The sequence below is a fragment of the Lycium barbarum genome, chromosome 6 (genome assembly GCF_019175385.1).
Source record: "Lycium barbarum isolate Lr01 chromosome 6, ASM1917538v2, whole genome shotgun sequence".
Classification (NCBI taxonomy): Eukaryota; Viridiplantae; Streptophyta; class Magnoliopsida; order Solanales; family Solanaceae; genus Lycium; species Lycium barbarum.
Window position 1 is genome coordinate 60,719,687 of NC_083342.1, and position 72,089 is coordinate 60,791,775.

The window sequence follows — 72,089 nt, forward strand, 5'->3', positions numbered from 1 at the left end:
AGATTTCAAAGTGATTCGGCTACATTTGCATAAATTTCGGACGTTTGGTTACTTTCCAACTAAAATAAGATCTTTAAGGCTCAATTCGATTGAATGAATAGTATGCATTTTCTAATTCGGATTTCGAGGAACAGAATTGCTCCCGGGACTCCGATATCGACCTAGCATACCTAAGACATGCCAAAAGAAGGAGTGGGTAGCCTTACATACCTTATAAGCGTCTTACGCTCGCCCAAAACTCAAATCCCGTTTCGCTCAGAATCTGCAATTGGTCAAAGTTACCAATTAGGGATTTCAAGACTTAAGAATTCACTTAACTTCATTTTTGTCTACCGAAATTTCGGCAGCATTTCCCCTATATATATAACACCCCGAGACTTAGCTCGGCTCAATATACATTAACCACAACAGCCCACAACACCACAAGCATCATAAGTCGCAACAAAATAAATCTAACGTCAATATTCTTCATTGCTACCTAAGGCGACAACTTTCGTTCGAACTTCACAATACCAAACTAACATCCACATTATTGTATTCATTTACCCATTCAAGGTTATTCGAACACATTCCAATAATATTCCAAGCGATTTATATGAATTTAGGAAATCCGCCACTTTCCATATTCTATCCAAAACTTCTACGAATGCAGCAAAACTTCCCAAATCACATTGTCTTCCTTACAAATTCATTACGACAACATTAGTTCCCATTCTAGCTTCTTACTTTCACACTTACACAAAAATCATATAAAATTCATATAATTTCTCATAATCACATACAAGCAAATTCAATGCCAATTCAATTCATTAAACCTTCATTTGCATTGTAAAGATTACAACAACACAACTAACATGTTAAACAAAATAAATCCATCATTATTTCATCATAACATAACCCACGGCCAACATGGCAATTTTTCCACTTCATCCAATTTTCATTCAACTCTCATTTCCAATGCAAATTCCACAATTATCACAACTAGAATACAACTTAAAATTCAACTCATTCCACTTACACATTGATACACACACACGGCCAAACTCTATATTCCATACCCACTTTGCAAACTTCAATTTTTCCATACAATCAACTCATTCCCACATACTACAACACAAACAAGACTTCATAACACAATTAAAAGGGATGAATTCTTACCTTTCCTTCAAATTCCAACTTTCCCGCAAACGTGGTTCTCTCACTAAACTAATTATACCACGTCGAAGAGCGCCTTAAACTTATCAATAATTCAAGAAAGACAAGATTTTTGGATTGGAATCAAAGGCTAGGAATTTTTTTTTTCTTTTCCTTTCACTAGGGCTGAATGCCCTTGTTTTGTGGTGTTCTTCAATTTTTGTTTTATAGTGTTCTTGAATTTTCTTGATCATGAAATCCTTTATATTAATTTGTCACATGACTTAGTCACATGACAATTAATAACATGGGTTTGGGCTAGCATTATGGACCATGGCCGGCCACCTTGTGGCTTTGGGCCTCAATTTTTCCTCAAATTTTTGTGAGCCCAAATTGTTAGAATTCTCGTTTTAAAATTCCCGAAACTAATTTCCAAAATTCCAATTTTGCCCTTGGCCTTCCCCGATGTCTCCGCGTCAACACTTTTCATAAACAACAACATATATGTCAAATGAAATCTAAATGGGGCCTTATTCTTTACAAGTCACAATTATTCCAAATTTTCCGGATACGCGAAAACACGGGATATAACAGCTACGTTGATCTGTTCGACGCTTCGTCGTTTGTACCGTTGATTGTGCCTGACGGGCTGAAATTATATAAGTTACAAAATTTTAGTTTTTCTTCCGTTCTTTTCACTCTCAAAAATGCTAAGGACGAAAATATCTCTCTAGGGTCTTAATCATTGATTATCAATCCTAACATCAAACCCATGATTCATAGCATGATTCTTGAGACTAAAACCTAGGGTTTACAACATAATTCTTCCTAAATTGATTCAACCTAGGGTTTGGGTGTTCTTCACTAGATAAGTGAATTGTTAAACTTTGTTTAACATACTAAGGTATGCCTCTCTTTTAAAAACCTTATCATGGATATATGTTTTCTTCTCAAAGGTTCTTTATTGAATAAATAGGTCAATTTCTCATGCAAAACCCTAATTCATGACTTTTCTTGTGGTTGGTGTGCGTGAGGGGACAAGCCCACATTAAACCTTGATTGTATTATCCTCTATATACGTATATGAAATCATAATCGTTTTCTTCTATAAGAGATGATCAGTGATGATGGCTAATTGTTGGTATTGATGATTTTACAAAGAAACTAAGACAAAGGAATCTTGTTTAAAGAAGTGGAAACGTTTTCAAGATTATCTATGAAATTATGGATTTTCATAATGGAATAATGAACATTAATGCTATTTGATTGTGTGACAACTTTGAGACAAATTGTGAATCAGCTTCTATGTTATGAACATTATTGTTGTGTTTGGCCTAGCTACTCGGGAGGAAGGGTAGCCACTATGGATCCTAGTGTGATAATGCCTAGCCATCTGGGAGGAAGAGTGGCCACTTCCGGGTTCGCTACTTGGGGTGTGATTATGCCTAGCTATTCGGGAGGAAGGATAGCCACCGTTGAATTTAATATTCCGGTGTGGTGTGCAGTGACAAGGGAACCTCTACGGTCACCCTTTCGATGTGCTTGATTCTTGGGCATGTATTGGCGTGTGTGATATTTTTATTTTCTCATTGAATTGTTGTTGTTAACTATGATCAGTTGAAAGGCATATTTGGAGTTGTACCTTAACAGGAGGGATTATAATCGGTTTTGATAATTCTTATTGAGATACACAAACTGAATATCTGTTCTTACATTGGTTTCACATGATTTTCAGGACTGATTTCTTTATGTATTATTGTACTTTATTTTTTTTATTACTTTTTGTCCCCGAGGCACTCACTGAGTACGAAGTACTCAGGCATACCATTGTTGTTTTTTATGGTATGTTAGGTAACGGTGAAGAGCAAGTTCTTGTTACTCCGGGTGTTTAGGAAGGACTTGCGGTTGTTGCTGATTTGGTGAGCTCACACATTCATTCATGGGACACCCTATTTATTTAATTCCATTTATTTATATTTTTTTTCGGGCTGCGTCCCGATGAGTAGACATTTATTCCTTATTCTTAGAAGCTCCTTAGTATACATTCGAATGTGGGTAGAATAAGAGTTGTTGTTTAACTCTTTCGGGCACACTATCTTGTTTTGGTTGAATTATTTAAATTATAAAGACTTCCGCTGATTTAATTCTTATATTCATGATCTATTTGGATTTACTTTATTAAACTGTTGGAGGCGAATGTTGAACCTGGCGGGTTCAATTGTTATTATTGCATCATTTAGGTTCTTTCGATGTCGTTCATGACGACGGATGCCGGTCACGTCTAGGGTGGGTTTTGGGGTGTGACAAGCTTGGTATCGAAGACTAGGTTTAAATACGTCCTACGATTATTTTCGGTGTCGGTGGAGTTGTGTCTAGTGAGGTTTTCCTTATGCAGCCAGATCACCTACATGATCGAGAAACTCCCAGGACATTTATAAGTGTTTAATATTCTTCTTGATTCTAGATTGTGCTGTAGAGCTTCAAGTCCTTTTAGGATCGTTCTAATTCACTCGATAATTCGTGCCTCGCAGAAATGGCTTTAACTCGTGCGGGGACTGCTAATCAGGAAAAGAATGATGCGTCTAACTTATCGTGTGGATGACGATCCGCCAGGGTCACTAACCGTACCACTGCTGGGGTCGAGAACGGTAATTCCTTGGTTGGGTTTGCTGAGCAACAAGAGAATTGGAAGGGAGAAGAGAGGCTGGGCAGGGAACAAAGTAAGAAGGCCCAACCTACATGTGGTTTCAGTAGTTCACAAAATGGAGGGCAAAGGAAAAGGGTATTTTGCACCTCAACAATTTGTTTCTCAGTCTAATGTGGGCATTCCATCTGGTGGACAAGGTCAGTGGAAAAATGATCCGAACAGATATTGGAAAAGTAGTAACCGACAAGCATTTAGATGGGAGGATTGTGCTTGTCACCATTGTGGGATTAGAGGCCACATTTAGAGGGAATGCAAAAAGTGGCTACGTGAGATAGCTTCTATGAATAAGCAAAAGAATGATTCGCCTGCTTCTGCATCTGCTAAAAATTCACCTGCTGGTAATGCTAACAAAAATTATCAGAATGCTAGTAATAACGGCAAAGGAAAGGAAGTTGCTAATACTTCTGGTAGAGGGATAGCTCGACTTTATGGGCTGACTCATAGGGAGGCAGCTGAGACTTTTGATGTTGTGGTTACAGGTATCCTTACCATCTGTTCTCATGATGCTTACTCATAGATTGATCCGGGTTAAAATTTATCCTATGTGACACCTTATTGTGCTCTTGATATGGGTATGAAACCCGAACCTTTGTTGGAACCCTTTACTATTGATACACCTTCGGGTGTTTCTATTATTGTTTCTAATGTGTACAAAGATTGTGTTATTGTGATTAAAGGTGGTGACACTGTGGCTGATTTGTATGAACTTGAGATGGTGGATATTGATGTTATTATGGGGATGGACTGGTTGTCCACGTGTTATGCTAATGTGGATTATCGCTATAAGTTAGTTCGCTTCTCCTTTCCCGAGGAGCCTGTTATTGTGTGGGAGGGTGAAATTTCTAAGGTCGGGGAAGATAAAGGAAAAGGATATCCCGAAAATTGTCTTCCGTACTAGTTATGGGCACTTTGAGTTTCTAGTGATGTCTTTTGGGTTGACTAATATGCCTGTTAGATTCATGGATTTGATGAATCATGTGTTTAAGCCTTATCTAGACCACTTCATTATTGTGTTTATTGATGACATTTTTGTACACTCTAAGAATCGTGAGGATCATGCTAATCATTTGAGGATAACTTTGACAACACTTGAGGAGAACGAGCTTTATGAAAAATTCTCTAAGTGTGAATTCTGGCTTGAGTCTGTGTCTTTATTGGGTCATGTGGTGACTGGTGACGGCATTAAGGTAGATCCTCATAAAATTTTTGCGGTTAAAGATTGGCCTAGACCAACTAGTGCGATGGAAATTCGTAGCTTCTTGGGTTTGGAAAATTATTACAGAAAATTCATGGAAGGTTTTTCGTCCATAGACTCACCATTGACTAAATTGACACAGACGACTACTACGTTTCAGTGGTCCGAAGCTTGTGAAAAGAGTTTCAAAGAGCTTAAGAAAAGGTTGACTTCGGCTGCTATTTTTACTATACCTTCTGGGTCTGGTGGATATATGGTGTATTGTGATGCTTCAAGAATTGGTTTGGGTGGTGTATTGATGCAGAACGGTAAGGTGATTGCTTATGCTTCGCGTCAGTTGAAGAAGCATGAGAAGAACTATCCGACTCATGACTTGAAGTTGTCTGCTGTAGTATTTGCTTTGAAAATTTGGCGTCATTATCTCTATGGTGAGTATTGTGATGTTTTTACTGATTACAAGGGTCTACAATATATCTTCAAGCAGAGTTGAACCTCAGGCAGAGGAGGTGGTTGGAGTTGTTGAAAGATTACTACTTGAATATCTTTTATCATCCTGGTAAGGCTAATGTGGTTGCTGATGTTTTGAGTAGAAAATCTATGGGCACGTGGGCTTATTTACGTGCGCATAACATGCCCATGGGGAAGGAAATTCAAAGACTTGCTAGTCTTGGGGTCAGACTTGATGCAACTAAAGATGGAGAGTTAGTAGGAATCACGTCATCACGGTCTGACATGGTGGAAAGGATAAAATTTAAGCAATATGATGATGAACTTTTGGCAAAGCTGAGAAATGGAGTGGAAAGGGGTGAGCACACTTCATTTACTGTTGGCACTGGTGATAGTGTTCTGCGGTTGCAAGGACGATTATGTGTTCCTGATGTTGATGGTCTTCGACAAGAACTAATCATGGAAGCACATAGTTCCAAGTATTCGGTTCCTCCGGGATCTACCAAAATGTATAAGGATTTGAAACAACACTGTTGGTGGAAGAGCTTGAAGGTTGATATTTCTAACTTTGTGGCTAAGTGTTTAAACTGTCAACAGGTAAAGGCTGAACATCAAAGGCCTGGAGGCCTGGCTCAGAATATCGAGATTCTGTAGTGGAAGTGGGAGGAGATCAATATGGATTTCGTTGTGGGGTTACCATGCACAAAGTCCAAGTTTGACTCGATTTGGGTTATTGTGGATAGACTCAAAAAGTCTGCCTATTTTCTCCCTGTGAAGATATCCTATACCACAGCGGAGTACTCCAAGTTATATCTAAAAGAGATAGTTAGATTGCATGGTGTTCTGACATCGATTATATCTGACAGAGGTATGCAATTTACTGCTTATTTATGGATATCCTTTCAGGAAGGGTTGGGAACTAGAGTGAAATTAAGCACTGCCTTTCATCCTCAAACTAACGGGCAGGCGGAGAGAACTATTCAGAATTTGGAAGATATGCTACGAGCTTGTGCAATTTATTTTGGAGGAAGTTGGGATGAACACCTACCTCTTGTGGAATTCACTTACAACAATAGCTATCAAGCGATTATTCAGATGGCTCCTTATGAGGTTCTTTATAGGAGGCGTAGTCAGTCTCCAATTGGTTGCTTTAAACCAACTGAGGTGGAGTTGTTGGGTCCGGATTCAGTTCATGAAGCAATTGAGATGGTTAATCTTATTGCGCAATGGCTCAAGACAGCTCAGATTAGATAGAAGTCCTATACGAATATGAGGCGTCGCGAGCTAGAGTTTTCTGTCGGTGACAAGGTATTCTTGAAAGTGTCACCAATGAAGGGATTAATGCGGATTGGTAAAAAGGGGAAACTTAGTCCCCGTTTCATTGGCCCTTACGAGATTGTTAGGAAAATTGGGACGGTGGCTTATGAATTGAAGTTACCATCTGATATGGCCATGGTGCATCCGATGTTTCACGTTTCGATGTTGAGGTTGTACAAACCTGATCTTTCCCATGTGTTGAACCATGAAGAGATTAAATTAATGAAGGGTTAACCTATGAAGAAAATCCGGTTCAGATTCTAGATCGTCAAGTTAGAAGGTTGAGAACAAAGGATGTTGCATCGGCTAAAGTTTTATGGCGAAACCATAATATTAAGGAAGCTACATGGGAAGTAGAGGAGGACATGAAGAAGAGATATCCTGTCACGACCCAACCGGAGGGCCATGACGGGCACACGGTGCTAACCCACCCAGGCACACGGTGCTAACCCACCCAGGCACCTCTTATCGTACATTCATATTTAAATCTAGGTGAGCCACATAGCTTAGTCATAACTTCTAGCCATCATTCATGCTAATCTCATTGGGCAACAGCGCATTCATATTATCATTAACAACTATACCCATATCAATGTACGTAAGCCGACGAGGCTATCAAAATGATATACAAAATATAAGCTGACAAGGCTAAAGACATCTAATCATACACAATTGTCTATGATCCTCTAAGAAGACTATGTCATCTCATATAGGCGGGACAGGACCCCGCCATGCCTATAGGTTTGTACATAAAATAATAATACCAAAAGCTGTAGCTCCGGATGAAAAGGAGCTCCTCTATGCAGTCCCTGAATAAGATATCTATGGATCAAGCCTATCTCCCTGTCGACCTGCGGGCATGACACAGCATCCACAAACAAAAGGACGTCAGTACGAATAATGTACTGAGTATGTAAAGCATAATCAACATCATAATAGGAGCATAAGAGATAGTATGAGAAATAACATAAGATGGGAAAATCAGGAGATAGTAGCCATAATCCTAATTACGAACTTGTCTTTCAGAGGGACCTTCCATTTCTAATGCGTGCTTGTGTACATACATATATGCATATACATATATCCATATCCGTATCCATATTCACATCCATATTCATATACATATTCGTATCCATATTCGTATCCGTATTCATATACATATTTGTATCCATAGCATACCGACCATGAAGGTGCGGTGGTCTCACATACCCGACCATGACAAGGCTCGGTGTCATACATACTTGGCCCTACCAAGGCTCAGTGTTAGCCGTACCCAACTATAGTGGTGTGCGCGCAATAGGTATCATACCCGGTCATATAAGCTCGGTGTTACATAATAGTCATACATACATAAATTCGTATACGTAGGAGTTCATGAGTATCATCGTCATCATTGACATCATCATTTTCGTTGTATCTATCCTTAGAGGATCAACTATCATATAAAAGAGGCAATAGAATCGTGAACGTATCGAGAATCGTACGCTTTGGTAATCTTAGAGATAGAGTCATTTGGAAGACATTATGGAACTCATGAAAGGATACATATAGCAAGGGAGCCATGCCTTAATAAAAGAAGAGTTAGCCTTACATACCTCTTCGACCTCTTAACTATTTAGCATTCACCATTGAAGCTTGAATAATCTACAATTAGAAGGATTCATACCATGGTTAGGCTTTAGTGACACTCTTTAATTCAAACAAGAACAATTTATGATCTAATGAAAATTGGGAAGCATTTCCCCTATTTCGTCAACTTCCTCCATATTACCAAACAACTCCCAAACATCCATAATACTCTCACCATATCGTAATCAAGCAATCACATTCGATTAAACCTTCAAAATTCATCTTTATGTTCAACTTATGCCAACAACTTCACACCTATTTTAGCGCATTTTCATATAATGCCTATTCATCACCATTATTACCTTCCATAACATGATTATATCCATATCATACTAAGAATCATGACACAATTTAGTTTACTACTCATAAACATCATAAAAGCTACATTTAGAACTCATATTCTACTTTCTCCTTCTACCCAAGTTGTTCAACAACTAAACATTCTTAATAACATGTAATAAGTATGAAAACTAACCTTTTATCTCATAAGAAAGAGCTTTGGAGCAAGCTATCAACTTATATGAAAACCCTAGCTTCAATATCCAAAGAATTCTTGGAGTCTACTAACCCTAGCAAGACTTCTAACACATGGGTATCTTGATTCTTGCCTCTGGATATTTAATCTCCCTTGGATTTTGGCTTGGATTAGTTTATGGAGTTGAAGAAAGGGGGGGGGGGGGGGGGGTTTGGAGAGATTTTTGATCTGATTTGGTAAAATAAAATTTCCAAATGAAGTGGAATGAAATATATAAAGCGGAACTTAAAATCCCGTCGGGCAATTCTGCGCCCATTTTGATGAGCCGTCAAATTTCCTACGGGCCGTCAAAATGCTCCGTAGAACTGCCCAATCAATTATGGTTCACTGTAACCATTTTATGCTGTGCTGGTGCAATTTGATGGGCCGCAGAAATTTCTTCGGTCCGTCAAAATTCCTACGGGGCGTCAAACGGTCCGTCAAAATTTTTTGCTCAGACAATCTGTCATAAAACACCCATAACTCTTTACTCCGATGTCACATTGACGAACGGTTTGTTGCGTTGGAAACTAGACTCGATGAAATTCAATTTGGATAAAATAAACACACCAAACTCCTCATATTCTAGTAGATATGCCTCCCGCAATTTGTACCAAAATCTTGTCCAAAAACTTTGCTAAGTTTTCCCACAGTTCCGACAAACTCCACTCCTTAATTTACTTGTTCTTAAATCCTTCCATAGCTGGTTTCATGGGATTAAACGCCCATAACCATAATATGGGAACATATAATCTCATATATCCTAAGGTAACTCCAGTTTCCACGATTTGGACAACTAACACCTAACGAATCTCAATGGACGAAACTACGAGGTGTAACATTCTCCCGCTCTAAGGAAAATTCATCCTCAAATGATAGACTCTTGGGGATTCTACAAACATTCGTCAGAGTTTCCGCTGTAATATAGCACTACCATCCTCTCACAGCAACCCAAAATATATATCGCCTCACAGGGCTACAACAACAACATCAACAACCATGGCCACACACGACCTGGGGGCAATGGCGTCTCTGCCTGAGTCTCCTCTGAAGGTGGAAATAAATGCAGGTACCTCAACTTCATGTTCTTCCGCTTCCCATGTCATTTCCTCTCTGTTATTATTTCTCCATAAGACTTTAACTGAAGCTACATCTTTGGTTCTGAGTCTCCGTACTTGCCTATCTAGAATACAATGGGAACTTCTTCATAGGATAATTGCTCAGTGATTTGCCCATCATCTACTGGTACAACTCTTGAAGGATCTCTAATGCACTTACGAAGCATCGATACATGGAAAATTGGGCGGACTGACTCCAAATCCGCAGGTAGGTCTAATTCATAAGCCACTTGGCCTACCTTACGTACAATCTCATAAGGTCCAATGTATCGGAGACTAAGCTTTCCCTTTTTTTCCAAATCTCATGACGCCGTTCATTGGCGATACCTTTAAAAATACCCAATCTTTCACTTGGAACTCTAAGTCTCTTCGACGATTATTTGCATAGGATTTCTGACGACTCTAAGTTGTTAATAATCGATCCTGTATAAGCTTGACTTTCTCTATAGCTTGCTGGACCAAGTCTAGCCCTATAAATTTGGTCTATCCTACTTCGAACAACCCAATTGAAGATCTAAATTTTCTGTTACACCTCGGAAAATTTCCCGTTGGTACGCAAGTAAATGAACTAATGATGTTTGCGAGGAGTGCGAGTGTATAATGTTTCATGGGAAATGTATGTAAAGGGATGTGGATGATCAGAATGAAAAGTCGAGAAATGAGAATAATTGAAAGTTGGCAAAACTGCCCAGTGGTCGTATAGTGCAAAATACGGACCGTAAAGTGCAATACGGTCCGTAAACTTGACGTCGTAAACTGGCATGTCCAACTTCAACTTTCTACCAGCTGAGGAAGTGGCTAAAATACGACCTGGTGGACGGACCGTAAAGTGATTTACGGCCCGTAAACCATGGTCGTAAATCACCATGCATGCAGGCCAAAGTTTCTGGTTCTGCTTAAACTTAAAAACGACCACGAGGGACGGTCCGTAAACTGAAATACGGACCGTAAACCTCCATGGACGACCACTGTTCACCCAGCACAGATTTTTCAATTCATTAAATATGAGGATCAAGACTTGCCTTATTTCATTTGCAACATTACACCATTTCTCTCTAGAACTTCTCTCTACATTTATTATATGAGTTTCCAAGGATTATAAGTCATCCATAACATTAAGACAAGTGAATCAAGGATAAGGGAGTCATCAAGGATCATCCAAGTCAAGAAATCCAAATGGAGAAAAACTAGGGTTTTGCTCAAAGAAGAGTATTATCAACCAAAGCTTGTTCCTACAACTTCTAAGGTAAGATTCATGATTTTTACAAGATGTTTAAGGTATTGAAGAATTAAAATACATGGATTGTAGAAAATGTGGTCAACTAGGTCATGAATGATGAATAGTGACATTTTAAGAAATAGTTTGAATTGAGTTATGAATGTTGTTGTGTTGTGATATGAATGTGTTATAAATGGTATTAAGATCATGAACTAAACACTTTAGACGAATGGACGAAGATGGGTGTTATAATCATTAATGTGGGTGAATTAGAGGCAAATTGAGGAATCTAGATAATGTGGTTAATGTGAATGACTAATGGTCGTTGTTATGACATTAATGAAGGTATAAACGCTAGCATTGGAAGAGAACGTGCAAGTGTAGAATAGTTCGACGGAAAGGTATGTAAGGCTAACCCTTCTTTCATAAGGTATGGTTCTTGGCCAAATTCCTAATTCCTCTATATGAGTATGTTGTCTTCACATGGTTGACATTCCGAGCTCATAAGCTCACGACCCTTGATATGTACTATGATTATACTATGTTCCTCGTAAGACGAGTAAGTCTATAATGTAGATGTAACGATAATGATGAGGATAGTAATGATGATGAGAGTAAAATGAGATTAGAGATGCTTACGAGCTATGATATATGTATATGTATGCCATGAAGGGCTATAATAATACCCCGAGCTTATGATGCCGGGCAAGACTATATGTATATGACTATGTATAAAGTATGTATACGATTACGAAATGCGCGCCCACCTCTGCAGATGGTACGGATAACCCTGATGCCTTGGTAGGGCCAGGTATGTATGACCTTGAGCCTTGGTTGGCCAAGCATGTATAAGACACCGATCCTATGAGGTCGGGTATGCTATGTATATGAAATGACAATGTATATAATATGAATATGAATGTGATAAGACTATGTATAAGAATACGAATAAGGACATGTATACGAATATGAGCACAAGTATGGTACGAGTATTATTATGGGATATGAACGACGACGTAAGCAAGTAAGCGACATGATAATGATGATATTACTGTCTCCCCTCCTATGCTATTTCATATGATATCTATTATGCTTCTATATTGATGTGGATCATGCTTTACATACTCAGTACATTCTTCGTACTGACGTCCTTTTGTTTGTGGACGCTGCGTCATGCCCGCAGGTGCACAGGGAGACAGCTTGATCCATAGCGGTTTATTCAGAGATTGCATAGCAGAGCTCCATTTCTTTTGGAGCCGTAGCTTGTGGGTACTTATTCTTTTGTGTATATAATTATGGGCATAGCGGGGTCCTGTCCCGCTCATACGATATGTCATACTCTTAGAGGCTCGTAGTCATGTGTATGTGGGTAGAGATGTTCGGCCATATCGGCCCATGTTTTGTATATCTTTTGTTGGCCTCGTCGGCCTTGTACTTACGATGTGGCACAAATGCCTATGATATGTTAAATGACGATGGTCGTCTAATGGGATCATTAAGATTAACGATAAGGAAAGCACGAATTGACTTATGGTTCACCTAGATGTTATGTTATGTACGATAAGGGGGTGCCCGGGTGGGGTAGCATCGGGTGCTCGTCGCGGCCCCCTAGCCGGATCGTGACAAAAGTGGTATCAGAGCAGTTCAGTCCTAGGATGTGTCTACGAGCCGTGTCTAGTAGAGTCTTGGTTTTGGGTGTGTTGCGCGCCACACTTATAAACGAGAAGCTGCGGACATTTTAGGAATGTATGACCTTCTTTCTTCATAAGAATCGTGTGATAGAGCTATGACGTAAGAAATTCTTGTTCCTAAATCGTGTGTTGTGTATTTCAGAGATGCCTAAAAAGAAAAAGGCTACAGCAGCCCAAAAGGGCAAGACGGTGGCAGAAAAGCTGGCTGAAAGAGCACCGCCACCGGTAGTAGAGGAAGATGAGTCCCAGAGTGCGGCTCAATCTCAGTCCTCCCAGACAGTGCTTATTACTGAGGAGCGTGAGGGAGCCTCAGCCCCAGCTCCAGCACCTCCAGCTCCTCCACCAAACGCTTCGGGTCAAGATGTCAAAGTGGCCATTAATTTGTTGACTCAGTTGGTTGGCCCAAACTCAGAGGCAAAGTTCAGGGCATGGTGACAGGGCTGTTAGTGCAAGGGCCCGTGACTTCATTGCTTTGAAACCCCCGAAATTCTTTCGGTCGAAACTGGAGGAGGATCCCCAAGACTTTATTGATGGTATGCTAAGGCCGCTCCGGTTGACACATGCTTCAGACACCGAATCGGTGGAGCTAGCGTCATATAGATTGAGGGATGTCTCAATCCAGTGGTATACGGTTTGGATAGCTTCGCGGGGAGCCAATGCACCTCCACCGGTATGGCAAGAGTTTGTTGATGCTTTTCTCCGTCATTATATGCCTCCGGAAGTTCGGCGAGCTAGGGCCGATAAATTCTTAAATTTGAGGCAAGGTAGCATGAGTGCTACAGAGTATAGTCTCCGCTTCAATTCCTCTGCTAGGTATGCTTCGGCCATGGTAGCAGATATGGGCGATCGGGTGCACCGGTTTGTGAAAGGCCTAGGGCCACACTTGATGGATAAATGCTTGACTGCGTCGCTTCAGGATGGCATGGATATTGCATGCATTCAGGCACATGCTCAGGAATTAGAGGAACACCTACAGCAGCGGAGAAATGAATGTGAGCAAGATAGGGGACATAGCAAGAGAGCTAGACCTTCAGGTTCGAGGAGCGAGTCCAGGGGTAGATACAGACAGCAGCTTCCCAGCCATTCAGGCTATTCTATGACCAGTCCACCTCCACGGTTTTCAGGCTAGGGCCTTGATAGATCTACTCGATCAGGGCCGAGTTATACAGGACCTCAGTTCAGAGGTGATTTGGGCCAGTCAAGGCCACCCGTACCACCGTGTTCCCAGTGTGGGAAGATGCATTGGGGTTGATGCCGATTTGGTTCAGATGATTGCTATTCATGTGGTCGGCCAGGCCATCTTATGCGTGATTTCCCCTCAGTACATGGTAGAGGTAGGACCCAGCCATCAGGGTCGGTAGCCGGATCTTCGGCATCTGTACGCCCTACGGGGCCAGGTTCACATGCGCCAGTCGGCCATGGTAGAGGTAGAGGCAGAGCTCCCAGTACTAGCGGTCCTCAGCACCGTATTTATGCTTTGGCTGGATGCCAAGATCTTGAGTCTTCTCCTGACGTGGTCACAGGTATATTATCGGTATTGTCTCATGATGTATATGCTTTGATTGATCCGGGCTCCACATTATCATATGTTACTCCATATATTGCGGGTCGATTTATAATTTAGCCGGAGTCTATCTGTTATAACCCGTATTTCGTACGTTCGGAAAATTCAAGATAATGGGGAGAAGTTAAGAACAACACTATGTTTCAAGAATTATTTAATATACGAGTTGTTGAAAATATTATTTATGAATATTGTTAGTGTGGAAATATTGAGGAAGACCAAGGGCAAAAAGGGAAATTGGCAAAATGGCATTATGTAATTTTGTGGAAAGGCTAGGGGCAAGAAGGTAATTTCACAAGATTCAAGAAAAGAAAAGAAAAAGAAGAAGAAAATTCTAGAAAAAGGAAAGGAAAAAAAAAAAAGAAAAAAATTAATTTAATTAATTAGTCTTCTTTTAAGAAGACTCTAGAGAAGAAAAGTCTAGAGAGGGGCATGTGCCCCTCACATGCTTGGATATATATATATATATATATATATATATATATGAGCTACCTTCTAAGGGAAGAACAATCAAAAAAAAAAAAAGAGGGGGCCATTTTCGGCCAAGAGCTATGGAAAACAAGACCAAGATTTGGCCATCAAAAAAATTGTTTCTCCAAGCAAACCTACTAATTGAATGGTGCTCAATAACATGGAAGCGTTAGATTATCCGTTTTCATCCATGGCCAACTTTAGGCAAGTTGTGAAGTGAAGAAGAAAGGTAAAAGTTTAATCTTATTTCTCATATGTTATGGGAGTTTTGAACATGTTGGAATATGTAGAAATGAATAAAAATTCATGGAAGTGTGTATGTTGATGTGGCCGTGTAGGTGTATGTGTGTAGGAGTGATGAACTAGCTCTATTTAGCATGTTTGGTTGTTGTAGTGTGTGAAAATGAATGAAAATCATGAAGCTTGTATATGGGTGTGGTGGCCGAATATGGTCTCTTTGTGTGGTTATGAGTGAACAAATTTTAGTTAGTATTTTGGAGACACCTTAATGTGATTCTTGTGTAATTTTTGTATTTATGGAAATGACATTGTTATGGTGTGGGTTGATTTGGAGGCTAATGTGATTTTAATGTGGTCCTTTGTGTTGATGAAAATAATGTTGCTAATGTATAGATTGTTGGTGTGGTTTATGAATTTGGAGGAAAAGAAATGTGTTGTTGATATTCCCTTGGACTTGGAAGGTTTCGGGTTGCCTTATGTTTTGGGTCGGGTTGTGTTGGAAAGTTTTGTGGATTGTTGGAAATGTTATGGAATCATGTTTGAATGGTTTTGGATTGATTATATATCTTGATTTGAACGTAATTGGAATGTCGTCGCATATTGCGAAAGAAGGTTGTTGAGGTTAAAGTGCGTTTACATTAATGGCCGATGTTGTTAGAATGTTTGTTGTCATTGTTGTTGATATTGTGGCAGGGTCAAATTCCTGGATTTGTTGTTTTTGATTTGGGGCCGAGCAGTATTCTTGGGGATGGTACATTTACAGGGGAGATGCTGCCGAAATTCCGACAGAATATAAGCAGATGTGTTTGAGAGGTTAAGGCAAGTATATGACCAAGGATCTGAATGAATGGATGAATTCTTTTGAATGAAGACTAACAAGTTGCACAAATGAGCGTAGCCAGTTGGTCGCGGCACAGGTATGTAAGGCTTACCCTTTCTTTCTTTTGGCATGTCCTAGAGCCAAGTAAGGTATGATGTGATATGCTGCCTTGGGGTAACTCTGTTCGGTGATTCTGAGTCTGATTATGTTTCTAACTCAGTTCTTGATACGAGTTTATGATTTTTGCTCACCCCTTGATATAAGTATTTTGATACGAGTTTTTGATACAAGCATTTTGATATAAGTATTCCGATATAAATATTTTGATATAAGTAATCTGATGTAAGTATTTTGGTATAAGTATCCGGATAAAGTATTATGATATGAGCCTTTTGAAATAAGTATTCGACATAAGCATTCTGAAACAAGATTTCTGATGTAAGTGTTCTATTATAAGTATTCTACTATGAGTATTCTGGTATAAGTAATTCCTGTGAGCTTTAATGTCTCTAACTTCTGTATACGATCTCAGATTGCCTTGAAATGTCCGAAGAGGTTTCGGTACTAAGATGTCCATGACCTTCCTATACGTACATATGATTCTGGGAGTTATATTTGATTTGATCCAAATGATATTCGGAAGAGATTTGTTTCCGAAGTCCTATTGAATATGTTCCCGAGTCTGTTTATGATTCTGATTCGATTCTGGTTTGTTTCTGATATAAGTATGTCTGATATGATCCAGTTTGTTATACGATTGAGTAACGAGATAAGTATAAAGAGTTTTGTTTCTGGAAGAATTTTGTAGGTCATAATGTTCCTAACCTTCGGAAAAGATCGCAGAATTGCTCTAAAATGCTTATAGCATGTTCTGTACTTTATACGTTTGTAACTTTCCCATACTACGTCGGATTGGCCCGAAACTTGTTTCTGAGCTGTCAGATGTTGGTAAGTGCACGTATCTATCGGGTCTTGATTTGTGTGCATATGGTTTCGCACTACTCTGTTCGTGCAAGTTTGATATGTCTATCCACTGAGCCCGGGCCAGGACATGTTCTCATGCGTATTCCACTGCATTGTTCACCGAGTCCCTCTCACTTGCGGGCCGGGACACGTTATATGTATATGATGTTATGATGATATGGAGATGGTGGCCAGGATGGCATATGATGTTTTACTCACCGAGACCCGCAAGGGAGGGCCGGGACACGTTATATGTATCTACCGAGTCCCTCAATAGAGGGCCGGGACACGTTATATGTATACATGATATATGACATTGACATGCATGATTCTATTCACCGAGTCCCTCACGTGAGGGCCGGGACACGCTATGCATACATGATATATGATCTACCGAGTCCCTCATTGAAAGGCCGGGACACGTTACATGCATATATGATTTATGATCCTGACACGCATGATCTATGTTTGGAAAGTAAGCGTTTTGGCAGTCTGTACGTTCTGAGTCCCTTCTGATATATGATATTATCTGTGTTTGGAAAGTAAGCCTTCTGGGTATTCTGTACTTTCAGTATTTCTTCTGACAGGTGACATCGGTATATGATTTGTGTCTGGAAAGTAAGCATCTTGATATTCTAGTTAACGTACCCAATTTCTTTGTACCGTCTGTTTCGGTTATGGTTCTGTTTTCTGTGATTCATGCTTTACATACTCAGTACATATTCCGTACTGACCCCCTTTCTTCGGGGGCTGCGTTTCATGCCGCGCAGGTACTCCCAGATGAGTTGAAGACATTATAGAAGATGCTTCAGCGAAGATGGCAAACTCCAATTGCTCCTGGAGGACTGCCGAGTAAAAAGTATATGTGATATGGTTTCTGGTTAACGTTAGAGACTTTGCAGACAGCGTCGTGGGTAATGGTTGCCAGTCTGTAAGCGGCTCCATCAGCCGATACGTCATTTTGTGTTATGTAGTAGACTTTATGTGATTACAGATTTTTGTTTAATCTTGAACGGTAAGAGGAAAATTTCGACAGCTTAATATGTATTTTATTTGTATTTGATTTTCTGGATCCCAAGGAATTAGGTGTGTAATCAGAGTCTGCGGGTTCGCTCGGCTCCGTAGGTGGGGTCGGGTGCCCATCACGCCCTAATAAGGTTAGGGTGTGACACTATCAAACCTTTTGAGGTGTCTACGCCCGTTGGCGAATCGGTGATAGCTAGCCGAGTGTATAGAGATTGTGTAGTCGTGATATGTGACCACCGTACTATAGCTGACTTGCATGAACTAACGATGGTAGATTTTGATGTCATTATGGGCATGGATTGGTTGGCTTCTTGCTACGCCAATGTTGATTGTAGAATGAAAATGGTTCGCTTCCAGTTTCCGGGAGAACCAGTCTTAGAATGGAAAGGAAATACGGCGTCACCAAAGGGTAGGTTTATTTCCTATCTAAAGGCAAGAAAGATGATCACGAAAGGGTGCATTTATCACCTAGTGCGAATTCAAGATGTAGTAGCTAAGTCGCCGACTCTTCAGTCAATTCCGGTAGTGAATGAATTTTCGGATGTGTTCCCGGAAGAGCTTCCAGGCCTTCCTCCCGAACGAGAGATTGATTTTGCGATTGATGTGTTTCCAGACACTAAACCCATATCTATTCCTCCCTATAGGATGGCACCCGCAGAGTTGAAAGAATTGAAGGAGCAATTGAAAGACTTGCTTGAAAAAGGCTTCATTAGGCCTAGTTCATCCCCGTGGGGAGCACCCGTGTTGTTCGTCCGGAAGAAGGATGGCTCCTTGAGAATGTGCATCGATTATCGGCAATTGAATAAAGGGACGATTAAGAACAAGTATCCCCTCCCGAGGATTGATGATTTATTTGACCAATTGCAAGGTGCCAAGTGGTTTTCAAAGATTGATTTGAGGTCCGGGTATCACCAAGTAAGAGTTAGGGAGAAAGGTATCCCTAAGACAGCTTTCAGAACAAGATCTGGCCATTTCGAGTTCCGAGTAATGTCGTTTGGGCTAACTAATGCCCCGGCAGTGTTTATGGACTTAATGAACAATGTATTCAGGCCTTTTCTGGATCTATTCGTGATTGTATTCATCGATGATATCCTAGTGTATTCTAGATCCGAGGCAGAACACGCGGATCACTTGCGTATTGTCCTTGGAGTTCTTTGAACCCGAGAGTTATTCGCGAAGTTTTCCAAATGCGAGTTTTGGTTGAACTCAGTGGTATTTCTGGGCCACATTGTTGCAGCCGACGGTATTCGAGTGGATAGCCAAAAGATTGAGGCAGTGAAGACTTGGCTAAGGCCCACGACCCCTACGGAGGTTCGTAGATTTTTGGGCTTAGCAGGTTATTACAGAAGGTTTGTTGAGGGTTTCTCTTCTATTTCTGCACCGCTCACCAAGTTGACTCAAAAGTCAGCTAAGTTTCAATGGACAGATGCTTGCGAGCGTAGTTTCCAAGAGTTGAAAGACCGACTGACTTCAGCCCCAGTCTTGACACTTCCAGAGGGATTGGAAGGATATGTTATTTATTGTGATGCTTCAGGCGTCGGGCTAGGCTGTGTATTGATGCAAAATGGTAAAGTGATTGCGTATGCTTCTAGACAATTACGGAAACATGAGCAGAATTATCCTACCTATGACTTAAAATTGGCCGCGGTGGTCCATGCTTTAAAGATATAGAGACACTACTTATATGGTGTCCACGTGGATATTTATACAGATCATAAGAGTCTCCAGTACATCTTCAAGCAGAAAGAGTTGAATTTGCGGCAACGACGATGGCTAGAGTTGCTAAAAGACTATGATGTTGAAATCCTGTACCACCCCGGAAAGGCAAATGTTGTGGCTGATGCTCTTAGCCGTAGGTCGATGGGAAGTCTAAGTGAGGTACGACCAGAAAAGAAAGAGATGGCCCGTGATCTTCAGCAGTTAGCTAGCCTAGGAGTCCGAGTGGTGGACTCAGGTAGCAGCGGATCTAGTATTCAGAATTCAGCAGTTTCATCATTAGTAGCGGAAGTAAAAAAGCGACAATATGAGGATCCCATGCTAATGCAGTACAGAGATACACTCCCTCCGAAGGAGGGGTCATCATTTGACATTTCGGAAGACGGAGTTCTCCGATGTCGAGGCAGGTTATGTGTTCCCGATGTGGCAGGTCTACGCCATCAGATTTTGAGAGAATCTCATTGTTCCCGTTACTCCGTTCACCCCGGAGCGACGAAAATGTATCATGATCTTAAGACTATATATTGGTGGAATGGGATGGAGAAAGACGTAGCAGAATTCTTAGCTCAGTGTCCTAATTGCCAACAAGTGAAGATAGAACACCAAAAGCCGGGTGGCTTATTGCAAGCTATAGAAATCCCAACTTGGAAGTGGGAAGTGATTAATATGGATTTCATTACAGGGTTATCCCGTTCTCTACATAAATATGATTCTATATGGGTGATCGTGGATAGGCTCACAAAGTCAGCGCATTTCTTACCGGTCAGAACGACCTATATGGCAGAAGATTATGCCAGGCTTTATCTTAAAGAGATAGTGAGACTCCATGGCGTTCCGGTATCTATTATCTCCGATAGAAGAACTAAGTTTACAACCAAGTTTTGGGGGTCTTTCCAAGAAGGTTTAGGGACCCAAGTGCGCCTAAGCATGGCATTTCACCCACAGACCGATGGGCAAGCTGAACGTACTATTCAGACTCTTGAAGATATGTTACGGGCATGTATGATAGATTTTGGAGGAAATTGGGATGACCATTTGCCACTCATTGAGTTTGCTTACAATAACAGTTACCATTCTAGCATTCAAATGGCACCGTATGAAGCTCTATATGGGCGAAAGTGTAGATCCCCAATTGGGTGGTTTGAAACCGGAGAAGCCAAGTTGATAGGGCCAGATTTGGTCCAGCAAGCAATAGAGAAAGGCAAGCTTATACAAGATCGATTGTTAGCGGCTCAAAGTCGCCAGAAGTCCGATGCAGGTAATCGTCGAAGGGACTTAGAGTTCCAAGTTAAGGATTGGGTATTCTTGAAAGTGTCGCCAATGAAAGGCGTTATGAGATTTGGCAAAAAGGGGAAGCTCAGTCCCCGGTATATCGGACCCTATGAGATTATACGCAAAATAAGCAAAGTGGCCTATGAGCTAGATCTACCTCCAGATTTGGAGTCAGTCCATCCAGTATTTCATGTCTCGATGCTTCGGAAGTGTGTTGGAGATCCTACGAGGATCGTCCCATTGAATGATATTCAAGTGACAGAAAAGTTAACTTATGATGAAATGCCCATTGCCATATTAGATAGGCAAGTACGGAGGCTTAGAAACAAAGAAGTGGCCTCAATTAAAGTGCTGTGGATAAATAACAATCGAGAGGAAATGACATGGGAAGCGGAAGAGAATATGCGATCCAAATACCCACATTTATTTCGGCCCTTGGAAGAGGTCCAAGATGAGACGTCAAAATCATAAGGTATGCATGTTTTCCCTTTTATACATTCTGGTCGTGTGTGGCCAAATCTCTAGTGCTGTTGTATTATTGCCCTGTGAGGCATTGTCATTGTGGGTTGTTGTGACAGAGTGGTAGTGCCACATTACAGAGGAAACTCTGGCGAAATTTTTATAGAATTCCCCAAGCCTTTAACATTCTAGGACGAATGTTCCTAAGGGGGGTAGAATGTTACACCTCAGAAAATTTCCCATTGGTACGCAAGTAAATGAACTAATGAAGTGTGCGAGGAGTGCGAGTGTATAATGTTTCATGGGAAATGTATGTAAAGGGATGTGGATGATTAGAATGAAAAGTCGAGAAATGAGAAAAATTAAAAGTTGGCAAAACTGCCCAGTGGTCGTATAGTGCAAAATACGGACCGTAAAGTGCAATACGGTCCGTAAACTTGACGTCGTAAACTGGAATGTCCAACTTCAACTTTCTGCCAGCTGAGGAAATGGCTAAAATACGACCTGGTGGACGGACCGTAAAGTGATTTACGGCCCGTAAACCATGGTCGTACATCACCATGCATGCAGGCCAAAGTTTCTGGTTCTGCTTAAACTTAAAAACGACCACGAGGGACGGTCCGTAAACTGAAATACGGACCGTAAACCTCCATGGACGACCACTGTTCACCCAACACAGATTTTTCAATTCATTAAATATGAGGATCAAGACTTGTCTTATTTCCTTTGCAACATTACACCATTTCTCTCTAGAACTTCTCTCTACATTTATTATATGAGTTTCCAAGGATTATAAGTCATCCATAACATTAAGACAAGTGAATCAAGGATAAGGGAGTCATCAAGGATCATCCAAGTCAAGAAATCCAAATGGAGAAAAACTAGGGTTTTGCTCAAAGAAGGGTATTATCAACCAAATCTTGTTCCTACAACTTCTAAGGTAAGATTCATGATTTTTACAAGATGTTTAAGGTATTGAAGAATTAAAATACATGGATTGCAGAAAATGTGGTCAACTAGGTCATGAATGATGAATAGTGACATTTTGAGAAATAGTTTGAATTGAGTTATGAATGTTGTTGTGTTGTGATATGAATGTGTTATAAATGGTATTAAGATCATGAACTAAACACTTTAGACGAATGGACGAAGATGGGTGTTATAATCATGAATGTGGGTGAATTAGAGGCAAATTGAGGAATCTAGATAATGTGAATGACTAATGGCCATTGTTATGACATTAATGAAGGTATAAACACTAGCATTGGAAGGGAACGTGCCAGTGTAGAATAGTTCGACGGAAAGGTATGTAAGGCAAACCCTTCTTTCATAAGGCATGGTTCTTGGCCAAATTCCTAATTCCTCTATATGAGTATGTCGTCTTCACATGGTTGACATTCCGAGCTCATAAGCTCACGACCCTTGATATGTACTATGATTATACTATGTTCCTCGTAAGACGAGTAAGTCTATAATGTAGATGTAACGATAATGATGAGGATAGTAATGATGATGAGAGTAAAATGAGATTAGAGATGCTTACGAGCTATGATATATGTATATGTATGCCATGAAGGGCTATAATAAGACCCCGAGCTTATGATGCCGGGCAAGACTATATGTATATGACTATGTATAAAGTATGTATACGATTACGAAACGCGCGCCCACCTCTGCAGATGGTACGGATAACCCTGATGCCTTGGTAGGGCCAGGTATGTATGACCTTGAGCCTTGGTTGGCCAAGCATGTATAAGACACCGATCCTATGAGGTCGGGTATGCTATGTAAATGCTATGTATATGAAATGACTATGTATATAATATGAATATGAATGTGATAAGACTATGTATAATAATACGAATAAGGACATGTATACGAATATGAGCACAAGTATGTTACGAGTATTGTTATGGGATATGAACGATGATGTAAGCAAGTAAGCGACATGATAATGATGATATTACTGTCTTCCCTCCTATGCTATTTTATATGATATCTATTATGCTTCTATATTGATGTGGATCATGCTTTACATACTCAGTACATTCTTCGTACTGACATCCTTTTGTTTGTGGACGCTGCGTCATGCCCGCAGGTGCGCAGGGAGACAGACTTGATCCATAGCGGTTTATTCAGAGATTGTATAGCAGAGCTCCATTTCTTTCGGAGCCGTAGCTTGTGGGTACTTATTCTTTTGTGTATATAATTATGGGCATAGCGGGGTCCTGTCCCGCTCATACGATATGTCATACTCTTAGAGGCTCGTAGTCATGTGTATGTGGGTAGAGATGTTCGGCCATGTCGGCCCATGTTTTGTATATCTTTTGTTGGCCTCATCGGCCTTGTACTTACGATGTGGCACAGATGCCTATGATATGTTAAATGACGATGGTCGTCTAATGGGATCAATATGATTAACGATAAGGAAAACACGAATTGACTTATGGTTCACCTAGATGTTATGTTATGTACGATAAGGGGGTGCTTGGGTGGGGTAGCACCGGGTGCTCGTCGCGGCCCCCTAGCCGGGTCGTGACACTTTCGCCCATATAAAGCCTCATACGGGGCCATTTGGATGCTAGAATTATAACTATTGTTATAAGCAAATTCAATAAGTGATAAGTGATCATCCCAACTACCTCCAAAATCCAATACATATGCCTGTAGCATGTCCTCAAGAATCTAAATGGTACATTCAGCTTGTCCATCAGTATGTGGATGAAATGTTAAGATAAGATTCACCTGAGCCCCCAAGCCTTTTTGGAAAGATTTCTAAAAATTGGCTGTAAACTAAGTCCCTCTGTCGGAGATAATAGTTACTGGAACACCGTGAAGTCGCACTATCTCTTTAACATAAAGCTTTGCATAATCTTCTGCTACATATGTAGTTCTGACCGGTAAGAAATAAGCCGACTTCGTGAGTCTATCCACAATCACCCATATAGAATCATACTTACGTCGAGAACGGGTAAGCCTGTAATGAAGTCCATGTTAATTACTTCCCATTTCCAAGTTTGAATTTCTATAGCTTGCAATCCACCCAGCTTTTGGTGCTGAATTTTCACTTGCAGACAGTTAGGACATTGAGCTACGAATTTCGCTATATCTTTCCTCGTCCCATTCCACCAAAATATATATTTAAGATCATGATACATTTTTGTTGCTCCTGGGTGAACAGAATAATGGGAACAATGGGCTTCTCTCAATATTTGGTGGCGTAATCCTGCAACATTAGGAACACATAACCTCCCTCGGCATCGGAGAACTCCATCTCCAGAAATCTCAAATGATGACTTCTTCTTCTGAGGAAGTGTATTTATGTAATGAACTAGCATGGGATCCTCGTACTGGCGCTCTTCCACTTCAACCACTAGTGACGAGACCGCTGAATTATGAATGGTAGCTCCCACACTGCCTGAGTCCACTACTCGAACTCCTAGGCTAGTTAATTACTGGAGCTCACAAGATATCTCTCTTTTCTCTGGCTAAACATCATATAAACTTCCCGTAGATCTACGGCTATGGGCATCAGCCACAACATTTGCTTTCCCGGGATTATATAGGATGTTAACATCATAGTCTTTCAACAATTCCAGCCATCGCCATTGCCGTAAATTCAGTTCTTTCTGCTTGAAGATATACTGAAGGCTCTTATGATCTGTATAAATATCAACGTGGATTCCATACAAATAATGTCTCCACATCTTCAATGCATGAATTACTGCAGCCAATTCAAGGTCATGGGTCGGATAATTTTTCTTATGTTTCCGCAATTGTCTTGAAGCATACGCAATTACCTTACCATGTTTCATCAACACACAGCCTAACCCAACGCCTTAAGCATCACAATAGACAACATAACCTTCCGATCCCTCAGGAATTGTCAGGACTGAAGCAAAAGTTATTCTATCCTTTAGCTCTTGGAAACTATGCTCACAAGCATCTGTCCATTGAAATTTGGCTGATTTCTGGGTCAGCTTCATGAGTGGTACAGAAATAGAAGAAAATCCCTCTACAAATCTCCTATAATAACCTGCTAAGCCAAGAAAACTACGTGTTACACCCCGTATCTTCGAAGCAACACTTATCAAATCTGAAACGAAAGTACGTTGAGTTATGGTTAAGTAAAACCACTTTGGAATATAAGGAGCAAGCATTATTAAGTATATTTAATGAGGAAGGATGTATATAAGGTATACCTGAAGGTTTTATAAGGAAATGAGTGGAAGAAATCGAGTAGTACGACTTTGGAAAAAGGATGGGTAATGTTTTGTGTGAAAATTTTGGTCCAACTTGGTGGACGAATATCTCTTAGCATATGAAGTGTTTTAAGGTGAAACAAACACCTAAAAGGAAGTTCGCCGAGTCTAGTTTCCAACGCAACAAACTTCTCATCGATTGGACTTCGGAGTATAGAATTATGGACGTTACAAGTTCAGTTGACAGAGCAGAAACGCGTGCTACAGTACTGCTACAGTAACAGACTTGCTACAGTACTGCTACAGTGAACCGAGCCAAATTTGACCCTTATATAAAGGGTAATAACCCCTTTTTTTCATCAGATTTGCCCAGAAAGTTCCAGAAATTTAAAGAGAGAGAGAGGGAGGGAATCAAAAAGTGAGCAATTTTCAAGTAGCGGAGTAGTGGTTTAGGTCTGAGCAACGCATGGTTGTGATTCTAGTATTGTTTTGCGGTGGATTTTAGCGTGGATATTGAGGATATTGTTGTCTTAACAAGAAAAAAGGTATGAATCTTTCTCTTTTGGTATTATTTTAGGTTTATTCTCGGAGACAAAGTCGTTAAATAATTGCGTAGGAAGTTGGTTAGTTATGGAAGTTGGAAAACAGCGTGTGGGCTGTTTTATGGTACATATTGGTATTGGAAATGATGTTATTGATGTTGGTATTGTTGTTGTTGTTGTTGGTTGCTGAATTGAGATTCTGGGCTAGGCATATAAACAGGGGAAATGCTGCCCGATTTTCAGCAGGATATAAAATAGTTTGACTTGAGAGCTTAGCACAAATATACTACAATGAGTCTTACCCAATTGAGGAAGTACAAAGTTGGCACATCTAGATTTTTCTCACGTTTCAGCATTATGTTAGGCCAGACTAGTAGACGGTGGGAAGACAAGGATGAAGAGCACACTTCACTCTATAGCCTATCAGATCAGGCTAAGGACCGATCGGCTACAGGAATACGTGTTCTTTTTGGAACTTCCTATGTGCACATGTATTTATTTTAGGGTAATACTGAATAGTGATGAGCGAAAATCCTAAAGGGGATCAGTGACTTAAAGTATTTGGAAGTAACTGCGGTCAAGATGCCTTCACCGCCATTGGGAATCTTGAAAGCTAGGATGAAAAGTAGTCATACATGCAGATTGAAGGTGATTATTGAGTATTTCAAAGGCCAAAATAGCATTTGCTTAGTCGGACGAGTAAGAGATCCTTTCTAATTCGGAGGGAGATGCATTACGAGAATGTTTTGGAATCTGTTAACACTTCAACTTGCTTTAGGTTATGTGAGGAAGGTCACGCAGTAAGGTGTATGCGATTATACCAGCACTAACGCACCGGATCCCATTAGAACTCCAAGGTTAAGCGTGCTGGGGTGAGAGAAATACTAGGATGGGTGACCCTCTGGGAAGTTTATTAAGAGTCCTACAAATTCAGACATAAGAGATAGATGAGAAGCTAGAGTAGCCTAAGGGAAATTGGAGTATGCGGAGTGGTTAGAAACGATAATAGGTCGTGAAGGATGAGGCGGACTAGACCGGCAAAGAGAAAAAACAAAGTGCATCACAGCTCTAGAATTAGGATGAGTTCGAATAGTATTGGGAAGTACTTTGTAAGCGAGGCGTTAGTAAACACACACACACACATACACACACACACACACACACACACACACACACACACACACACACATATATATATATATATATATATATATATATATATATATATATATATATATATATATATATATATATATGTATATATTTATGTGTATGACATCCCATATGTGGCTGCGCCAACTGGTATATGTGTCCCAGCAACCGACATTGCGATATACTGAAGGCATCAATCGAGCAGGGCAGTGAAGTTCAAGTGATAGATGTTACAAGGTAAGTTGATGATATTGTCACTGCAGGCTAGAGTTGGAAAGTCCTAATACAACAACATCAGGGAAAGGAAGAAAGTGAATATATAGAAAGTAAAGAGATTAGAATGCCTTGAGAAAAAAAAGTGTAAGAAACGAGGGTAAGTGAAGCTTCCAAGAGGGACGATGGGTAAGGCAAGGGACTATTTGGATAAATTTTGAAGGTAGGCATGCGAAAGGGATAAAGTATGGTAGTGTGAAACAAAAGATGAATGTGTGAGGTCAGAAAACTGGAAAGTCCTAATACAACAACATCAGGGAAAGGAAGAAAGTGAATATATAGAAAGTAAAGAGATTAGAATGCCTTGAGAAAAAAAAGTGTAAGAAACGAGGGTAAGTGAAGCTTCCAAGAGGGACGATGGGTAAGGCAAGGGACTATTTGGATAAAATTTAAAGGTAGGCATGCGAAAGGGATAAAGTATGGTAGTGTGAAACAAAAGATGAATGTGTGAGGTCAGAAAACAGACTTCGATAAGTGGGACTAAAGGATAGTAATCACAAATACGGATGTGAAGTAAGATAGAGAATGATCAGGCCTTGCAACGATACTAAGATATTTCCAGCTCTCGAGAGGTGTCTAAAGGGATAAATGTGTAGTCATACTAACACGGTTGCCTTGGAAACGGAGAATCTTTCCTAAAAGATGATTTAAGAATAGAACGGATTTGCACGTTTAAAGGAATATTTTACGAACATTAGGGTCGATACTATAAAATAACAAGTGGAGAAGGGCGCTCGGGGAGGAAGGAACTTAAGGAAGGTTTGAGGATGAAAGCAGGAAAGGTACATTAATGGGCTGGTCAAAAGAAGAAGAAAGGAAGAAAAGAAAAATTGAACAATCACCAAGGACAAGCGAGAGGTTAATGAACTAACAAAGCTAACCGGGAGGTAGTACATCAATGACATGGGATGAGGATAAGGAATACCGAGGTTTAATTATAAAGGAAATATAAGGATGTATGGGAAATATTCATGAGTATGGACTAGCCTTGGCGGCAGGAAGGAGAAGAAAGAAGAGGGTATATTTGCAAGGAATTCATGACATGAACAAGAAGTGGCAGAACACTGGAAGAACTATAACTCTTAGGTGGGACGCAAATAAGTAGTCAAGGAAAATTTCGGATAAGTGAGCCAAGAGAATAAAAGGATTGATAGTGAAAGGGGAAGAGTGTAGCATATTAACCCTCAATGATATATTGTAGACGTAGAGTGAAACCGGAAACTCAGAGTAAGAAGAATTTCAATGATAATAGTTGTGGAGGAAGACGAGGGATAAAAAGAGCAAAGTGTGACCAAACGTTCCGTAAAATGTTTTGATGGATTCCAATGTTTCCGTTAACCCGTTGATTCGGAAAATGTTCAGTCCTAAAAGGTAGAAGTAGAAAGGCCTTAATAAAGGCAGCGAGAATGGATCTGTAATGCATAAGGGCTTCATTCAAATGCAAAGTCCTCAATTAGCAGAAAGGAAAATAAGTCAAGCTATACGATGAGAGAATTCCGGTATTATAAGAGACCAAAGGAGTTGGAGGATCGTTAAAGTTGGCCGATGACTACTGATATTCGGGAGTTACTATTGTATAAGAACACCCTTAAAAGAGGGGAAGAGCAGATCTAGTCTTGAAACGAGGTATGGCATTGTCAAAAGTCCAAGGAAAGAAAGAGATTAGCTTAAGAAGGCCAAAATTCGGGACGTAGTGGCATACCAAGAATGCATTAAGAGGGAGCAGGAACGAATTAAAGACAAGCATACCACAAAACAAGTATGAAAAGGAATTAAAATGGATCAAGAGAGTACTTCATGCGGACGTGAGATATGATATTTCTAGACCAGGGAAATTTTTGTTGCACCTAAATAGGCAGCGGCGTATCCTAAAGAGTAATAAAGAGAGTAAGAAAGTTCTGCAAGCTAACTACAAAGAGAATGATGAAATGGATGATGAGTACAAAGGACACTTTGGGTTACAACGGAAGAAAATCTTGATATTAAAGGAAAAATATAAGAATCTTAACAAAGGGAGTAACGATAAGCGGTGTGGCGATCTCTAAAGAGAGGAAGAACGATGTGGGTGCAGATAGAAAGGTAGCAGCATCAATAGAAATTAGAAAGTATATCACATGTCACTAACCATACTGAGCATAAGGGTATGTATTATAGAATTATATGAACCATCAGCGTAACGTTATGCCCCACATATGGGAATGGACACACCAGAAAGCCAACAAGGAATGACAGCTAACTAAGTGATCACTAGAATAAGGAAGTCAAGGGTAAGTATACCATACTGATGTTTGAAAGAAGCTGTGGTAAAGTGAGAATTGCCCTAACCTTATAATTATAAGTTATATTGCAAGATTTGAGGCAAAGGAATTAAAAGGAGAGTTTGACAAGAACTCTAAGATATTGTGAGCCATAGACCAGTTCGAACTATGATTATTGGCTCATCGCAATATATAATCCTGCTACGAGGAGTAATAGAGATGGTGATGGAACATTAGGAATATACGTATTTAAGAAATCGTATTGAGGATATGGTTATAACCTATCATGAAAAAGAATTAAGACGGGTGGTTGAAGAAACATAACCGTTAAGAGTAAGGATTTGTCAGTAGCAGAGTAACGTTGAACAAGCAACGGGACATTAGTATAAGAAAATCCATGATGAATCGGAAAGCTTGGCTGATGAATTATGAGGGGATAATCTAGCACGTATCTAAGCTCAACAAGTACAAGTAGGGATAGCCAAGATAGCATCGGAGGAGTCAACAAGAGAAAGAAGAAAGTGCTATATTCGAGCAAGGGAGTTATCCGTTAATAAAGAAATGAGAAACGAAGAGGAAGGACGCTCGCAGGACGGCGAGTAACCTTGGCGTGGCTAGTTAAACCACAGGAAGGAAGACAGAATGAGAATGAAATACTAGCTAACTTGTATACATGAGGATTGAAGACCTTACAACTCACAAATGAATTTGATAAGGATCTAAGAAAGAGCAGGACGAAACTGACCAAATTATATTATAAGTATATGGTAATCGAACAAAAATTCAATGAGGATATTGACGATCGGATCACTACAACATCCGAGGATGAATGTTTTTAAGGGGGGAAGGATGTTACACCCCGTATCTTCGAAGAAGCTCTTATCAAATCTGAAACGTAAGTACGTTGAGTTATGGTTAAGTAAAACCACATTGGAATATAAGGAGCAAGAATTATTAAGTATATTTAATGAGGAAGGATGTATATAAGGTATACCAGAAGGTTTAATGAGGAAATGAGTGGAAGAAATCGAGTAGTACGACTTTGGAAAACCGATGGGTAATGTTTTGTGTGAATATTTTGGTCCAACTTGGTGGAAAAATATCTCTTAGCATATGAAGTGTTTTAAGGTGACACAAAAGCCTAAAATTAAGTTCGTCGAGTCTAGTTTCCAACGCAACAAACCGCTAGTCGATTGGACTTCGGAGTAGAGAATTATGGACGTTACAAGTTCAGCTGATAGAGCAAAAACGCGTGCTACAGTATAACCCCTTTTGACCCTTATATAAAGGGTAATAACCCCTTTTTTCATAATATTTGCCCAGAAAATTTCAGAAATTTAAGGAGAGAGAGAGAGGGAATCAAAAAGTGAGCAATTTTCAAGTAGCGGAGTAGTGGTTTAGGTCCGGGCAACGCGTGGTTGTGATTCTAGTATTATTTTGCGGTGGAATTTAGCGTGGATATTGAGGATATTGTTGTCTTAACAAGAAAAAAGGTATGAATCTTTCTCTTTTGGTAATATTTAAGGTTTATTCTCGGAGACAAAGTCATTAAATAATTGTGTAGTAAGTTGGTTAGTTATGGAAGTTGGAAAACAGCGTGTGGGCTGTTTTATGGTACATATTGGTGTTGGAAATGATGTTATTGATGTTGGTATTTTTTTATTGTTGTTGGTTACTGAATTGAGATTTCGGGCTAGGCATAAAAACAGGGGAAATGCTGCCCGATTTTCAGCAGGATATAAAATAGTTTTACTTGAGAGCTTAGCACAAATATACTACGATGAGTCTAACGATTTTGTGAACCCTCTTAAATGTAGATTTTCCAGCTCGGACAAATAAGTGTAGATAATTGGAGGTTGAACAGGTATGTTAAGGCTCGTCCCTTTCTTTCAAAGGCATGATTCCTATGTTTGATTCCATAAATATTTCCATAACCTCCTTGTTTCTAAACGTTAGAAGTTCATGATTCAAGGCATGACTCCTTTCCTTATAATCCATAAATGTTTTCCAAAATGTCCGTATTTTCCAAACCAGAGATTTAGGATTCTGGGAGCTCTTATGACAATAATGATCGACATGTGTTTTTACAATGATAACGGTGATGTCAAAGATGAGCACATCGCTATGATGATTGTGATAATGATGATTTTATGTTTAAGAACTCAAGTTATGATTTCAAAGCGAATATGAGAATGTGGAGCTACTTCTAGATTTTCTCAATTTTACTCATTGATGATGACTCTACTTCTAAAGGCTCCAAAGCGTATGTAAAGCTATCCCTTCTTCCTTTATGGCATGAACTACATAAAGTGAGCGAACGACGAACATACATGACTCCAATGAACTTTATTTCTCAGTGGTTCTTGACATGATAGTTGTCTTTGATTCTCAAGTGTTGGTTCATTCTGATTATTCTGTTGAGTCTCAGATGATGATTTAGTTTGCATATAGTTTCTCATGATATTCTACTCGTGCATAACGTTAATATATCATTCACCGAGTCCCGGGCCGGGTACGTATTCGTGCACAGTTTCATTGCATTGTTCACCGAGTCCCTCACTAGAGGACCGGGTACGGTATATATATGATTATTTCACCGAGTCCCTTACTAGAGGGCCAGGTACGGTATATATATGATGATTTCACCGAGTCCCTCACTAGCGGGCCGGGTACGATATATATATATGATGATTTCACCGAGTCCCTCACTAGAGGGCCAGGTACGGTATATATATGATGATTTCACCGAGTGCCTCACTAGAGGGCCGGGTACGGTATATTATATATATGCATGACTCTCATCTCATAAGGCACAGATGCATTGGTATTCTTGATTATCATACTTGTCTCCTATCATCTTCTACTCAGACATGATCTTCATTATTGTACTTCATGCTTTACATACTCAGTACATTTTCCGTACTGACCCCCTTTCTTCGGGGGCTGCGTTTCATGCCCGCAGGTACAGACACTCGGTTTGGTGATTCTCTGGCTTAGGACTTCTGCCCAACTGCTTGGAGAGCTCCATTGTTCCGGAGCTTGAGTTATTTTGGTACAGATCCTTTTGACGTAGACTTTGTTACGCTCTTAGAGGTCTGTAGACATATGTAGGTTGTGTATATACGGTTTTGTCAGCTATATCGATGTAGTTCATCTTGGACGTCCCCGTGTATAGCGGCAGCCTTGTCGGCTTGCATATTTGTTATGTTTTGGTTAACTGTGACTTCTCAGCAGACAGGTTCTTTCTGATGTATGATATGATGAGTTCACAACATGCTTTTATAGAGTGCCATATTGTTTTCAGTTTCAGTATGATTATATCTAGCGGGTCGTATACGGGTGCCCAACTCGGGCACTAGTCATGGCCCATCGGTTTGGGTCGTGACACTACGAACCTCCGTTGGTGTTGTGGGCCTTGGCCAAGTCTTCACCGCCTAAATCTTTTGGGTATCTACTTGAATACCAGCCGCTGAAATAATATTCCCCAAAAAGGTCACTGAGTTCAACCAAAATTCACACTTAGCAAATTTGGTAAATAACTCTCGAGTTTGAAGAACTCTAAGAACGGTACGCAAATGATCCTTATGTTCTGCTTCGAACCTAGAATATACCAGGATATCATTGATGAACACAATCACAAATAAATCTAGAAAGGGCCTGAACACATTGCTCATCAAATCCATAAATACTGTCGGTGCATTAGTTAGCCCTAATGACATTACCCGGAACTCAAAATGACCCTATCTGGTTCTGAAGGTTGTCTTAGGAATATCTTTCTCCCTAACTCGCACTTGATGATACCCGGATCTCAAATCTATCTTTGAAAACCATTTGGCGCCTTGCAATTGGTCAAATAAATCATCAATTCTCGGAAGCGGATATTTGTTCTTGATTGTCACCTTATTTATCTATCGATAGTCAACGCACATTCGCAAGGAGCCATCTTTCTTTCGCACAAACAATACGAGTGCTCCCCACGTGGAAGAACTAGGCCAAATAAAGCCTTTCTCAAGAAAGTCCTTCAACTGCTCTTTCAATTCTCTCAAATCTGCGGGAGCCATTCTATAAGGAGGAATAGATATGGATTTAGCATCTGGTAGCACATCAAAAGAAAAATCAATCTCCCGTTCGGGAGGGAGACCTAGAACCTCTTCCGGGAATACATCCGGAAACTCATTCACCACTAAGACAAACTAAAGAGTTGGCGATTCAGCTTCTACATCTTGAACCCAAACTAGATGGTAAATACAACCTTTTGCGATCATTTTCCCTGCCTTGAGATAGGAAATAAACCTACCTTTAGGGGACGCAGTATTTCCTTTCCATTCTAAAACTGGTCCTCCCGGAAACTTGAAGCGAACCATTTTCATTCTACAATCAACATTGGCATAGCAAGAAGCCAACCAATCCATGCCCATGATAACATCAAACTCCACCATTTTTAACTCATTTAGATCAACCATAGTACGATGGTCACAAATCACAACCACACAATTTCTATATACTCGACTAGCTATTAGTGGTTCACCAACGGGTGTAGATACCTCAAAAGGTTTGATCGACTCCGGTTTGGCCCCAAACCCACCAGCAATATATGGAGTAACATATGAAAATGTGGAGCCCGGATCTATTAAAGAATATACATCATGAGAAAATACCGATAATATACCTGTGACGACATCGGGGGAAGACTCAAGATCTTGGCATCCAGCCAAAGCATAAATACGGTGGTGAGGACCACTAGAACTAGGAGCTCTCCCTATACCTCTACCATGGCTGACCCGTTCCTGTGAAGCTTTCCCCATAGGGAATATCGATGATGAATACCCGACTGTCGATCCTGAAGGTTGGACTCTACCCCTACCACCAACCGAGGGGCAATCACGCATGATATGGCTTGGCCGACTGCATGTATGGAAAACTCTGAACCTAGTCGACACTGGCCCCAATGTAACTTCCCACACTGGGAACATCGTGGCATGGGTGGCCTAGCCTAACCCGAATCACCCCTGAACTGAGAACCCGAAGACGTGAAACCCTGATTCGGCCCTGAATAAGTAGATCTATCAAATCTCTGGCCTGTAAACCGTGGAGGCGCACTAGTCATAGAATGGCCTGAATTCCTAAAAAACTATTGTCTTTGCCCGCCTCTAAACTCACTCGTCGGACCCAAAGATCTAGCCCTTTTGCTATACCCTCTATCATCCTCACGCTCACTTCTTTGCTGTTATTGGCTTTCCTCTAAATTTTGGGCATAGGCGTGGATGCGTGAAATATTCATATTGTCCTGAAGGGTCGCAGTCAAGCACTTATTGATCAAATGTGGCCCTAGGCCTCTCACAAATCGGTACACTCGGTCACCCATATTCGCTACTATGGCCGGAGCATACCTAACCAAAGAGTTGAAGCGGAGACTATACTCTAAGGCACTCATACTTCCTTGCCTAAGATTAAAAAACTATATCGGCTCTAGCCCGCCGAACCTATGGAGGTAAGTAATGTCGGAGGAAGGCATCCACAAATTCTTGCCATATCGAGAGAGATGCATTGACTCCAGGTGAAGCCACCCAAACCGTATACTATTGAGCCGCGACATCCCGGAGTCTATAGGATGCTAACTCTACCGATTCAATGTCTGAAGCATGCATTAACCGAAGTGTCCTCAATATCCTATCAATAAAGTTTTAAGGGTCCTTGTCACGACCCGATTAGGGGCCATGACGGGTACCCGGGGCTGACCACCGAGCACTACTCATACTACTAATCATTATATTCATCTTGCATTCATTCACTATTCCCATGCTTCTAATCATAGGGAAAAACCATTTCATTTTGAAACATATTTACCGTTATATACATAAGCCCTTCGGCTTTTAAAATAATATATATACAATGAGGAAATCATGAGACCATACTACCCACACATACGTATGTACGAGCTTCTACTAGAGTACTAGACATATGGACTGGATAGGACCCCGTCGTGCCCAAAACATTTATATACACAAAATAATAAATCAATGGCACCTCCGGAACAATGAAGTGCTCTCAAAGTCTGCTGATAGCCCCTATGAATCTGGATCACCTCCCTGTCTACCTGTGGGCATAAACACAACGTCCAAAGAAAAGGACGTCAGTACGAATATTGTACTGAGTATGTAAGGCATAAACAATAACGATACATCAATGAAAACAGGAGACATCAAGTAAGACACAACCGGTAACTAATTGACATTTAAAGATGAAATAGTGCATGCTAACTTACTTCATAAATATTATCGTATCATGTATGCGTATATGTATAAGCTGCCGACCACATAAGTACGGTGTGATAATCATTAGCCCGCGTCCGGGGTAACTGTCTCATACTTCCCACTAGTGGTGTCTGCCCATGCCATCTAGACATGGTGTATATGCTGCCCGCCTTAGTGGTGTTTTCCCGGTCATATAAGCGCGGGGTAATATCATCATCATGTACTCATCACAATGCATGCATAGAAACTCAAAGACAACTACACTTTATCGGGGTGACATAAGGTGGTGAACCCCCGATTCCATTATGGAGCATTAATAAGCATTCTGCCTCACCTTGAAGGAATTGGCACATAAGGTGAGTGTATACAATAAACAACATAAATGGATCATAGTTAGAAGCATTAGCTTTAGGATCTTTAGACTTAACTCACCATCATCACTATCATGCTCGTGACATATCTCGTTTCTGTATCTCATATTAAGTTCCTTATAATCATAGGCTCATAATTGTCAGAATGTAAGAAAGTCATGGGAAAATAGGAGAATTCATGCCATGGGAGTCATGCCTTAGAAGGAAGGGACTATCCTTACAAACCTTTTCATTTAGCTATTCTATCGCTTGATCGTTCTCATTTAATTCTCACGTTTCTACCTTCAAGAGAATTCGTATTAACATTAGCTAATTGATCACATGAACGTGCTCAACTAAAGCTAGAGAAGATTGGGCAGCATTTCCTTTATTTATACCACTTCCCCCATATCATATATCAACTCCCAAACATCTATAATAACATTCACAACGTCATAAGTAACAATCTTCATACACCTATATTATCCACATTTCCCAAGTTTCACTTCAATTAATCCATAACCATGGTCATAGTACACTATTGAATTTACTCACAATATAATGTTTATCCCATGTCCTTAACATCATTTATAGCATAATTATAATCACAACTTATAAAGAATCATGACTCATTCCAAGCTACCACTCAAAATGCGACTATTCTCACATTCATGACCCATTTTCTATTGCCTCCTACAATCCAAGTCTTTCAACCTCTCAATACCTTAAACAATATGGAATGATCATAAAACTTAACTTAGATAGTGTGGTAATAAGCCTTGATTGGAAATACTTCACTTGAGCCAAAACCCTAGTTCACTTCCAACGGGATTTCATGCCTTGGATGAACCCTAATGAGTTTCTTGCACTTAATTCTCTTGGTTTGATGAAGTTGATCATTAATTTCTCTTGAATCCTTATAGGAGAAGTGTGTGGAACTCTCTAGAAGCCTTGAGAGTGATGGAGAAGTGTGGGAAATGAAATTAGTGAAGTGGGGTCACATTTAAATACTTGAACTTATCTCAACCCGTCGGGACTTCCACGGACACTTATACGGTCCGTACAACATTATACGATCCGTATAAGTGACCGTATTTCACCATCAGAGAAACAACATTTCTGGTGGGTGCTATACGGACCATATAAGCGGTCGTATAACCCCATTTCCCTGAAATGATTTCCATCGTTTCATTTGATCTCCAATCCTTATGGAACCTTCTTGACACTTATTTAACACTTCATTACCAATCTAAGGATCGTTATAAATCTTGCTTAAGACATCATTAACTTGTTACTCGTAAATCTTTTCCAATACATAACGTATACCTTGCCTTTCTTGGCAAACTCTCTTCTCTTGCCTCGAATGTCTTTGAAATCTCAATTACGGTCATCAAATGCTATTTCTTACTTATTGAAACATCGTATAATTCGTGCCCTACGTTAGTCAATTCACCGTACATCAACGAAAAAATTTCCGAGGTGTAACATCTTTCCCCCCTTAAAGAAAATTCGTCCTCGAATGTTGAGTTCTCGAGAATTCTACGAAAATTTTGCCAGAGTTTCCCCTGTAATATGGCACTGCCATCTTGTCATAACAGCCCACAATAACAATGCCTCACAGGGCTACAACATAATAGCAATATATTTTGGCCACACACGGCCCATATGCATAAAAAAAGAACATACATACCTCATAATCTTGATGTTTCATCTTGGATCTGTTTCGGGGGCTGAAATAGGCGCGGGTACTTGTACTTCATATTTTCTTCTGCTTCCCAAGTCATTTCTTCTCGGTTATTATTTCTCCATAAGACCTTAACTGAGGCTACTTCTTTATTTCTAAGTCTCAGTACTTGCCTATCTATTATGGCAACGGGTACTTCTTCATAAAGCAATTTTTCTGTCACTTTAACAACATCTACTGGAACAATCCTCGTAGGATCTCCAACACACTTACGGATCATTGAGACATGGAAAACCGGATGGACTGTTTCAAGTTCTGAGGGTGAGTCAAATTCATAAGCTACTTGACCGACCTTGCGGACAATCTTGTAAGGGCCAATGTATCGAGGACTCAATTTCCCTTTCTTACCAAATCTCATCACGCCTTTCATCGGTGATACCTTCAGAAATACCCAATCACCAGCAAATTCTATGTCTCGCCGATGGTTGTTCGCATAGGATTTCCGGCGACTTTGGGCTGTCATTAATCGATCTCGGATAATCTTGACCTTTTCCGCTGCTTGTTGAATCAATTTTGGACCTATTAATTGTGTCTCCCCGACTTCAAACCACCCAATTGGGGATCTACACTTTATTCCATATAGAGCTTCATATGGGGCCATTTGAATACTTGAATGATAGCTATTGTTGTATGCAAACTCAATAACGGGTAAGTGGTCATCCCAACTACCACCAAAATCTAGTACATATGCTCGTAGCATATCTTCCAAGGTCTGAATGGTGCGTTCGGCTTGCCCATCAGTTTGTGGATAAAATGTCGTGCTAAGCTTTACTTGAGGACCCAAACCTTCTTGGAAGGATTTCCAGAACTTAGCTATAAATTGTGCTCCTCTGTCAGTAATGATGGACACCGAGACACAATAGAGTTGCTCGATCTCCTTAAGATATAGCCTTGCATAATCTTCTGCTGAATATGTAGTCCTAAATGGAAGAAAATGAGTTGCTTTCGTGAGTCTTTCCACGATCACCCATATGGAATCAGATTTTCTTCGGGAACGAGGTAACCCCATAATAAAATCCATGTTGATCACTTACCATTTCCAAGTAGGGATTTCCATTGCTTGCAGTAATCCTCCTGGCTTTTGATGCTCGATTTTCACTTGTTGGCAGTTTGGACATTGAGCTACAAATTCTGCCATATTTTTCTTCATTCCATCCCACCAATACATTAACTTGAGATCATGATACATCTTCGTTGCACCTGGGTGGATAGAATACCGAGAATAATGAGCTTCTCCAAGAATTCGAAGACGTGGTTCCACAACATTCGGAACACATAGACTGCCTCGGTATCTAAGAATTCCATCTATAAAAGTTTAAAATGGAGACTTCTCTTTTTCATGAAATGTGTCTCTATAGTGGCTCCACCGAGGATCTTCATATTGACGCTCTTTCACCTCCATTTCCAAGGATGAAATAGTTGGATTATTGATATCAATTCCTGCACTGCTTGAATCAATTAGACGAACTCAAAGGTTAGCTAGCTGGTGGAGTTCACGAATTAATTCCTTATTCACCGTAGGAGCTTCACATAGGCTACCCATTGATCTGTGGCTAAGCGCATCAGTTACTACATTTGCCTTCTCGGGGTGGTATAAAATACTCACATCATAGTCTTTCAGTGGTTCTAACCACAGCCTCTGCCGTAGATTTAACTCCTTCTGCTTGAAAATATATTGAAAACTCTTGTGATCTGTATAGATATCAACATGAACACCATACAAGTAATGTCTCCACATCTTTAGTGCATGAATAACTGCATCCAATTCAAGGTAATGGGTTGGGTAGTTCTGTTCATGTTTCCGTAACTGCCTTGAAGCATAAGCAATGATTTTACCGTGCTGCATTAATACATATCCTAACCAAACGCCAGAAGCATCACAATATACAACATAACCATCTGGCCCTTCTGGGAGTGTCAAGACTGGGGCTGAAGTTAATCTGTCCTTCAACTCTTGGAAGCTGCGTTCACAAGCATCATTCCACTTAAATTTAGCTGACTTTTAGGTTAGCTTCGTCAATGGGGCTAAAATAGATGAAAACCCTTCCACGAATCTCCTATAGTAACCTGCCAATCCCATAAAACTACGGACTTCCGTGGGCATTGTAGGCCTTGGCGAAGTCTTCACAGCTTTAATTTTCTGAGTATCCACTCACCTGCCATTGTCTGAAATACCATGGCCCAAAAATGTCACAGAATTTAGCCAAAACTCGCACTTTGAAAATTTTGCATACAGTTCTCGAGTTTGAAGAATTCCAAGAACGATACGTAAATGGTCCGCATGCTCGGATTCTGTCTGAGAATATACCATAATATCGTCAATAAACACTATCACGGATAGATCCAAAAGATGCCTAAATACATTATTCATCAGATTCATAAACACTGTCGGATCATTAGTTAACCCAAATGACATCACCCGAAATTCATAATAGCCATATCTCGTTTGGAAGGCTGTTTTGGGAATATCTTCTTCTTTAACTCTCACTTGATGATAACCTGACCTTAGGTCTATTTTGGAAAACCACTTGGCACCCTGTAATTGATCAAACAAATCATCAATCCTTGGAAGTGGATATTTATTCTTTATCGTCACCTTATTCAACTGCCTGTAATCAATGCACATCCGTAGGGAACCATCTTTCTTCCTCACAAATAGGACAGGTGCTCCCCACGGTGATGAACTAGGCCTAATGAATCCCTTTTCAAGTAAATCTTTCAATTGTGCCTTTAGCTCTTTCAATTCTGCAGGAGCCATTCGGTAAGGAGGAATAGAAATAGGCTGGGTGTCTGGCAACACATCAATAGCGAAATCAATCTCCCTTTCCGGAGGAAGGCCTGGGAGTTCGTCTAGAAATACGTCCGGAAACTCATTCACTGCCGGAATGGATTAAAAAGTTGGTGATTGTGCTTCGGTGTCATGAACTCGGACTAGGTGATAGATGTAACCTTTGCTATCATCTTCCTTGCCTTAAGGTAAGAAATAAACCTACCTCCTGGAGATGTTGTATTACCCTTCCATTCAAGCACGGGCTCTCCCGGAAATTGAAATCGAACTACTTTCATTCGGCAATCAACATTAGAATAACATGAGACCAACCAATCCATACCCATAATCACATCGAAATCTAGCATCTCCAAATCAACTAAATCGACTTTAGTCTGGCGGTCACATATCACAATTACACAATTTTTGTACACTTGTCTAGCTATCACGAGATCACCAACCGGAGTAGATACCTCGAAAGGTTTAATTGGCTCGGGTTTCACCCCAACATGACCAGCAATATAGGGAGTAATATAAGATAACGTGGAACCCGGATCTACTAATGCATAAACATCATGAGAAAATATAGTCAATATACCTGTAACCACATCCGGGGAGGACTCAAGATCCTGTCGTCAGGCTGAAGCATAGATACGAGGCTGGGTACCACCTGAACTAGACGCTCCCCCTCTGCCTCTACCTCGGCCTACTGTAATCTGGGGAGTCTGCCCTACCGGGCGCACTGAAGAAGAACCAGCCGCCGATCTTGTGGGCTGAACCCCAACTCTACCACTCATCGATGGGCAATCTCACATCATGTGCCCAAACTGACCACAGGCATAACAAGCATCTAAACCTCGGCGACACTGACCAGAATGTAATTTACCTTACTGACTACATTGCGGTACTGGTGGTCTCCTCGTGCCATAATCACCCCCAAATTGAGAACCTGAGGCTCTCGAACTCTGACTCTATCCTGAATGAGTGGAGCGGTTAAATCTCCTACCCGTAAACCGAGGAGGTGGACTAGTCACCGACTGGCCTGAGTGTCTAGAATATGACAGCCTCGATCCCCCTCTATAGTCGCTACCGGCACCTATATATCTGGCCCTCTTACTTTGCCTTCTATCAATATCAGGCTCACCCCATTGTGGATGTTATTGCTCTTCTAAGTTCTGGGTATGGGCCTGAATGCGGGAAATATCCATCCTATCTTGCAATGAAGCCGTCAAGCAATCTTTAAATAAATGTGGCCCTAAGTCACTTACAAACCTGTGCACCCTATCTCTCATGTCGGCCACCATAGTCGGAGCATATCCAGCCAATGAATTAAACTGGAGGCTATACTCCCAGACACTCATATTTCCTTGCTTCAAATTTAAGAATCTATCCGCTCTAGCTCGACGGACCTCGGCTGGCAAATAGTGGCGGATGAAGGCATCTACAAATTCTTGCCAAACTGGAGGAGGCACATTCTCTTTTCTTGAAGATATCCAATTATTATACCATAAGACTGTCATATCTCGGAGTCTATAAGATGCCAACTCCACAGATTCAGTCTCGGAGGCATGAATAATCTTCAATGTTCTCAACATTTTATCAATAAAACCTTGCGGGTCTTCATCCGGCTTTGACCCGAAAAATTCCGGAGGATTCAAACTCATGAAATCATGGGCTTTAGTACTAACTGCCCTGTCACCTGTACCCGAACCCTTCCGGTGTGCCTGGGCGGCAGCTAACTGTGTCAATAGATGAATTGCGTCGGTCATTTGTTGACCCGAAGCACCCGGTGAAGGAACTGGTGGCACATGAGCTTGAGCTGAAGCCCTCTCTTGTTCTTCTAAATTATGCGGAGTGGGAGAGATGTTAGATGGAGCCCCATTTTGTGATTTGCCTTCTTCTACATTAGTTGGCGACTCCCTTCCTATTCGTCTTTCCCTTCCTATCCGCCTTTCTGTCGTAGCTTTGCCCTTCTGGGCGGCGGTAGCTTTTCTCTTTACCGACATTTCTGAAATCATAATCACACCATTAGGGAGGAGTAAGTCTTATAACATGGCTCTATCGCACGATCTAGTAAAAGAAGAATGGTCAATTTTCCTAAATGCCTTGTAGCCTCCTGTTTATAGATGTGGCGCGCAACACACCATAAACAAGACTCTACTAGACACGGCTCGTAGACACTTCTTAGGACTGAACTACTCTGATACCACTTTTGTAACAACCCGACTAGGGGACATGACGGGTACCCGGGGCTGACCACTGAACACCACTCATACTACTAATCATTATATTCATCTTGCGTTCATTCACTATTCCTATGCTTCTAATCATAGGGAAAAACCATTTTCATTTTGAAACATATTTACCTTTATATACATAAGCCCTTCGGCTTTCAAAATAATATATATACAATGAGCAAATCGTGAGACCATACTACCCACACATACGTATCTACAAGCCTTTACTACAGTACTAGACATATGGACAGGACAAGACGCCGTCGTGCCCAAAACATATATATACACAAAATAATAAATCAATGGCATCTCTGGAACAATGGAGTGCTCTCAAAGTCTGCTGATAGCCCCTACGAATCTGGATCACCTCCCTGTCTACCTGTGGGCATGAACACAACATCCAAAGAAAAGGACGTCAGTACGAATATTGTGCTGAGTAAGTAAGGCATAAACAATAATGATACATCAACGAAAACAGGAGACATCAAGTAAGGAACAACCGGTAACTGACTGACATTTAAGAATGAAATAGTCCATGCTAACTTACTTCATAAACAACATCATATCATGTATGCATATATGTATAAGCTGCTTGACCATATAGGTATGGTGTGATAATCATTAGCCCGCGTCCAGGCCTCCCGAGTATGGGGTAACCATCTCATGCTGCCCACTAGTGGTATCTGCCATGCCATCTAGACATGGTGTCTACGCTGCCCATCTTAGCGGTGTCTGCCCAGCCATATAGGCGCGGTGTAATATCATCATCATGTACTCATCATAATGCATTCATAGATACTCAAAGACAACTACACTTTATCAGGGTGACATAAGGTCGTGAACCTCCGATTCCATTATAGAACATTCATAAGCATTCTGCCTCACTTTGAAGGAATTGGCACATAAGGTGAGTGTATACAATAAACAACATCAATGGATCATAGTTAGATTCATTAGCTTTAGGATCTTTAGACTTAACTCATCATCATCACTATCATGTTCGTGTAATATCTCATTTCTGTATCTCATATTAAGTTCCTTATAATCATAGGCTCATAATTGCCGGAATGTAAGAAAGTCATGGGAAAATAGGAGAATTCATGCCATAGGAGTCATGCCTTAGAAAGAAGGGACTAGCCTTACATACCTTTTCGTTTAGCTATTCTATCGCTTGATCGTTCTCCTTCAATGCTCCTGTTTCTACCTTCAAGAGAATTCGTATTAACATTAGCTAATCGATCACATGAACGTGCTCAACTAAAGCTAGAGAAGATTGGGCAGCATTTCCTTTATTTATACCACTTCCCCCATATCATATATCAACTCCCAAACATCTATAATAACATTCACAATGTCATAAGCAATAATCTTCATACACCTATATTATCCACATTTCGGAAGTTTCACTTCAATTCATCCATAACCATGGTCATAGTACACTATTGCATTTCCTCACAATATAATGTTTATCCCATGTACTTAACAACATTTATAGCATAATCATAATCACAACTATAAAGAATCATGGCTCATTCCAAGCTACTACTCAAAATGCCACTATTCTCACATTCATGACCCATTTTCTATTCCCTTCTACAATCCAAGTCTTTCAACCTCTCAATACCTTAAACAACATAGAATAATCATAAAACTTACCTTAGATAGTGTTGTAATGAGCCTTGAGTGGAAATACTTCACTTGAGCCAAAACCCTAGTTCACTTCCAATGGGATTTCTTGCCTTGGATGAACCTTAATGAGTTTCTTGCACTTAATTCTCTTGGTTTGATGAAGTTGATCATTAATTTCTCTTGAATCTTTGTAGGAGAAGTTTGTGGAACTCTCTAGAAGCCTTGGGAGAGATGGAAAAGTGTGGGAAATGAAATTAGTGAAGTGAGATCACATTTAAATACTTGAACTTAATTCAGCCCGTCGGGACTTCCACGGACACTTATACCGTCCGTACAACATTATACGGGCCGTATAAGTGACCGTATTTCACCATCAGAGAAACAACATTTCTATTGGGTGCTATACGGACCCTTATACGGACCGTATAATGTTATACAGACCGTATAAGCAGTCGTATAACCCCATTTCCCTGAAATGATTTCCGTCGTTTCGTTTGATCTTCAATCCTTTTGGAACCTTCTTGACACTTGTTTGACACTTCATTACCAATCTAAGGATCGTTATAAGTCTTCCTTAAGATATAATTAATTCATCATTAACTTGTTACTCGTAAATCTTTTCCGATAGGTAACGTATACCTTGCGTTTCTTTACAAACTTTCTTCTCTTGCCTCAAATGTCTTTGAAATCTCAATTAGGGTCATCAAATGCTATTTCTTTCTTATTCGTATACTTCGTGCCCTCTATTAGTCTATTCACTGTACATCAATGAATTTTTTTAAGGTGTAACAGTCCTTATCCGGCTTTGACCCAAAGAATTCCAGAGGGTTCATGCTAATAAAGTCACGGGCCCTTGCACTAACGGTCGTATCACCTTGCCTTGTACCTTGCTGCTGAGTCTGGGCGGCAACCAACTGAGTAAGTAAATGAATGACCGCTTTTACATCTTGGCCTGAAGCATCTAGTGGAGGAGCTGGAGGTGCTGGAGCTGGGGCTGAGGCTCCCTCATGCTCCTCAGAAATAGGCACTGAGTGGGAGGACTGAAGTTGAGCCGCATTCTGGGACTCACTTTTCACTACAACCGTTGGCGGTGCTCTTTCAGCCCGCTCCCCTGCCACTGCCTTGCCCTTTTGGGCTGCCGTAACGTTTTTCTTTACAGGAATTTCTGAAATACATAATACACAGTTAGGGAAAGAGAAATCCTTATATCATGGCTCTATCGCATGATCTTATGAAGAAACAAGGCTATTCATTCGTAAAATGCCCGCAGCCTCCTATTTATAAGTGTGGTGCGCAACACACCCGTAAACAAGACTCTACTGCACACGGCTCGTAGACAAACCTTAGGACAGAACTGCTCTGATACCACTTTTGTCATGACCCAACCGGAGGGCCATGACAGGCACCCAGTGCTAACCCACCTGGGCACCTCTTATCGTACATTCATATTTACTTCTAGGTGAGCCACATAGCTTAGTCATAACTTCTAGCCATCATTCATGCTAATATCATTAGGCAACAGCGCATTCATATCATTATTAACAACTATACCCATATCAATGTACGTAAGCCGACGAGGCTATCAAAATGATATACAAAATATAAGCCAACAAGGCTAAAGACATCTAATCATACATAATTATCTACGAGCCTCTAAGAAGAGTATGTCACATCATATAGACGGGACAGGACCCCGCCATGCCCATAGGTATGTACACAAAAGAATAATACCAAAAGTTGTAGCTCCGGATGAAAAGGAGCTCCTCTATGCAGTCCCTGAATAAGATATCTATGCATCAAGCCTGTCTCCCTGTCCACCTGCGAGCATGAAGCAGCGTCCACAAACAAAAGGACGTCAGTACGAATAATGTAACTGGCCCTACCAAGGCTCAGTGTTATCCGTACCCAACTGCAGTAGTGTGACTGCAATAGGTATCATACCTAGTCATATAAGCTCGGTGTTACATAATAGTCATACATACATAAATCTGTATACGTAGGAGTTCATGAGTATCATCGTCATCGTTGACATCATCATTTTCGTTATATCTATCCTTAGAGGATCAACTATCATATAAAACAGGCAATAGAATCGTGAACGTATCGAGAATCGTAAGCTTTGGTAATCTTAGAGATAAACTCATTTGGAAGACATTATGGAACTAATGAAAGGATACATATAACAAGGGAACCATGCCTTAATGAAAGAAGGGTTAGCCTTACATACCTCTTCGACTTCTTAACTATTTAGCGTTCACCATTGAAGCTTGAATAATCTACATTTAAAAGGATTCATACCATGGTTAGGCTTTAATTCAAACCGGAACAATTTATGATCTAATGAAAATTGGGCAGCATTTCCCCTATTTCGTCAACTTCCACCATTTTACCAAACAACTCCCAAACATCCATTATACCCTCATCATATCGTAATCAAGCAATCACATTCCATTAAACCTTCAAAATTCATCTTTATGTTCAACTTATGCCAACAACTTCACACCCATTTTAGCGCATTTTCATATAATGCCTCTTCATCACCATTATTACCTTCCATAACATGCTTATATCCATGTCATACTAAGAATCATGACTCAATTTAGTTTACTACTCATAAACATCATAAAAGCTACATTTAGAACTCATCTTGTACTTTCTCCTTCTACCCAAGTTGTTCAACAACTAAACATTCTCGATAACATGTAATAAGTATGAAAACTAATCTTTTATCTCATAAGAATGAGCTTTGGAGCAAGCTATCAACCTATATGAAAACCCTAGGTTCAATATCCAAAGAATTCTTGGAGTCTACTAACCCTAGCAAGACTTCTAACACATGGGTATCTTGATTCTTGCCTTTGGATATTTAATCTCCCTTGGATTTTGGCTTGGATTAGTTTATGGAGTTGAAGAGAGGGTTTTTTTTTGGGATAGCTTTTTGATCTGATTTGGTAAAATAAAATGTCCAAATGAAGTGGAATGAAATATATAAAGTGGAACTTAAAATCCCGTCGGCAAATTCTGCGCCCATTTTGACGGGCCGTTAAATTACCTACAGGCCGTCAAAATTATTCGTAGAACTGCCTAGTCAAATATGGTTCGCTGTAACCATTTTACGCTGGGTTGGTGCAATTTGATGGGCTGCAGAAATTTCTGTGGTCCGTCAAAATTCCTGCGGGGCGTCAAACCGTCCGTCAAAATTTTCTGCTCAAACAGTCTGTCTTAAAACACCCATACCTTTTTACTCTGATGTCACATTGATGAATAGTTTGTTGCATTGGAAACTAGACTCGATGAAATTCAATTTGGATAAAATAAATACAACAAAACCCCTCATATTCTAGGAGATATGCCTCCCCCAATTTGGACCAAAATCCCGTCCGAAAATTTTGCTAAGTTTTCCCAAAGTTCTGAAAAACTCCACTCCTTAATTTACTTGTTCTTAAATCCTCCCATAGCTTGTTTCATGGGCTTAAACCCCCATAACCATAATATGGGAACATATAATCTCATATATCCTAAGGTAACTCCAGTTTCCACGATTTGGACAACAAACACCTAACGAATCTCAACGGATGAAACTACGAGGTGTAACATATCCTCATTTGTTCCCTATTGCAGGTATGAACTAGCATTTTAAATTACTTATGGATGAATCATTGTGTTTGTTTGAAGCAACTTGTGGTTTAGTGAATTATTTTCTATACTATTATTCTCATTCGAGGACGAATGAAGGGGGGATAATGTAACATCCCATAAATCCGTATAGAGTGTGAAAGCATTGTATGAGTCCTTTCGAACCTTATATGTTGGCTTACGTGCATGACTTTAGGCTAAAGACCCAAGAGGAGATGGTCAAAATAAAAATTCATCGCAGTTTCACGAAAAGGAGGTTTGACAGTCGTCCTTTGCACAGTCGATTTGTTCGATGTTCCGTCCTTTTCACCGTAGAAAGTAAGGAAAAGAAAGTTTCTCACTGGAAATTTCATTACTTTGATGGAGCGGATCGATGCTTCGTCGATCTGTTCGATACTCTGTCGTTTGTACCGTCGAATTGACCTAGCACAAAGACCAATCGACGGAGCACATCGACGCTCCATCGATCCATATCCTAAGGATTTTCCTCTTCCTCTTCTGGTTCTTCCTTCTCGATGAGTTAAGAAGCTTCCCACTGAGGCTCCGACTCCTCTTGCGGGTCCGAATTTGTTACCTAATGATGTAATCCAGCTCCTTGGATTTCATTCACTCCTCTCGAAGTCTCCTCTCTAGGCGTCGTAGCATTTCTCTCTAAAGGTATATAGTTCAGCACTAAATCCCTCTGTTACACCTCGGAAAAATCCTCCATTGTTGCCCAAGTGAATGGACCCGCGAGGAGTACGAGTATCCGATATTTTCATGAGTAAGAAATAACATTTGATAGCCGTAAGTAAGATTCCAAAGGCAATTGCAATAAGAGATAGGTTATGCTCCATAATGACTAATTATAGGTTCTGAAAATGTGGAAAGTTGCAGATTTGCATTTTGGCCAGTTGAACGTAAAATGAAATATGGACCGTAAAGTGTTATACGGCTCGTAAACTGCCATGTCGTATTTTGGCTTCCAAAACTTCAACTTTCTGCCAAATGATCAAATGGTTAAATACTACTTGGAATACGGACCGTAAATTGAAATACGGCCCGTAAACTGCGATCGTAAATCACCATGACCTCCAGCATACCTTTCTGGTTTTGATATGCTTAAATATGACCACGAAATACGGCCCGTAAACTGGAATACGGACCGTAAACTGGGTTTACGACCACTGTGCACTTTCGATGACTGTTCGTTTCAAATCAGATTTTGGGTTATTAAAAAGGGGACCAAGGTTATTATTTCATTTCCACACTTCACCCCTTCTCTCTAAAACATCTCTGTACATTTATTCCACAAAAATTCAAGGATTATTAATGATCAACAACATAAACTAAGTGAATCAAGAGTAAGAAAACCCACCAATGCTCATACAAGTCAACAAATCTCATTGGAGATAAACTACGGTTTTCCTCAATTGGAGTATTATCAACCAAAGCTTGTTCCTACGACATCTAAGGTAAGATTTATGATGTTTCTATGTTGCTTAAGGTATTTAAGAGTTGAAATACTTGGATTGTAGAGAGTATGGCAAAATGGGTATGAATGTGGAATAGTGCCATTTTGAGAAATAGTTTGAATTGAGTTATGAGTCTTGATGTATTACGATGTAAATATGTCATAAATGATGTTGAGAACATGAGATGAGAAATGTACGTGAATGGACATAGTCATGTGTTATAGCCATGGATATGGGTGATTGAAGGTAAACTAAGAAATGTTGATAATGTCGATGAATAATGACTATGGTTACGGTATTGTGAATGTATTATTGACGTTTAGGAGTTGATATACGTTCTGGAGAAATGTCGTATAAATAGAGGAGATGCTGTCCGATTTTCTCTAGTTTTGGTCATATATGCTAACTATCGATTCTAATGATAGTATGAATTTAATGAAGGTAGAAACGCTAGCGTTGGAGGAGAACGCGCAAGTGTAAAATAGTTGAACGGAAAAGGTATGTAAGGCTAACCCTTCTTTCATAAGGCATGGTTCTTTGACCAAATATCTAAATTTTCTATAAGACTATAATATTCTTCAAATGATTGATCTTCCGAGCTAGTAAGCTCACGATTCTTGATACGCCACGATCATACAAGGTTCCTCGTATGACGAGTAAGCCTATAAAGATATGTGTCACGAATGAGGATAAAAGTAATGATGATATTGATGACGACTATAATGGTAATAGCGATGATGATAACGATGCCGATGATGATAGTAATGATAATAGTAAAGATGCTTATGAGCTATATGTATGTATGCCCTTGTATGGCTACTATGAAACACCGAGCTTATATGGCTGGGTAGTATATGTATAGATGTATATGTATGTATGTTTACGTAACGCGCGCACACCACTGCAGTTGGGTATGGATGACACTGAGCCTTGGTAGGGCCAGGTATGTGTAACACTGAGCCTTGGTTGGCCAGGTATGTATGATCACCGAGCCTAGCCATGGTCGGGTTCGCGAAACACCGAACCTTCGGGGTTGGGTATGTTATATAAATGCTGTGTATATGATATGATTATGTATATAATATGAATACGAGTATGAATACGAATATGATACGATATGAATGTGAATAAAGGCATGTATACGAACACGAGTACAAATATGGAACGAATAGGATCTGGATGTAAGTATCCAAATACGCATTAGAATCGGGAAATCCTATAAAAGGCAAGTAAGTGCCTACGATGATGATATCACCATCTCCCATCTTGTGCTATTTTCCTACGTTGTTCATTATGCTTCTAAATTGATATTGACTATGCTTTACATATTCAGTACATTCTTCGTACTGACGTCTTTTTGTTTGTGGACGCTGCGTCATGCCCACAGGTGCACCGAGAGACAGGCTTGATCCATAGCCACATTCTTAGAGACTACATAGCAGAGCTCCACTTCATTCAGAGCTATAGCTCTTGGGTACTTATTCTTTTGTGTACATAATTATGGGCATAGCGGGGTCCTGTCCCGCTTATGTGACATATTATACTCTCCTTAGAGGCTCGTAGACATGTGTATATGGTTAGAGATGTCTGGCCTTGTCGACCTATATTTTGTGTATCATTTTGATAGCCTTGTGGGCTCATGTATATTGATGTGGCACAGATGCCAATGATAATATAAAGACATTGTTGTCAAATGGGACTAGCGTGATGAATGAATAGAAGTATGTTAAATTATGTAGTTCACCTATATGTAAGTATAAGTGTAAGCCAAGGGGTGCCCAGGTGGGCTAGCACCGGGCGCTCGTCGAGGCCCTCTAGACGGGTCGGGACAAAAGTGGTATCAGAGCAGTTCAGTCCTAGGGTGTGTCTACGAGCCGTGTCTAGTAGAGTCTTAGTTATAGGTGTGTTCCGCGCCACATTTATAAACAAGAAGCTGCGGACATTTTAGGAATGAATGACCTTCTTTCTCCATAAGAATCGTGCGATAGAGCAATTACATAAGAAATTCTTGATCCTTAACCGTGTGTTGTGTATTTCAGAAATGCCTGTAAAGAGAAAGGCCAGAGCAGCCCAAAAGGGTAAGACGGTAGCAGAAAAACGGGCTGAAAGAGCACCGCCACCGGTAGTAGAGGAAAGTGAGTCCCAGAGTGCGGCTCAATCTCAGTCCTCCTGATCAGTACCTATATTAGAGGAGCGTAAGGGAGCCTCAGCCCCAGCTCCAGCACCTCTAGCTCCTCCGCCGGATGCTTCAGGCCAAGATGTGAAAGAGGCCATCAATTTACTGACTCAATTAGTTGCGGCCCAGACTCAGAGGCAAAGTTCAGGGCAAGGTAATAGGGCGGTTAGCGCAAGGGCCCGTGATTTCATTACTTTGAACCCTTCGGAATTCTTTGGGTAAAAGCCGGAGGAGGACCCTCAGGATTTTATTGATGGTATGTTGAGGACGCTTCGTTTGATACATGCTTCAGACACCGAGTCGGTGGAGTTAGCATCGTATAGATTGAGAGATGTCTCGATCCAATGGTATACGGTTTGGATGGCTTCACGGGGAGCCAATGCACCTCCCCCGGTATGGCAAGAGTTTGTTGATGCTTTCTTCCGACATTACATGCCTCCAGAAGTTCGGCGAGCTAGAGCTGATAAGTTCTTAAATTTGAGGCAAGGTAGCATGAGTGCTCTAGAGTATAGTCTCCGCTTCAATTCTTTGTCTAGGTATGCTTCGGCCATGGTAGCGGATATGGGCGACCGGGTACACTGATTTGTGAAGGGCCTAGGGCCACATTCGATGGATAGATGCTTGACGACGATCCTTCAGGACAACATGGACATTGCGCGCATTCAGGCTCATGCTCAGAACTTAGAAGAAAGTTTACAACAGTAGAGAAGTGAACGCGAGCAAAATAGGGGTCATGGCAAGAGAGCCAGATCTTCAGGTCTGATGAGTGAGTTCAGAGGTGGGCATAGGCAACAGTTTCCCAGGCATTCAGGCTATTCTATGACTAGTGCACCTCCACGGTTTCCAGGCTAGAGATTCGATAGATCTACTCGTTCCGGGCCGAGTCAGATTTTTCAGGGTCCCAGTTCAGAGGCGATTCGGGTCAGGCAAGGCCACCCGTACCACGATGTTCCCAGTGTGGGAAGTTGCATTGGGGTCAATTCCGATTGGGTTCAGAGGGTTGCTATTCATGTGGTCGACCGGGCCATATTATGCGTGATTGCCCCTCGATTCATGGCAGAGGTAGGACCCAGCCTTCAGGGTCAGTAGCCGGGTCCTCGTCTTCTATGTGCCCTATGGGGCCAGGTTCAAATGCGCTAGTCGGCCATGGTAGAGGCAGAGGGAGAGTTCCCAGTTCTAGCGGTCCTCAGCACCGTGTTTATGCTTTGGCTGGATGCCAAGATCTTGAGTTTTCTCCTGACATGGTCACAGGTATATTATCGGTATTCTATCATGATTTATATGCCTTGATTGATCCGGGTTCCACATTGTCATATGTTACTCTATATATTGCAGGTCGATTTAAAGTCATGCTGGAGTCGATTAAAGCTTTTGAGGTGTCTACACCCGTGGGTGAATCGGTAATAGCTAGTCGAGTATATAGAAATTGTTTAATTGTGATTTGTGATCATCGTACCATGATCGACTTGCATGAGTTAGAAATGGTGGATTTCGATGTTATTATGGGCATGGATTGGTTGGCTTCTTGTTATGCCAATGTTGATTGTAGAATGAAAATGGTTCGTTTCCAATTTCTGGGAGAACCAGTCCTAGAATGGAAAGGGAATACGGCGTCACCAAAAGGTAGGTTTATTTCCTATCTAAAGGCAAGGAAAATGATCACAAAAGGTTGCATCTACCATCTAGTCCGGGTTCAAGATATAGAAGCTGAATCGCCGACTATTCAGTCAGTCCCAGTAGTAAATGAATTTCCGGATGTGTTCCCGAAAGAGCTTCTAGGCCTTCCTCCCGAATGGGAGATTGATTTTGCCATTGATGTGTTGCCAGGCACTAAGCCTATATCTATCCCTCCTTATAGAATGGCTCCCGCAGAATTGAAAGAGTTGAAGGAGTAGCTGAAAGAGTTGCTTGAAAAAGGCTTTATTAGGCCTAGTTCATCCCCGTGGGGAGCACCCGTATTGTTTGTCCCAAAGAAAGATGGCTCCTTGAGAATGTGCATTGATTACCGACAATTGAATAAGGTGACGATTAAGAATAAATATCCTCTTCCGAGGATTGATGACTTATTTGATAATTGCAAGGCGTCAAATGGTCTTCAAAGATTGATTTAAGGTCCGGGTATCACCAAGTGAGAGTTAGGGAGAAAGATATCTCTAAGAAAGCCTTCAGGACAAGATACAGTCATTTTGAGTTCCGGGTGATGTCATTTGGGCTAACTAATGCACCGACAGTGTTTATGGATTTGATGAACAATGTGTTTAGGCCCTTCCTGGATCTATTTGTGATTGTATTCATCGATGACATCTTGGTATATTCCAGGTCCGAGGCAGAACATGCGGATCATTTGCATACTATCCTTGGAGTTCTTCGAACTCGAGAGTTGTTTGCAAAGTTTTCCAACTGTGAGTTTTGGTTGAACTCAGTGACATTTCTGGGGCATATTGTTGCAGCAGATGGTATTCGAGTGGATAGTCAAAAGATTGAGGCCGTGAAGACTTGGCCAAGGCCCACAACGCGTACGGAGATTTGCATCTTTCTGGGCTTAGCAGGTTATTACAGGAGATTTATTGAAGGTTTTTCTTCTATTTCTGCACCACAACAAAGTTGACCCAGAAATCAGCCAAGTTCCAATGGACAGATGCTTGTGAGCGTAGCTTCCAAAAGTTGAAAAGTAGATTGACTTCCGCCCCGGTCTTGACACTTCCAGAGAGATTGGAAGGATATGTTTTTTATTGCGATGCTTCAGGCATTGGGCTAGGCTGTGTATTGATGCAACATGGCAAAGTGATTGCATATGCTTCAAGGCAATTGCGGAAACATGAGCAGAATTATCCAACCCATGATTTAGAATTAGCCGCAGTGGTTCATGCCTTAAAGATATGGAGACATTATTTATATGGTGTCCATGTCGATATTTATACAGATCATAAGAGTCTATAGTATATCTTCAAGCAGAAAGAGCCGAATTTACGGCAACAACGATGGTTGGAATTGCTAAAAGATTATGATGTGGATATCTTGTATCACCCCGGAAAGGCAAATGTTATGGCTTATGCTCTTAGCCGTAGATCGATAGGAAGTTTATGTGATGTACGACCAGAGAAGAGAGAAATGGCCCGTGAGCTCCAGCAGCTAGCTAGCCTAGGAGTTCGAGTAGTGGACTCAGGTAGCAGGGGAGCTACTATTCAGGATTCAGCAGTCTCGTCGCTAGTAGCAGAAGTGAAAGAACGACAATACGAAGATTCCATGCTAATGCAGTACAGAGAGACACTCCCTCAGAAAAAGGAGTCATCATTTGATATCTCAGAAGATGGAGTTCTTCGATGTAGAGGCAGATTATGTGTTCCCAATGTGGCAGGTCTACGCCACCAGATTTTGAGAGAAGCTCATTGTTCCCGTCATTCTGTCCACCCCGGAGCGACGAAAATGTATCATGACCTTAAGTCTATATATTGGTGGAATGGAATGAATAAAGTCATAGCGGAATTTGTAGCTAAATGTCCCAATTCTCAACAAGTGAAAATCGAGCATCAAAAGTCGGGTGGTTTGTTGCAAGCTATAGAAATCCCAACTTGGAAGTGGGAAGTGATTAACATGGACTTCATTTCAAGTTTACCCCGTTCTTGACGGAAGTATGATTCCATATAGGTGATTGTGGATAGACTCACCAAGTCAGCTCATTTCTTACCAGTCAGAACGACCTATGTGGCAGAAGATTATGCAAGGCTTTATGTTAAGGAGATAGTGAGACTCCATGGTGTTCCAGTATCTATTATTTTTGATAGAGGGACTCAGTTCACAACCAATTTTTGGAAGTCTTTCCAAGAGGGTCTAGGGACCCAAGTGAGCCTTAGCACGGCATTTCACCCGCAGACCGATGGACAAGCTGAGCGCACCATTCAGACTCTTGAAGATATGTTACGGGCATGTATGATAGATTTTGGGGGAAATTGGGATGATCATTTGCCACTCATTGAATTTGCTTACAATAATAGTTACCATTCTAGCATTCAAATGGCACCGTATGAAGCTTTATATGGGCGAAAGTGTAGGTCCCCAATTGGGTGGTTTGAAACAGGAGAGGCTAGATTGATAGGGCCAGACTTGGTCCAGCAAGCTATAGAGAAGGTCAAGCTCATACAAGATCGGTTGTTAGCAGCCCAAAGTCGTCAAAAGTCCTATGCGGATAATCGTCGAAGAGACTTGGAGCTCCAAGTGAAAGATTGGGTATTTTTGAAAGTGTCGCCAATGAAGGGTGTTATGAGATTTGGAAAAAAGGGGAAGCTTAGTCCCCGATATATTGGGCCTTATGAGGTTGTGGGCAAAGTGGCCTATGATGTTATATCCCGTATTTTCGCGCATTCGGGAAAATTCGAAGTAATCTTGATTTGTAAGGAATAAGGTTGTATGTTGATTTGAATTAATATATGTGTGTGTTGTCTATGGAAAATATGACTGTGGAGGTGTTGAAGAAGGCCGAGAGTGAAATTGGAATTTCGGAAATTTGTTTCGGGAATTACAAAATGAGATTTTAACAAATTTGGGCTTACGAAATAAAAGAGAAATTAAGGCCCAATCCACACAAGGTGGCCGGCCATGACCCATATGCTAGTCCAAGCCCATGAAATAATAAGCCATGTGATGGTCATGTGTTCAATTTATATAAGAAGACTTAGTCTTCAAGAACATTCAAGAAAAGTTAAACAAAAGAAAAAGAGAGAGAGCTAAGACTAAGGGGGTTTCGGCCAAGAGGAGAGAAAAAGAGGATCAAGAAATCTTGTTCAAAAAAATTGTTTCTTCATGTTTTCCTACTAACTTGAAGGCCCTCTTCAACATGGTATGATTGTTAGAAGGAGAGAATCATTCTTTGGAACAAAACTCCAACCTTAGATAAGTGGAGAAGTTGTGAAGAAAGGTAATAATTTCATGTTCTTTGTATGTTATGAAGGCTTTGTCTATGTTGTAGTATGTAGAAATGAGTAGAAATTATGAAAAGATGGAAGTTTGCACGATATTGGTATGCATGCATATGTAGCCGTGTGTGTGCCTTGTTGTATAAGTAGGATGTGATGAATTTTGTATTGTAATCTAGTTGTGGTTATAGTGGAAATTGTATTGGAAATGAAAGTTGAATGAATTTGACGGAAATTGGAAATATGGAATGTGACCGTGTGGTATGGTGTTGATAGTGGAAGATGAATTAAATTTCTTTAGTATGATAATTGTGTTGTTGTGAAGTGAATGGAAGAATAATGGTTCTTGTTGTTATGGAAAAATTGGTTGTTAAGTTGTTGTAGGGAAACATGTAACTTTATTATAATTTATGTAAATATGGAAATGGAAGTCGTTAAGGGGTAAATGATGATGATTGTTGATGAAATTGGAAGATAGAAACATGTTATGGAAATGTTTGTCAAGATTTGGAAACCTTTGATGAATTATGACTTTAGTAGAAAGTTTGTATATTTGGTATACCTTGTGAATATTTTGTAGAAAGGAAGAACATTGGTGTTAGAACCTATTTCGTTGTGAACTTTGATGTCATTTGGTATTGTTGGGTTGTTGTTGATATTATGAGCCGAGATAAGCCTCGGGGGTGTTATGTATATAGGGGAGATGCTGCCGAAATTTCGGTAGACAAAGAAAATGAAGTTAAGTAAATTCTTAAGCCTTACAATTCCTAATTGGTAACTTTGACCATTTGCAGATTCTGAGCGAAACGGGATTTGAGTTTCGGACGAGCGTAAGACGCATATAAGGTATGTAAGGCTACCCTATTCCTTCTTTCGGCATGTCCTAGGTTTATCAGGTCGATACTTGAGCCTCGGGGCAATTCTGTTCATAGAAATCCGAAATGGAATTTGAGCACTATTCATTCAATCTAATTGAACTATAAATCTCATATTTTGGTTGGAAAGTAATCAAACGTCCGAAACTTTTGTAGATGTAATCAAATCGATTCGAAACTTCCTTGGATGACTCTATAGACCCTAATGTCCATGATTCATGTCCGTCGCCTCGACTTGATCCGAGGTGGACCCACTACTCCCGAATCCTCCCCTATTGTTCTACTTGGCTTAATTCCGTACAATAATTAACGGAAACTATTGGTTGCTGTCCCGATTACCAAACGATGGTTGTCTTACTATTCCATTGGGTTCTTAATCTATAATTTGATATGTACACGCGATCCTACAAATTATATTCGGTCTGATCCGTAAGATATCCTGGAGTAATCCGTTTTTTTTAAGTGTTAGCTAAAATGTTCCGAGTCTTCCTATGATTCTGAATTATATTGGTAGAAGTATGCCTGACATGATCCACCTTACGACATGATTGAGTAACGAAATAAGTACAAAGAATTTGTGTCGAAAGGAACATTATGAGTCATATTGTCCCCAATTTTCGTGAGGCATGTTTTAAAGAAAATTTTGGTAAGTATGACAACACGAACGATGGTTTCACCAAACTTGATATATTATGATACGTGCATATGATTCCGAAAACTTATTTGATTTTATCTATATGAGGTTGGCATACTACCTAAAGGCCCGTTGATATGTTCCTTAGTTATTAATATAAAGAAAAAAATAAAATAAAATAAGTGATATAATTAATACTTTGATATGTAGTGGTATGTGCGTATGAATCTAAGTTGTACGTAATTTGATCTATACATCATCCGGAAGCTATCCGATACGACTAATACTTCGGTTTTACAAAAAATTGACCTCCGAAACATTTATGGAGCGTTCAGAACTTCGAACGCTCGTAACTTTCGTATGCTAGTTCTGATTGACCCGAAGCTTGTTTCTGGACCTCCAGATATCGATAATGTGTTTGCATATAAGTATGTGTGTATCTCGGGTCTTGATTGTGTGCATATGGTTTCGCTTTACTCCGTTCGTGCAAGCTTTGATTTGGATTTCACTGAGCCCGGGCCAGGATATGTTCTCGTGCGTACTTCTCTGCATTACTCACCGCGTCCCTCTCACTTGAAGACCGGGGCACGTATATGTACATGATATGATTACGGGGAGGTGGCCAGGATGGCATATGATGACTCCATTCACCGCGTTCCGCAAAAGAGGGTCGGGGCACGTTATATGCATGCATGATACATGACATTGACATACATGAAATATGATTCACCGCGCCCCTCCCTGAGGGCCGGGGTATGTTACTTGCATATATGATACATGACATTGGCATATTTGATATATGATTCACCGCGTCCCTTACCAAGGGCCGGGGCACGATACATGAACATTTGATATATGATGTTAATATATATATGATTCCATTTACCGCGTCCCTCATAAAGGGCCGGGGCATGTTATTTGACATATACATATAAGATATACGATTCTGTCATGCACACCCTGAGTATGGTAGGTAAGCTTTTGGTACACAAGATGATTCATGTATTTATTGTATTTCTTCTGGCCTCCGACATCGACATATAAATATGTAGATGACTTGCGTGTGGAAGGTAAGCACTCTGGTATTTTGGATAGCATACTTGCTTTGGTACCGTTGTTCTGGTTATGTTCCTATTTTCCGTATTCCATGCTTTACATACTCAGTACATATTCCGTACTGACCCCCTTTCTTCGGGGGCTGCGCTTTATGCCACGCAGGTACAGACGCTTACTGTGGTGGTCCGCCAGCCTAGGTACACAGTTTGCTTTTGGGAGTGCTCCTTTGTTCCGGAGCCCACCTTTTTGGTACAGATCCTTCTGTTGTATATATTGTTGTGTTTATGATTATTCTGGGGTACGGCGGGGCCTTGTCTCGCCATATGATTTTGTTGTCTATATTAGGGGCCTGTAGACATGTATGTGGGTTACGGGTCATGTTTGTTCAGTAATGCTTATTTGGTTTGTGTCCAATTCTCCCCTGCACTACGTTAACATAATCAGGTCACGTGTATGATATAAATAACGGGCTAAAGGATATGTTTATAATTTGTGCGCACGAGGTCCAACAAAAAAAAAAGAAAAAAAAATGTAAGTGTAAGCGTGATTCGGTCGGTAAGTATGTACGGGTGCCCATATCGGGCGCTAGTCACGGCCCACGGGGTTGGGTCGTGACATATGAATTAGATCTACCTCTGGTTCGGAGTCAGTCCATCCAGTTTTCCATGTCTCGATGCTTCAAAAATGTGTTGGAGATCCTATTAAGATCGTGCCAATAAGCGATGTGCAAGTGACGGAAAAGTTGGCTTACGAAGATGTACCCATTCCCATATTAGATAGACAAGTACGGAGGTTTAGAAACAAATAAGTGGCTTCAGTTAAGGTTCTATGCAGAAGAAATAAACGAGAGGAAATGACATGGGAAGCGGAAGAAAGTATGCGATCCAGATACCCGCAGTTATTCCAGCCCTTGGAAGAGATCCAAGATGAGATATCAAGATCACAAGGTATGTATGTCTTCCTTTTATGCTTTTTGGTCGCCTCTGGCCAAATGATAATACTATTATGTTGTGGCCCTTTGAGGCATCGATATTATGGGTTGTTATGACAGGATGGTAGTGCCATATTATAGGGGAGGCTCTGGTGAAATTTTTATAGAATCCCCGAAGACTTTAACATTCGAGGACGAATGTTCTTAAAGGGGGAATAATGTTACACCTCGGAAAAATCCTCCATTGTTGCCCAAGTGAATGGACCCGCGAGGAGTACGAGTATCCGATATTTTCATGAGTAAGAAAAAACATTTGATGGCCCTAAGTAAGATTCCAAAGGCAATTGCAATAAGAGATAGGTTATGCTCCATAATGACTAATTATAGGTTCTGAAAATGTGGAAAGTTGCAGATTTGCATTTTGGCCAGTTGAACGTAAAATGAAATACGGACCGTAAAGTGGTATACGGCCCGTAAACTGCCATGTCGTATTTTTTCTTCCAAAACTTCAACTTTCTGCCAAATGATCAAATGGTTAAATACGACTTCGAATACGGACCGTAAATTGAAATACGGCTCGTAAACTGCGATCGTAAATCACCATGACCTCCAGCACACCTTTCTGGTTTTGATATGATTAAATACGACCACAAAATACGGCCCGTAAACTGAAATACGGACCGTAAACTGGGTTTACAACCACTGTGCACTTTCGACGACTGTTCATTTCAAATCAGATTTTGGGTTATTAAAAAGGGCACCAAGGTTATTATTTCATTTCCACACTTCACCCCTTCTCTCTAAAACATCTCTGTACATTTATTCCACAAAAATTCAATAATTATTAATGATCAACAACATAAACTAAGTGAATCAAGAGTAAGAAAACCCATCAAAGCTCATACAAGTCAACAAATCTCATTAGAGATAAACTAGGGTTTTGCTCAAGTGGAGTATTATCAACCAAAGCTTTTTCCTACGACATCTAAGGTAAGATTTATGATGTTTCTATATTGTTTAAGGTATTTAAGAGTTGAAATACTTGGATTGTAGAGAGGTATGGCAAAATGGGTCATGAATGTGGAATAGTGCCATTTTGAGAAATAGTTTGAATTGAGTTATGAGTCTTGATGTATTGCGATGTAAATATGTTATAAATGATATTGAGAACATGAGATGAGAAATGTACGTGAATGGACATAGTCGTGTGTTATAGCCATGGATATGGGTGATTGAAGGTAAACTAAGAAATGTGGATAATGTCGATGAATAATGACTATGGTTACGGTATTGTGAATGTATTATTGACGTTTAGGAGTTGATATATGTTTTGGAGAAATGTCGTATAAATAGAGGAGATGATGTCCGATTTTCTATAGTTTTGGTCATATATGCTAACTATCGATTCTAATGATAGTATGACTTTAATGAAGGTAGAAACGCTAGCGTTGGAGGAGAACGCGCAAGTGTAAAATAGTTGAACGGAAAAGGTATGTAAGGCTAACCATTCTTTCATAAGGCATGGTTCTTTGACCAAATATCTAAATTTTCTATAAGACTATAATATTCTTCAAATGATTGATCTTCCAAGCTAGTAAGCTCACGATTCTTGATACGCCACGATCATACAAGGTTCCTCGTATGACGAGTAGGCCTATAAAGATATGTGTGACGAATGAGGATAAAAGTAATGATGATATTGATGACGACTATAATGGTAATAGCGATGATGATAACGATGACGATGATGATAGTAATGATAATAGTAAAGATGCTTATGAGCTATATGTATGTATGCCCTTGTATGGCTACTATGAAACACTGAGCTTATATGGCCGGGTAGTATATGTATAGATGTATATGTATGTATGTTTATGTAACGCGCGCACACCACTGCAGTTGGGTATGGATGACACTGAGCTTTGGTAGGGCCAGGTATGTGTAACACTGAGCCTTGGTTGGCCAGGTATGTATGATCACCGATCCTAGCCATGGTCGGGTACGCGAAACACTGAACCTTCGAGGTCGGGTGTGTTATGTTAATGCTGTGTATATGATATGATTATGTATATAATATGAATATGAGTATGAATACGAATATGATACGATATGAATGTGAATAAAGGCATGTATACGAACACGAGTACAAATATGGAACGGATATGATTTGGATGTAAGTATCCAAATACGCATTAGAACCGGGAAATCCTACGAAAGGAAATTAAGTGCCTATGACGATGATATCACCATCTCCCATCTTGTACTATTTTCCTACGTTGTTCATTATGCTTCTATATTGATATTGACTATGCTTTACATATTCAATACATTCTTCGTACTATCGTCCTTTTGTTTGGGGACGCTGCGTCATGCCCGCAGGTGCACAGGGAGACAGTCTTGATCCATAGCCACATTCTCAGAGACTACATAGCAGAGCTCCACTTCATTCGGAGCTATAGCTCTTGGGTACTTATTCTTTTGTGTACATAATTATGGGCATAGCGGGGTCCTGTCCCGCTTATGTGACATGTTATACTCTCCTTAGAGGCTCGTAGACATGTGTATATGGTTAGAGATGTCTGGCCTTGTCGTCCTATATTTTGTGTATCATTTTGATAGCCTTGTCGGCTCATGTATATTGATGTGGCACAGATGCCAATGATGATATAAAGATATTATTGTCCAATGGGACTAGCGTGATGAATGAATAGAAGTATGTTAAATTATGTGGCTCACTTAGATGTAAGTATAAGTGTAAGCCAAGGGGTGCCCAGGTGGGCTAGCACCGGGCGCTCGTCGCGGCCCTCTAGACGGGTCGTGACACCCTCACCCCTTCCAGGATATTCCCGTAGTATTGTTCCTGGGGTATGCCCTCTGGTTGGTTCCCAACCATCTCTAGCAATCTATCCATTTCTTCAATTTTCCTCCCTATCTTTTGGAGATGCTTCTCCATTTTTACCACTTTTTCTCTTAACATTCCTGTTGTCTCTCCCAGAGTCTAGGACTCTTGTTCTCCTTGGTTTGCCACTGTAAGTAAACTTTTTAATGGAGATAAATTTGGGTAAGTTTTAAGCTTTTGGTATGTAGTTTTAGATCATCGGATCAAATGTATTCAAGCCTTAATTTATGATAACACATATAGCAAATAGTCATATGAAGCATGTAGGAAGCATTCATGTAGTTTGCAGGTATTTATACTATTCGCGTTCTGAAAGGCTTTTTGAATTAAGGCTCTCTTAATCGATTGAAACATGCAAGTTCCATCTGTGAAGGTGAACCTGTAACATCCCGTAAACCCTTATAGAGTGTGAAAGCATTGTATGAGTCCTTTGGAACATTATATATTGAGTTACATGTATGACTTTAGGCTAAAGACCTAAAAGGAGATGGTCAAAATGAAAATTCACCGCAGTTTCATGAAAAGGAGGTTCAACGGTCATCCTTTGTACCGTCGATTTGTTCGATGTTCCGCCCTTTTCACCGTAAAGTAAAGAAGAGAAAGTTGCTCACTAGAAATTTCATGACTTTGACGGAGCAGATAGACGCTCTTTCGATCTGTTCAATGCTCCGTCATTTGTACCGCCGAATTTACCAAGCACAAAAACCATTCGATGGAGCAGATCGACGCTCCGTCGTTTGAACCGTCGATTGTACCTGACAGGCTGAAATTATATAAGTTGCAAAATTTACTTTTTCTTCCATTCTTTTCACTCTCAAAAACCCTAAGGACGAAAATATCTCTCTAGGGATCTAACACTAAGGTAAGACCATCTTAATCATTGATTATCAATCCTAACATCAAACCCATGATTATTAACATGATTTTTGTGACTAAACCTAGGGTTTGCAACATAATTCTTCCTAAAGTGATTCAAGCTAAGGTTTGGGTGTTCTTCACTAGAAAAGTGAATTGTTAAACTTTGTTTAACATACTAAGGTATGCCTCTCTTTTAAAATCCTTATCATGGATGTATGTTTTCTTCTCAAAGGTTCTTTATTGAATAAAAAGGTGAACTTCTCATGAAAAACCCTAATTCATGTCTTTGCTTGTGGTTGGTGTGAGTGAGGGGACAAGCCGACATTAAACCTTGATTGTATTATCTTCTATATACGTATATGAGATCATAATCATTTTCTTCTACAAGAGATGATCAGTGATGATGGTAAATTTTTGGTATTGATGATTTTACAAAGAAACTAAGACAAAGGAATCTTGTTTAAAGAAGTGAAAATATTTTCAAGATTATCTATGAAATTATAGATTTTCCTAATGGCATAATGAAATTTAATGCTATTTGATGGTGTGACAACTTTGAGACAAATTGTGAATCGGCTTCTATGCTATGAACTTTGTTGTTGTGTTTGTCCTAGCTACTCGGGAGGAAAGGTAGCCACTATGTATCCTAGTGTGATAATGCCTAGCCATTCGAGAGGAAGAGTGGACACTTCTGGGTTCGCTACCTGGGTGTGATTATGCCTAGCTATTCGGGAGGAAGGATAGCCACCGTTGAATTTCATATTTCGGTGTGGTGCACTGTGACAAGGGAACCTATACGGTCACCTCTTCGATGTGCTTGATTATTGGGCCTGTATTGGCGTGCGTGATATTTTCATCTTCTCATGGAATTGTTGCTGTTAATTATGATCAATTGAAAGGCATATTTGAAGTTGTACCTTGATAAGAGGCCTTATAATCGGTTTTGATAATTCTTGTTGAGATACACAAACTGAATATCTGTTCTTACATTGGTTTCACATGATTTTCAGGACTAATTTCTTGATGTATTTTTGTAATTTATTTTTATATTACTTGTTTTCCCCGAGGCACTCACTGAGTACGAAGTACTCGAGCATACCATTGTTGTTTTTTATGGTATGCTAGGTAACGGTGAAGAGCAGGTTCTTGATACCTCGAGCGTTTAGAAAGGACTTGCGGTTGTTACTGATTTGGTGAGCCCATACATTCATTCGTGGGACACCCTATTTATTTAATTCCATTTATTTATATTAGTTTTCGGGCTGCGTCCCGATGAGTAGACATTTATTCCTTATTCTTAGAAGCTCCTTAGTATACATTCGAATGTGGGTAGAACAAGACTTGTTGTTTAACTCTTTCGGGCACACTATCATATTTTGGTTGAATTATTTAAATTATAAAAACATTCGCTGAATTAATTATTATATTGATGATCTGTTTGCATTTATTTTATTAAACTGTTGGAGGCGAATGTTGAACCTGGCGGGTTCAAGCGTTATTATTGCATCGTTTAGGTTCTTCCGATGTTGTCCATAACGTAGGATGCCGGTCACGTCTAGGGTGGGTTTTGGGGCGTGACAGAACCATTGCCCCGAAAAATCATCATTAGTTAATAAATAGCAATAAAAATATCTTTCCCGAAGGGATTACAAAGATGATGCAGCTAACAAGGGGTTCTATATAAAGCAGTAAATCAGCAGGGCCCTCCTCCAGCGGCTGATGTCGAGGCCTGGCTTGTCTTGGCCTTCTTCGCCCTGTGAAGGGTGGTCTGAATCTGAAGTTGTACTTGGTACATTTCCATCCTGACTATCTCCGGATCTGTTTCTTCTAAAACTGGGCTAAGTGCTCATCTGTTCTTTCTAGACATTCCTTCAAACGCTCCTCTTCCTGGGAATCGTGAGGAGATGCGGCCTTGAGAATGATGTATGGGCTAAGTGCCCCTGTAGCCACTCATGATACCCCCAGGTCATACCATACCTCATACTTGTCTGGAGCTAAAGTTTCTGGGCTCCAACTCACACGACCATTCCATTCTCTGAGGATCAGCCCGACGTTCTTGATCTTCTGCCCTGTGTGCTCAATGATGAATTGCTCAGGATTTCCTACCCGAGGTATCACTTGCCTCCTACCAAATTGCCTCAAAATCCGAGAAGGATAATAAGGACGGATTCCTCAGACCCCTGCTAATGGCATAAAAGGACAATTCTTTTCCCGAACCACCACATTTTTTGATTTAAAGTCAGGAAACATCCACTGGATTCTACCTTCAGTCAATTCCTCAAAGAAGCCGGCTCATGCCCCTTTGTACATGTAACCAAGGTTCGCCCTGTGGAAACACCATAATGCCTAGAAAGGCTATAGCGAACGCCAAGGGTCTAACAACTTCCCACTCTTCTCTACTCTTCAACTCTCTCTGATACAGAGTATACCCGGTGACATCTCTGAATCTCCGATGCAGGTCCCTAAAGGCTACAGTGGGTACCCGTGCCCAGGGTGCCTCAGTTTTTGCAACAAACTTCATGATTTGGCTGACTGTGGGCCTTTGTCGAAATAACAGGTGGTGATCTGGTTTGTGTCTTCTTCTTAGATAGGTTCCATTGGTGTCTATGACGTCCCTAATTTCCTCCAAGGTCGAAGTCATTTCAATTTTGCTGAAGTGGAACAACATTCCCTTAGCGTCCCAATGTCCGGCTAACACCTCTATTAGTTATGGACGGCCCATCATTGTCATGATAGCCAGCAGGTGACCTACAGTGCAGCTAATTATCTTTTTGCGAGCATCCAAATCCTCAATAAATTCGGAACCTCGACGATTATGTCAAAATGGATGCGACCTTCCATCTACAAAACAGAACAGCGTTAGGATCCCCACAGGGTTAATGGTTTATCAAATAGGCATTTAAACATACTTGCACATAGCACACAAATGAGATGTGGTGTTTCTTTGGGTCATAGACCATCTTAACACACGGTGGTCTCTCTTCATGAGCTTTAGGTAGGTCTGAGATACCCAAATCTCATCTAGGTATGAATGCTCTAGTTTGGTAGGGATTTGGCTTAGCTCTATCGTTGTTTTATTAGAGTGGTTTTTTCACAAAAGACCGGGAACCCGAGCAGACAACTGGGGCTGAACCGTTAGGGCTGTTGGACGACCACGAACCAAAACCGCATCATAACAGTTCCAAAATAAGTATTTTGGTTTTTTTTAGTGAAGGTACGAGCGCGTGCTCCTTGAAGTCGCCTTTGAAAAAAAATGTAAAATAAATGCCAGGAGTGGCAGAGTTATGATATGCATGCAATGACAGTTGATAATTGCGGGAAAGTAAACACATAAACAGTTAAAGCAAATATACCCACATTATATTGGAATCCTTATAGTTAGAACCTTTAAGTCCCCAGTGGAGTCGCCATCTTTAACGGTTTGCATTTTCGTGGGTGGGGTTAGCGCTCGAAAAAGCTACTTCAAAATTGTTGGTGCTCTTTCAAACTTTGTTTTAAAAGAGTCGTCAACTAATTTTTAGGAAATTAGGAAAACTAGTTTTGAAGGGTTTGTTCATACGCCTTGAAAAATCCTTCTTAATCCAATGTTCTAAGTATGGGTTCTGGTGATCCCATAGGGAAGGTGTTAGGCACCCTAATAGTAAGGACCCGTACTATACGGTTGACCTTTGAATTCCAATGTATGAGTATTTGCATGAACTGTTTATTTAGTGCTTATTTCATGCAAAAGCCTGTTATGTTGCATATCATGTTTTTGAAAAGAATTGAATATATTCCCCTTACATATAGGGTATTTAGGTTCGGATTGATGATATCCAGGTATAATGAGTTCCTTTTATATATATGGATAGTAGTTTTCTATAGAAAAAGATAGAAAGTTTATTTTTATATTTTGGGTGAATAGGTTTTGTTCATGCTTTTACTCACATGTGGACCGGATAAATCCATCTAATATATCTTCAGAACATTCTTACCTAATTTTTTATTTTTAGTCGTAAATTGGACTGTTTTGATTTCTTTAAAGAAAGGGGCTCTTTATACTTTTTGCATGTTTTTCCTTTTAAGAAAATGAATTATATTTACAGTCTAATAACTTGTGCATATGTTCCCATTAAAAATATACCCGCTATTTATGTATCTATTCTATAAGTCTCAGATTTATTTCATAAGGAAGATTTTGACTTTTAAAATCAACTTTTGTTTTTTAGGCCCAAAATGCTTCACATGATTTATTTAAAACGGGGGCGTTTGGCCCATAAAACTTTTAATCATGGGTTCATTATTTGGAGAAAATCAAATGGGTCTTGACCCAAAGAAATGGTTTTGTGTTTTAAAGAGAAAAAAACCGTGTGGGATTTGGCCTAAATGTACCTCATTTTAACCATTAAACTACGGGCCTTTATCACTTTTTTGTTTAACCATAGATTTATATAAAACCAAACGGAATTTTTAGCCCAAATAGAGACCTACATCATTTTTTTTTTCAAAATACCAAACTGAGTGGGCTCTAGCCACAGAAAAATATCTTTTGAAACACTTAGTTTTTAAGGAAAGGACTCATGTGGGCTCTGGCCCAAAAACATCACATTTTTATTGACTCAAAACCCAGAAAAAGAGACATGTTTTAATAGTTTGAAAAAAAAAATCCGCCTAATGTATTCATCCTCTTAATTTTATATCATGCATTATACCTTTTTTGCTTTTCCAAAACCTTTTTAATCATTTATTAAAACCAGAAAACAGTTGCCTTCCATTTTAAGTCTTCAACATCAGTACGCATTTTTCCAGATTTTTCAAAAGGACTTTTAGGTGCTAGAGTCAATCTAAACGGAATATGCACCGTTTTGCCTAAGATGCCTAATTCGTAGTATAATGATTCCAATAATTTTTGTGGGTTTTTTTTTTAAATATAAATACAACACAAGAAAGCACTTAAAGAAAATAGAGAAAAGCATAAATATAGTAAGGAAATAAACTAGGGTGTACCAAACCCCAAATCATTTTTACCCAAGGTTGGGCCTTCATGCCATTTTTATCCATGATTGGGCCTTCAATATATTACCTTCCCTTTCTTCTCTTTTGGACTCAACGACACTTGAAAGAATTTTCCCTATTAGGCCTTTGACCTAATAGGGTGGCTGGACCTTGGTCCAAGTAGCCATGCAGTGGAGAGGGGAAAGAAACAAGAGACCCCGGTTAGTTTATATTTTACTGTTCCTATCACATACTATACACCCATATATACACTGCGCACTATTGTTTACAGGTTCTATTATATACATAAATATACACATGCACATACAGTATATCCTATTTATTCACCAGTCCATATGATATATTTATGTGTTTTCCATGTCCTTAAACTCAAACCCCAAACTTAGGTGGTGGGAAGGCCAAGTCATCACCCCCCTTATCCTGATGCTGCACAAGTTCCGTGAGGTTTCATGAACCTCCGGCATGGCTGGTCACCAGGGGAAGGCTCAAACTAGACCCCCCCCCCCCCCCCTTTCACCTAAACTGCCTCTTAACCAACAATATCCATGGAAGACACAGATCCACATACGCACACACATGGCTTAGAATAAATAGGATAAGCCCAATATACATGTATATAGAACAATCATAAGTCAACAAGAGCAGATGAAAACAAGGAAAGAATAAATGAATATACTCAATAGGAAAATTGATCTTATGAACCAAAGCCAAGACATCAATTATGAAAAGAAAAAAAAAACAATCTTCATGGGCACAGTATGGCCAAGACTGAACTTGAACCAAATAATCACAACACTAGCAACCATACAGGAATAACACAATTCTTAACAGTATTGAATCAACTAGATGTGGCAAAGTATTAAGACACATAACTTACACATGTTCACAAACAATGGCCTTTTGAAGGAACCAAATTGATTTTAAAAGGATGCACATAACTTAGACATGTTCACAAACAATGGCCTATTCTTAATTTTCCTCTCTTCAAAATTGGCGAAGTACATCATCTCCCTGGCTGGTTTTAATGCTACATAAATGAGAACACACATCTACGCATCATGACTAAGTTCAATTTTATCTTCTACTTAGACTTTTAGACTAATGAACTCAAGAACACGTCTCAAAATGGGAAAAATGACATATTGTCCAAGTTATCACAAAGAAATGGTCAAATGTACCCCCTCAGACTATACTGCCACCTTAAATGAATGCAAGCCGCTGATTTCCTCATTTTTTAAAGTATTATTATGACTTAGGAAACAAAGAGAAAACAGGCCATCTTTCATATACAAGTTGGAACCACATCGATGCACACAGAATTCACATAACGGTCAAAATCATGATCCTAACTTAACCAAATGTTAAAGAATCTGTTACATATTATCATATTATCTTCATAAAACTCTTCTTGCCTTAGTTTCAAAATAAACAGTATTCCTTTTGAAAAGCCTTTTCCGCTTTCTAGTTTTACTACAATTTGAATATTATCAGATATTACCTAACCTAGTGAATCAATTAATAAATGCACAAGAAACTCATTTTTAAAGATCTAGTTAACTTAACAAAATGGTAAGGAATCATTAGATGTGTAAAGGTGGGAGGTTACACCCCATAGGCTTAAAAAGAATGTCATGACAATCTCTTATTTGGGAAGAATGATACTATGGGTCAAGTAATGCTTGACCCTTTCTCAATCCTCTCCTAAGGTGTCTTTAAAAGTCTTTCCCATTTAGCCAACTGGTTTTCGACCCCCCCCCCCCCCCAATCTACACTTATGGTCCCTTTTATTTCACTTTAGCATATATCAAAAAAGGACCAGATAGTTCACAGGTCAAAGCCTGACATTTCCTTAAGGTTTCAACCACAGTTTTCCCTCTTTTTCTATCATTTTCTTCTACTTAGACTAGAATTATAAGGTCTTTTCCTATTTGTTTTCATCTTTAGCCTAGACAGTCAAGGACCATAAGTTATTATCACCATGTTCTTCACTTATGCATACAGAAAAGAAGACATACCTCATGTTTCTAAAAGACAAGAAAGGAGAAAAGCCTCAACCTATAAATTATTCAGGAACTTGACAAAACATGACCAAAACTACTTTATTCCATGCCTCCTTTTAATGTTTCAAACTTATTAAATGTTAACACTTAGGATCCTCTACCAAATTAAGACCTATACCTGAATGGAATGCAACAGAGATGCAACAGTATGGCATATCAGTCCTTTTTCATAACAAGTTTACTTTACCCTTTAGATAAAATAACTAATGGGAATAGGATCAACAACAGGAAATCACAGATGGAAGAAAAGACTTCCTTCCTAGACATTATTTCTATCCTTTTTTTATACATTTCAATTCCGACATGATCACTAATCAAGTAACAAATACAACCATCTTGTTAGCTAGTTACTAGTTAGATAATGTCTACTTAATCTTCAAATGGGAACTTAGTCCTACATTTCTTAAATTAATCATTTCCTTTCATTTTCCCTTTTAATAGACTCTAAACCTTTAGGATAGACCAATTACAAATGTAAGACTTGTGGCATGACCTACACAAAACAAGTTATGGACTGTATATGTTTAAGCAACAAGTTAAGACAAGAAACTAAAGCTTTTGATCAAAGCAAGGAAAGAGCAGATTCTGCACCCAAGCATCTCAATCATGTTAATCCTAAGATTTGCTACAAGTCATAGACCATTAGCACACATTTACTACAGGTCATAGACAACTAGCACACACTCTGGCCT

At 40.1% G+C, this 72,089-nt stretch overlaps 1 pseudogene; it reads left to right on the plus strand.

Annotated features, from left to right (window-relative positions):
- The first annotated feature begins 27,053 nt into the window (after positions 1-27,053).
- LOC132601066 (5S ribosomal RNA) lies at positions 27,054-27,173 on the plus strand (annotated as a pseudogene).
- Positions 27,174-72,089: the final 44,916 nt, after the last annotated feature.